The 60,948-nt window shown below is 46.0% G+C and overlaps 2 protein-coding genes and 1 pseudogene across 9 annotated transcripts; all 3 read left to right on the forward strand.

Moving 5' to 3' along the window:
- Positions 1 to 7,742: 7,742 nt before the first annotated feature.
- LOC144738439 (uncharacterized) lies at positions 7,743 to 25,850 on the forward strand (annotated as a pseudogene). Its single transcript, XR_013589265.1, has 3 exons — positions 7,743 to 7,962; positions 12,390 to 13,977; positions 21,853 to 25,850. The product of XR_013589265.1 is annotated as an uncharacterized LOC144738439 (transcript).
- A 185-nt stretch (positions 25,851 to 26,035) lies between these two features.
- Positions 26,036 to 41,633, forward strand: LOC144738434 (uncharacterized). 5 transcript variants are annotated; one of them, XR_013589262.1, is made up of 3 exons: positions 27,358 to 30,987; positions 33,003 to 36,400; positions 40,136 to 41,633. XR_013589262.1 is itself a non-coding variant. In XM_078621478.1 (3 exons), exons 2-3 carry the CDS (start codon positions 30,914 to 30,916, stop codon positions 33,919 to 33,921), a joined length of 993 nt encoding a protein of 330 aa, XP_078477604.1. In that variant the 5' UTR covers positions 27,358 to 27,918; positions 30,863 to 30,913; the 3' UTR covers positions 33,922 to 41,633. The 5 variants fall into 5 exon arrangements, 4 of the variants coding, with proteins under 4 accessions (XP_078477605.1, XP_078477604.1, XP_078477601.1 ...); XM_078621478.1 differs by having other exon boundaries at positions 27,358 to 27,918; positions 30,863 to 30,987; positions 33,003 to 41,633; XM_078621479.1 differs by having other exon boundaries at positions 26,036 to 27,918; positions 33,003 to 41,633.
- A 2,006-nt stretch (positions 41,634 to 43,639) lies between these two features.
- On the forward strand, positions 43,640 to 59,575 carry LOC144738430 (uncharacterized). 3 transcript variants are annotated; one of them, XM_078621467.1, is made up of 3 exons: positions 43,640 to 43,951; positions 45,638 to 45,762; positions 48,487 to 59,575. In XM_078621467.1, exon 3 carries the CDS (start codon positions 48,497 to 48,499, stop codon positions 50,324 to 50,326), a length of 1,830 nt encoding a protein of 609 aa, XP_078477593.1. In that variant the 5' UTR covers positions 43,640 to 43,951; positions 45,638 to 45,762; positions 48,487 to 48,496; the 3' UTR covers positions 50,327 to 59,575. The 3 variants fall into 3 exon arrangements, with proteins under 3 accessions (XP_078477593.1, XP_078477595.1, XP_078477594.1); XM_078621469.1 differs by lacking the exon at positions 43,640 to 43,951 and adding an exon at positions 43,966 to 44,067; XM_078621468.1 differs by lacking the exon at positions 43,640 to 43,951 and having other exon boundaries at positions 45,285 to 45,762.
- The last annotated feature ends 1,373 nt before the right edge of the window (positions 59,576 to 60,948 follow it).

Genomic DNA, 60,948 nt, shown 5'->3' on the forward strand with positions numbered 1-60,948 from the left:
AGCGGTGAGGGTGAGTGGTTGTTGTGAGGGTGAGTGGTGAGTGGTGAGAGTGAGTGGTGAGGGTGAGTTGTGAGGGTGAATGGTGATTGTTGAGGGTGTGATTGGTGAGGATGATTGGTGAGTAGTGAGGGTGAGTGGTGACGGTGAGTGGTGAGGGTGAGTGTTGAGGGTGAGTGGTGAGTGGTGAGGGTGAGTGGCGGTTATGAGTGGTGATTAGTGAGGGGTGAGTGGTGAGGGTGAGCGTGAGTGGTGAGGGTGAGCAGTGCGGGTGAGTGGTGAGGGTGAGTGGTGATTGTTGAGGGTGTGATTGGTGAGGATGAGTGGTGAGTGGTCAGGGTGAGTGGTGAGGGTGAGTGGTGAGGGTGAGTGTTGAGGGTGAGTGGTGAGTAGTGAGGGTGAGTGGTGAGCGTGACTGGTGAGTGGTGAGGGAGAGTGGTGAGGGAGAGTGGTGAGGGTGAATGGTGAGGGTGAGTGGTGAGGGTTAGTGGTGAGGGTGAGTGGCGGTTGTGAGTGCTGATTAGTGAGGGGTGAGTGGTGAGGATGATCGTGAGTGGTGAGGGTGAGTGGTGAGGGTGAGCGGTGAGGGTGAGCAGTGAGGGTGAGTGGTGATTGGTGAGGATGTGATTGGTGAGGATGAGTAGTGAGTGGTCAGGGTGAGCGGTGAGGGTGAGTGTTGAGGGTGAGTGGTGAGCGGTGAGGGTGAGTGTTGAGGGTGAGTGGTGAGTAATGAGGGTGAGTGGTGAGCGTGACTGGTGAGTGGTGAGGGTGAGTGGTGAGGGTGAGTGGTGATTGGTGAGGGTGAGTGGTGAGGGTGAGTGGGGAGGGTGAATGGTGAGGGTGAGTGGTGAGGGTGAATGGTGATGGTGAGTGGTGAGGGTGAGTGGTGATTGGTGAGGGTGAGTGGTGAGGGTGAGTGGGGAGGGTGAGTGGCAGTTGTGAGTGGTGATTAGTGAGAGGTGAGTGGTGAGGGTGAGCGTGAGTGGTGAGGGTGAGGTTGAGTGGTGAGCGGTGAGGGTGAGCAGTGAGGGTGAGTGGAGATTGGTGAGGGTGCAATTGGTGAGGATGAGTAGTGAGGGTGAGTGGTTGTTGTGAGGGTGAGTGGTGAGGGTGAGTGATGAGGGTGAGTGGTAAGAGTGAGTGGTGAGGGTGAGTGACGGTTGTGAGAGGTGATTAGTGAGTGGTGAGGGTGAGTGGTGAGGGTTAGTGGTGAGCATGAGTGGTGAGGGTGAGTGTTGAGCGTGAGTGGTGAGGGTGAGTGGTGATTGTTGAGGGTGTGATTGGTGAGGATGAGTGGTGAGTGGTCAGGGTGAGTGGTGAGGGTGAGTGGTGAGGGTGAGTGGTGAGAGGTGAGGGTGAGTGTTGAAGGTGAGTGGTGAGTAGTGAGGGTGAGTGGTGAGCATGACTGGTGAGTGGTGAGGGAGAGTGGTGAGGGAGAGTGGTGAAGGTGAATGGTGAGGGTGAGTGGTGAGTGGTGAGGGTGAGTGGCAATTGGTGAGGGTGAGTGGTGATTGGTGAGGGTGTGATTGGTGAGGATTAGTGGTGAGTGGTGAGGGTGAGTAGTGAGGGTGAGTGCTGAGCGGTGAGGGTGAGTGGTTGTTGTGAGGGTGAGTGGTGAGAGTGAGTGGTGAGGGTGAGTTGTGAGGGTGAGCGTGAGTGGTGAGGTTGAGCAGTGCGGGTGAGTGGTGAGGGTGAGTGGTGATTGTTGAGGGTGTGATTGGTGAGGATGAGTGGTGAGTGGTCAGGGTGAGTGGTGAGGGTGAGTGGTGAGGGTGAGTGTTGAGGGTGAGTGGTGAGTAGTGAGGGTGAGTGGTGAGCGTGACTGGTGAGTGGTGAGGGAGAGTGGTGAGGGAGAGTGGTGAGGGTGAATGGTGAGGGTGAGTGGTGAGTGGTGAGGGTGAGTGGCAAGTGGTGAGGGTGAGTGGTGATTGGTGAGGGTGCGATTGGTGAGGATGAGTAGTGAGGGTGAGTGGTTGTTGTGAGGGTGAGTGGTGAGGGTGAGTGATGAGGGTGAGTGGTAAGAGTGAGTGGTGAGGGTGAGTGACGGTTGTGAGAGGTGAGGGTGAGTGTTGAGGGTGAGTGGTGAGTAGTGAGGGTGAGTGGTGAGCATGACTGGTGAGTGGTGAGGGAGAGTGGTGAGGGAGAGTGGTGAAGGTGAATGGTGAGGGTGAGTGGTGAGTGGTGAGGGTGAGTGGTGATTGGTGAGGGTGTGATTGGTGAGGATTAGTGGTGAGTGGTGAGGGTGAGTAGTGAGGGTGAGTGCTGAGCGGTGAGGGTGAGTGGTTGTTGTGAGGGTGAGTGGTGAGAGTGAGTGGTGAGGGTGAGTTGTGAGGGTGAGTGGTGATTGTTGAGGGTGTGATTGGTGAGGATTAGTGGTGAGTAGTGAGGGTGAGTGGCGGTTATGAGTGGTGATTAGTGAGGGGTGAGTGGTGAGGGTGAGCGTGAGTGGTGAGGGTGAGCAGTGCGGGTGAGTGGTGATTGGTGAGGGTGTGATTGGTGAGGATGAGTGGTCAGGGTGAGTGGTGAGGGTGAGTGGTTGTTGTGAGGGTGAGTGGTGAGGATGAGTGGTGAGGGTGAGTGGCGTTTGTGAGTGGTGATGGGTGAGTGGTGAGCAGTGAGGGGTGAGTGGTGAGTGTGAGTGGTGAGGGTGAGTGGTGAGGGTGAGTGCTGAGTGGTGAGGGTGAGTGGTGAGAGAGTGGTTAGTTTTGAGGGTGAGTGGTGAGGTTGAGTGGTGAGGGTTAGTGGAGAGTGGTGAGTGGTGATTGGTCAGTGGTGATTGGTGAGGATGAATGGTGAGTAGTGAGGGTGAAGTTGAGTGGTGAGGGTGAGTGGTGGTTGTGACGGTGAGTGGTGAGGGTGAGTGGTGAGGGTGAGTGGTGAGGCTGAATGGTGAGGGTGAATGGTGAGAGTGAGTGGTGAGTGGTGAGGGAGAGTGGTGAGTGAGAGTGGTGAGGATTAGTGGTGAGGGTTAGTGGTGAGAGTGAGTGGTGAGGGTGAGTGGTGAGGGTGAGTGGTGAGGGTGAGTGGTGAGGGAGATTGGTGAGGGAGGTTGGTGAGTGGTGAGTTGTGAGGGTGAATGGTGAATAGTGAGTGGGAGTGGTGAGTGGTGAGGATGAGTGGTAAGGGTGAGTTGTGAGTGGTGAATGGCGAGGGTGAATGATGAGTACAGTCAATATGCACTGCTGTTATCATACCAGGTACCACCATCACAATATGTACTCCTCTCATCATAGCAGATACCACCACAGCAGTATGCACTGCTGTAATCATAGCAGGTTCCACCACAATATGCACTGCTGTCATCATAACAGGTACCAACACAGCAGTATGCACTGCTGTAGTGATATCAGGTACGACCTCAGTCGGTATACACTGCTGTAGTGATGGTAGATACTGCTATCGAGTTGGTAGATACCGCTATAGTAAATACTAAAACAGTCAGTATATACCGCTACAGTCAGTCAATACTGCTACAGTCAGTATATACTACTATACAGTCAGTACATACTACTATACAGTCAGTACATACTACCACGGTGAGTAGCTACTAGAGTCAGTAAATACTATTATAGAGTGAGTAGATACTGCTATAGATTTTGTAGTTACTACTATAGTCAGTGGATACAACTATAGAGTCAGCAGATACTATACAGTTAGTCGTTACGAGTATATAGTCGGTAGATACTACTGTACGCCCAGTAAATACTACTATGGTCAGTAGTTATTACAGTCACTAAATACTACTACACAGTCAGTAGCTACTACTGGCTCAGTAGATACAACGGTACAGTCAGTAGATACTACTACAGAGTCAATAGATACCACTTCCTCTGTTGTATGTAAGGTATTGTTAGTATATATACCTACGAGGGGTAAAGATATTTTTTGAGGGGGGGGGGGGGAGACCACAATTTTCGGAAACCTTTTGACATCAACTATTTACCCCACACTTTCTACAACTTTTTGGACTTGTGAAAGCCTCTTATATATTTGTTGGTGGAGAAATGTACAAACAGCCCACCGAGCTTTGACAATACCTTAGTATCTGTGTATATATATGTAAGGTTTTTAAGAAATATATTTTTCACCCGGGCAAAGCCGGGTTCTTCCGCTAGTTATATATAAAAGTCTCCGTGCGCTCGCACTTGCGGGGGATTTGGCTCTCGGACGGTGGGGTTTAAGACCGAAATAATTTGCCAGGCGGCACGCCCTAAGCCCCGTGGTGGGAATAGGCTATTCCGTTCCCCCCCCCCCCCAACACGATGCGTTCAGTTTATACTAGTCCATAGATAATAATATTTTACTGATTACATAGCATTATTCTTGCACGGGCAGCGGCCCAGCCCCTAGCCTGCCAACGTGCCAACTCCGCGCCTCGCCAATGTAGGCCAGGACGGGGGCTACGCATCGCACAAGGCCTCAACACGCCTATGCTAAGTACAAATTTCCTTGCTTCTTACGCTAACCACTCAAGTCCATTGCCTATTATTGTTAAACACATTACTTGACAAACATTACAATAATAATGTTTGTGTGCAGATAAAAACTTAGCTTCATTGTTTGCCATTATGAATCAAATTCACAGATGTTACAATAATTTTGTTTGCGTGAAGATAGCAACTCAAGTTCATTGTTTACCATTATGAAACGAGTTGACATGTTACAATAATTATCTTTGTGTACGCAAAACTCTTTTTGGATTTTGGATTGCTCAATTTCCCCTTTTTTTGCTGCGCTTTTATAACGCTGCCACGGTCTACTGCCAGTTTGTGATTTCTGCTTATTTCTTAAATGCATTTCTATTGTTTCCATCGCTCACGTCACGCTATTTACTCACACGTAGTACTGCGATACTGATAGCTGTGCCATCATTGGGGATTGCTGTGCCCGTCGATGTGTGTGTGTGTGCGTCTATGTGTGTGTCTTTGAGTCATTATGTGTGTGCGTGTAAAGCCATGCGTGTCTTTAACTCCATGTGGGTGTCTTTTTCGAATGGACAACGTCAAAGTGTTTATGTGTGTGTGTTAGTCCATGTGTGTGTGTCAGTCGATCTGTGTGCGTGTACGTCGATGTGTATGTCAGTTCATATGTGTGTGTGTTAGTCCACATGTGTGTGTAAGTCTATACATGTGTGTGTCACTCGATGTGTGTGTGTAAGTCAATGCGTCTGTGTGCGGGTCCATATGTGTGTTAATCCATGTCTGTGTATCTAAAGTAGATATATGTGTGTCTTAGTCCATATGTGTGTGTGTAAGTACATATGTGTGTTTACATCAATGTGTGTTTTAGTCCACGTATTGCTGTGTGCCAGTCGGTGTGTGTGTGTGAGTCGCTGTATGTGTGTACGTCCATATATGTGTGTGCAACTCCATGTGTGTATATCTCAAGTGGATGTCTGTGTGGACAGTCCACATGTGTATGTGTGTGTTTACGGCAATGTGTGTGTCACTCTATGTATGTGTGTGTGTCGCTGTATGTGTGTACGTCGATATGTGTGTGTAACTCAAGTGCATGTCTATGTGTGTGTGAGTCCATATGTGTGTGTGTCTGTAAGTCGATGTGTTTGTGTGTGTCAGTTCATATGTCTGTGTGTATGTGTCTCAGTCCATGTGCGTGTGTGCTAGTCGCTGTGTGTGCATGCCTCCATGTTAGTCAGTGTAACTCCATTTCTTTGCGTCTCTGTACGTCCATGTGTACATCTTAGTCCATGCGTGTGCTTTATTCACCTGCTCAAGGCCTATGATACCATCACGAGGCCTGGCCTCTGGGTTGCTCTTCGTGCTTTCCGAGTCCCGAACCCACTCATCACCATCCTTAAGGACCTTCAACGATGGTGAGCGGCCCCGCGTCTTAACTACGTGGCCGTGAGTCAGAGCCATTCCCTTTACACCTTGGGGTGCAACAGGGATGTCCTCTGGCTCCCACATTGGACCACGTAGTTCGTCGAGCCTTCAATGCCTGTACCGCAAACATTCCCATCTGCTACAGATACAATGGGAGGCTGATCGATGCCCGGGTGCAGGCAAGGGATGGCTCCCTGTTGCTCAACCACGTTATGTATGCCGATGATCTGCTAATGGCTGCTCACTCCGAAGAGGAGTTCGAGGTGCTGCTGCTGAACCTGGAGCTTGCCACCAACAGGTGGGGCCTTACCATCAGCCCCACCAAAACGAAGCACTTTCCTGGGTATTTTGTACCATCGGACACTCCATCCCCACAACTCCCAATTGGTGATGGGGCAGTTGTAGAGACAGTGAAGAGTTTCCCATACCTTGCCAGTCTGCTAATGACCAGCTCTGGTTTAACAGCAGAGGTATCACTCAGAATCAGTCGAGCCGCATTATCTTTTCATCGGTTGTGTAACGCTGTTTGGAAGCTACCTGGTCTATCACTCCGCACGAAGCTTTAGGTCTTCTCGGCCATGGTCATTCCCTCCTTCTCTATGCTTCTGAAACTTGGACCCCCCTAATGGAACATCTTCGCCGGTTAGAAACATTTAGGATGGCCTGCCTACGATGCATCCTGGGTTTAACCAGGCTGCATTGTGTGAGGAGCTCATAAATCCTTGAAAGATGTGGACAAAGTCCCAAGGCTGCGTTGCCTGAGTCATGTAGCCCGCATGCCCAGCCACCGCATGCCTAAACAGCTTTTGTTCGCCGGATCGAAGGGGCTAAACGGCCGTGGCACGGGCTGGAGAAGAGATGGAGTGATGTGGTACAGGAGGACGTGGAGCTGAGTGGACTTGCCGATGACTGGTACTAGCCATGTCAAGATCGGCCTCTGTGGAGGAGGCTCCTGAAGGACGCTACTGGCCAGTTGGAGGCAATCGCCCTCCAACAACAATGGAGGGCGGAGGAGCGACGCTCATAACAACGAGCGGAGCGCCAGGCGGCTAAAGCACAGCAAGTTGCCACAGTAGGAGCCACAGGTGCTGCATCAGCCAGTCGTCTCAGTCAGTCGACTTGTGCCATCTGGGTTTGCCCCGTGACCTCTTGCCAGCGGGCGTTCGACACTTCACGTGGCCTCAAGGTGCACATAGCCTGGCACAAGCGTTGTTGTGACGTCACCGCCACTTAGTGGCGAATGGCAGTTGTTGTTGTTCAGTCTATGTATGTATGTGTGAGTCCATTTGTGCGTGTAACTCTGTGTGTGTATCAATGGATTTGCGTGTGTAACTACATGTGTCTGCCTTTTTCGCCCGGGCAACGCCGGGTACTAACCGCTATCTATATATAAAAGGAAAATTTGTGAATGTGTTGTGTTCAAAATGTTTAGCGTACTTCCCGACAACAAACTTGAAATTTGCCATGTGGGTACTTTGCAAAATGTACACCATGCAAAAAATATAAAAATACACTTTTGTATTTAGGGGGGGGGGGGGAATGACCAAGAAGTGTGTGGCAAGAATCGATATCTGCTGAGCGTTTCTGGTATCGATTAAACGGGAATAGGCCGATTCTAAAGAAATCTACAACCTTCGATTGCTTTGCGCGATCTAAAGAATTGAATCTTGACGCGCGAGCGTAAGTTTATTTTCCACCGCGCGTTGGGTTTTATTTAAATTTTTATTAATGAGATAATCATCTAAAAAAAATTGTTTTCATTTGTATATGTTATGTTTGTAAGTTTTTTGAGAAGTTTTTCAATAAATGTTTCCCCCGGGCAACGCCGGGTGCTTCCCGCTAGTACCTAATAAATTAAACTGAAAATATCAACTGGCGGTTAATTAACATAATTTATTCATAAATACCGTCGCTCGTTCATTGCGACGGCTTCAGCATCCATGCCTCATCTCTGCACATGTGCCCGTCTCATTAACATAAGTTATTCAATTACACCGCCGCTCGTTGGGGGAGTGGATTGTGTTTTGAACCCCGCAAGTGACGTCATGTCACCTCCTGCTGCCGCGTGACGTCACGATATATCCGGAAGCTGCTGCACCGCGCGCGCTCTCACAGATCCGAGGTGAGAAGTTAACATCGTGGTGGTTGTTGTTGTCGTGGTGGTGGTTGTTGTTGTTTACCCAGGTAGAGCCTCTCTCCGTCTTTCTCTCGTAGGGATATCAATTGAGTAGCAGCGAGTATGGAATCGATGTCCAGGTTGGAACATTACAACGCGGGGCCTGGCCACGCGGGGCCTTGCCTCTTGCCCTCGCCTGATTGCATTTGCTTTTATTCTCTGCTTAAGTTTAATTCGTCTTCATCTGGCTCACTACTTCATGGGACCTCCTTTGCCAGTAGCAACATATAAGAAGAGGTTTTTCCCCTTTTCTGGCAACAAAATAGGTGTTAAGATATTATTGGTTCTTTCGGTAAAGTCACGGAGAAGGAAAATAATAAAGTAATACGTGTTGCAGTCGAAATGTGATCATTTTTTCATTTTATTTTCTTCTACGTGACTTTAGGTGTGAAAAACAGCAAGAAATGTATTGAAAATTTTGGAAAATTGTCTTGCTGTGTTTTTCACACCTGACTATGATTGCTCGTGTTGCAGTCAAAACGTGAGAATTTTTTTTCTTTTTTTTCTTTTATTGTTTTTCTTCTACGTGTCTTTAGGTATGAAAAACAGCAAGAAAATGTAGGAATTTTTTTTCAAATTTTCTTGCTGTGTTTTTCACACCCTGATGATTGCTCGTGTTGCAGTCGAAACGTGAATTTTTTTTTGATTAGAACTTCCTTTGCCAGTAGCAAAATATGATAATTGGGTTTTTACTCTTTTATCTGGCAACACAACTGACACCTTTTTTTCAAGGAGTCATGTTTGCATTGACCACAATACCTGCGGTCAGAATGCAAACAAAAAACATAACTCTGATAATGTATGCACTGTCCTTGAAATTGATTTGGGCCACACCCGAGACAGCTTTTCTTAGAGCCTAGTCTCACATGGTGTTGGACCAGATGACGCCAAAAGGTGTACAACTCAAAGACAAGCAGCATCAGAGTAGTTGAGCTCGGGGTAAGCATTTACACCATTGGAACCTCCTTTGCCAGTAGCAAAATATGATAATAGTTTTTTTTACCCATTTATCTGGCAACAAAACGGATACCTGAGACCATCCTTCTCCCTGCCATACTGGAATCGCACCCGCTCCTCACCCTTCATCCTGCGGATGTTTGACGCACAGCATTGCACCCCTTAGCCATCACGCGGCCACGAGGTGCTTGTTGGTGAACACAACCCCTGGGCCTGGCTCTAGGGGTGATATCAATATAGAATATATGTAAGGATGCCCCCCAATAGACTCTCCCTGGAACTCTACCAGACACGTCCCACTGGTAGTAGGTTTTTACCCTTTTAAACTGGTACAAAACTGACACCTTTACCAGTTTAAAAGGGATAAAACCTACTACAATATTTTTCCACTGGTAAAAGAGATATCATAGTGTATACGTCCCACTGGGCCCAGGACACGCTGGCGGGACTATGTCACTCGGCTGGCCTGGGAATGCTTGGGAATTCCCCAGGAGGAGCTATAGTCTGTCGCCAGGGAAAGGGAGGCCTGGACTGCCCTCAGCATGCTGCCACCGCGACCCTCACGAGGACAAGCATTTTAGAAACTAACGAATAAAGCTGTGATTCTTCTTGGCCACGGATATTACTCTGTGGTTTCAGAATATGAACTGATTTAAATTACCATCTCTGCTGGCTTATACAATGAAGGCTGGCCTGCCTATGATTCATCCTCGATGCAACCAGACTATATTGTCTTAGAAGCTTACAGACCCTTAAGATATCAATATAGAATCTAATCTAGAGTCTTTTTGGCAGGTGATCGGACCTGCCAATGACTGGTGCCGGCAGTGTCAAGATTGGCCTCTGTGGAGGAGGTCCGTGAGGTATGCTGCAGGGCAGTTAATAGATATTTTCTCTGCAACAACGATGAGGTCGGAAGAGCGACGCTCACATGAATAGGTGGAACGCTGGGTTCCTAAAACCCTGCAAAACAGTGGGGAGCACAACTGGTTCATCTGTCAGTCATCCCTTGACACCTGGATCATTCCCATTACCTGCTGACAAGGAATCCACACTTACATGTCCTTAAATTGCACCTATCATGGCATTAGCACTGGGATAAGGTTACTTGCAATTCATCATGAATGGTGGATGTTTGTTTATATATGTTAATGATGCATGTGGAATGTATGTGTATTTAAGAGTTTATTCATAATCAACGTTTTTGGGTTTAGATCGCATTATTTATAAATGTGTCGTATCCCTCCACCACCTGACATGGCCAATCAGTAAAAAAGTGTCACGTTGACAAAAGACAAATAGTTCACTGCTTTAGCCCACCGGTGTGTTGAAGCGTGAAACCACAACATTTACAATTTGAGTACGACGTTTCGCTGGTAATTGCATCCAGCATCATCGGGCAATTCGCCAGAATGGTGAAGCTCTGCTCGTCTCCCGTTCTTATATAGAGCAGCAGTAGGGTGACGTCATCATTAACTCATCAGGTGCAACGATTTGGGGGGGGGGGGGGAGTTATTGTAATTATATACTAGATTAGTAATCAGGCAGTTACGATGCGTGTTGTAGATTAGTAATCAGTTGGAATGTGTTTTATTGTGATTATGCTACGTTAGTAATCAGTTAGTGTTTGTTTCCCCTATAAGGAATTGTAATGTATCTTATTTAATAATACGCTTCCAGGCCGCACTAAGCCTGTAGCTGTCTGAGCGATTAAATGTATTTCTGTTCCTCTCAATTTCAATGGATTCTCTAATTAGTCTTTGCCAGTAGTAACTAGTTTTACACAACACTTCAACGTTGTCAAAATCAATTGAGTGTCTCTGTTGGCAAGCATGTTCTGCCACTGCCGACAGTTGTGTTTGCGATAGTTTCATATTTCTCTGGTGTTCTTTTAGTCTTACACTAATGTTATGCCCTGTCTGTCCAATATAGCACCTGCCACATAAACAATTAATCCGAAATACACTTTCTGTTGATAATTTAGGTAATTCGTCTTTAGTGCAAGTTACTAGTTGTTGAATGTTGTGTACTGTACCAAATCTTACTGTAATGTTTTGCTTTTGCAGAACACGGGCTAATTTGTCAGTTACTCCTGAGATAAACAAACACTAACTGATTACTAACGTATCATAATCACAATAAAACACATTCCAACTGATTACTAATCTACAACTCGCATGTAACAACTGCCTGATTACTAATCTAGTATATAATTACAATAACCCCCCCTCAAATCGTTGCACCTGATGAGTTAATACGTAAATGATGACGTCACCCTGCTGCTGCTCTATATAAGAACGGGAGACAGAGCAGAGCCTCACCATTCTGGCGAATTGCCCGATGATGCTGGATGCAATTACCAGCGAAACGTCGTATTAAAATTGTAAATGTTGTGGTTTCACGCTTCAACACACCGGTGGGCTAAAGCAGTGAACTATTTGTCTTTTGTCAACGTGACACTTTTTTACTGATTGGCCGTGTCGGGTGGTGGTGGGTTACGACACATTTATAAATAACGCGATCTAAACCCAAAAACGTTGATTATGAATAATATTGGTCGCGAAAGCCTACGTGTTAAACTTAAGAGTTTATCTTTGTGCGGAGCCGTGGTGCAGTTATTTCACTGCATTATGAACTCAACAATTAGTTTGATTATCACCGACAGCAAACATGATTGATAAGTGAAAGCTCAACTGCTTGTGGGCCTCTGCTATGTTGATTGACCTTAAATTAATTACATGGTGAAGGTAGGAAGCGTCAATACTGAGCAGATGAAGGCGGCCAGGCATGGTTCTGGACACACCACCACTTTTTACCATGCCAGTGTGTGACAGTGTTAAGTTTGTATTTGCAGTAAATTATATTAACTATTGAACATGGAGGTCAAATCAAAACAATCGTTTATTTTAGTTCCCCTCTGGAATTTTTTGGAAAATGGAAACAGGAAATTAACAGCACATATGCTGCTGAAGTTAGATCTCTTCATCCAAGCATTCAAGCAAATCTGAGCCTGACTTCACACCTCTAAAGTTGCGATTGAACATTTATTGATGCATTTCTGCATAATACAAATAGTATTATTCCCAACAGCCTTTGCTATGTTAGCTGAAATTTGCTTTTATAAATACTACTTTTGCAGCCAGAATGCCGAAATTGTGTGCTTAGTGTTTTGCGTTAACATTTATTTTGAACATACTCGGGCGTACAGGTATATTTATAACCTTTTGCCCTCTCATTGTGTGTCTTAACAGCCCGTGTGATGAATTGGGGATAATCTTGATTAAATTAATAAATATAGACGTGTAAGTCATGTATGACTATATATATTCATTCCTCTGTGCCTCGATACTGATGAAGATGGTGTGGACATTTTTTTCTGTCTGCAGCTGATGCTTCTTCTGATGCTTCCTCTGCAGAATTGGTCTGATGGAGCAAAGGCACTCAGCGCGGCCCGGTAGACAAAGACAACAATGGGACCAGTATGCAAACAGCATGGATGGTACTGGAAATTTTACACAGGACCAGAGATCTCCAACGGGAGAGAAACCCTTCAAGTGCACTGTGTGTGGGAAGGCATTTTCAGATTCCTTTGATCTTAAAAAACACCAGAGAACACACACAGGAGAGAAACCCTTCAAGTGCACTGTGTGTGAGAAGGCATTTGCATGGTCATCATGTTTACAGATCCACCAGAGAACACACACAGGAGAGAAACCCTGTAAGTGCACTGTGTGTGGGAAGGCATTTTCAAATTCATCTTATCTTAAAATACACCAGAGAACACACACAGGAGATAAAGCCTTCAAGTGCAGTGTGTGTGAGATGGCATTTTCACGGTCATCTAATCTTAAAATCCACCAGCGAATACACACAGGAGATAAACCCTTCAAGTGCAGTGTGTGTGAGATGGCATTTTCACGGTCATCTAATCTAAAAATCCACCAGAGAACGCACACAGGAGAGAACCCCTTCAAGTGCAGTGTGTGTGAGATGGCATTTTCACATTCATCAAATCTTAAAAAGCACCAGAGAACGCACACAGGAGAGAAACCCTTCAAGTGCACTATGTGCTTGAAGGCGTTCAACACAGCTTCATAGACACCAGAGAACGCACACAGGAAATAAACCCTTTAAGTGCAGTGTGTGTGGGAAGGCATTTTCAAGTTTGTCTTATCTTAACATACACCAGAGAAGACACACAGGAGATAAACCCTTCAAGTGCAGTGTGTGTGAGATGGCATTTTCACAGTCATATAATCTTAAAATCCACCAGAGAACACACACAGGAGAGAAACCCTTAAGGTGTACTGTGTGTGGGAAGGCATTTTCAAGTTCATTTTATCTTAAAATACACCAGAGAACACACACACAAGAGAAAGCCTTCAGGTGTAGTGTCTGTGGAAAGGCATTTTCAGATTAATCTGCTCTTAAAAAACACCAGAGAACACACACAGGAGAGAAAACCTTCAAGTGCACTGTGTGTGAGATGGCATTTTTACAGTCATCTAGTCTTAAAATCCACCAGAGAATACACACAGGAGATAAACCTTTCAAGTGCACTGTGTGTGACATGGCATTTTCACAGTCATCCAATCTTAAAACACACCAGAGCACACACACAGGAGAGAAACCCTGTAAGTGCAGTGTGTGTGGGAAGGCATTTTCAAGTTTTTATTATCTTAAAATACACCAGAGAATGCACGAAGGAGAGAATCCTTTCAAGTGCAGTGTGTGTGAGATGGCATTTTCACAGTCATCAAATCTTAAAAAGCACCAGAGAATGCACACAGGAGAGAAACCCTTTAAGTGCAGTGTGTGTGGGAAGGCATTTTCAAGTTCATATTATCTTAAAATACACCAGAGAACACACACAGGAGAGAAAGCGTTCAAGTGCACTGTGTGTGGGAAGGCATTTTCAAGTTCACATTATCTTAAAATACACCAGAGAACACACACAGAAGAGAAACCCTTCAAGTGCACTCTGTGCAGGAAGGCGTTTGAACAGTCACCACAGCTTCATAGACACCAGAGAACACACAGGCATCAGAAGACCCCCAAGGAGTGTAGTCTGAAATCGACTTGTGAAAGTCAAAGTGCTGCAATGAACCCATCCCTCCTGAAAAAAGAACCAGAAGTAAATTCCAGCTTGGACACTATGAAATGTATCAAGGTGAAATTTGAAGAGGCGACAGTGACCAGCGAAGAAGTGACAGTGAAGAGCGAAGAAGTGAAGGTAAAATGTGAAGATGAACATTCAACTCCAAAACCGGACCTTCACATCAATGGTGGCAACGTGAAGCAGGAGGAGAATTCTGATTGTGATGCAGAGCGAGGCAACTCCCAGCAGTTTGTGGAAGTGGAGGTGTGGGTGGACTTCTTAGACAATACAAAGTCAAATGGAGAACCTGTAGATGTGTAAGCTTGAGACAATGAAGCTCCAATAGATTCACATTTGTCACAGGCCTTCAATGAAAAGAACGTGAAGTTGAACACTCCATTCCTAGGTTCAACCTGCAGAGTAAGAGCGGTCAGTATTTGCGGACCTGTGGGTTGGGTAGATCTCTAACTAGGAGCGAGAGCCAATAAGCTCCCAAGCATTCACTATGTTATAATGATATTAACATTTATATGGTGCTTGGTTAATCGCCTCAGCAACTCGGAATTTTGTATCATCTCATCACAAACACTCAAAGAGCATGCCTTTTGGCATCCTCTGGATTAACACCGTTTGATACTAGGCTCTAAAGAAAGCTGTCTCTGGTGCGGACCAATCAGTTTCAAAGACAATGCATATGTTGTGTCCTATGACTAACCACACGGTGATCCGAGGGGAGAGAATTCACATAAAGACAGAGACACGACCCATACATCGAGACTACTGCAAGTTACAGAAGACTACAAGCGACAGAGAGTACTGCGACAGGTAAACTCCAGGGCATGGCCTCGTGATCAACAATGGGTGTTGTGTCTCGCAGAGTAGAGGGGCGAATTGATGCTCGGTGCTGAGTTCGGCATGGACTGACAGTATCACTGAAAGTTTTATTCTACATTTATCCTAATGTTTTGAGTCGCTTGCAAAGTCAAGGATTGCGATAAGTTGTATTGTACTAAGCTTTCACAGTTGTTCAAGAGGTGTGCGAATACAATTTACAAGTTTTGAGTGTGAGTTCCAGCTCCCACGAGCAGCTGCGATCGGCAGGCTCCGGGGAACCTGCCCCCGTGACTGGCACATCGTCAACGAGCTGCACCAGCAGAAGCCACGAGTCTACGAAATCAACGCAAAGAGTTGACTTACTGCACGCAGCAAGCTCTGGGGTGGGACTCTGCAATCAACCAAGGATGAAGAGGCTTGCCGAGTAGCAATGGGTCACTGAGTACGAGCTCGGCGCTGACAGAAGAAGTATCGCTCAAAGTTATTTTACACTGAGTGCCAGCTCCCACGAGCAGCTGCAGCCCGAGAGATAGAGTGACGACCAAAGACGAGCAATCAACCGGGAGAAAGGGTGGAAGCCCAAGCATCGACCAAGACAGCATCACAGAGAACCAGCTGCACGCGCAACCAGGCATCGCCAGAGAGCACGGAGCCGGAGAGAGAGCGCAGCAGCGCCACCTTCAAAGACAAGCGTCGTGCCGACTCAGCTCATCCAGCAGGGGAAAGAGCCTGACCAGCCGCCCGTGAGGAAGAGGAGAGCGCCGTGGGTTCGACCCACACACACCGACCAGCACCAGCTGTGAACCAAGACAAGAGTGAGGAACGGCGACCAGCAGACGAGCTGCGGGCGCTATCTGACGACGGAATCATTGCGCACCGCCGACGGCGAGCGTCGTGCAGACTCTTCATCCAGCAGTGGGCAGCAGCTCCAGCTGCCGCCGAGCGAGAGAGAGCGAGGAAGCTGTGTGTATGACCCTCCCCCACACTCACATACTCGCCACGTATCACCCAGCGTCTGCTTGACGCAAAGAATTGATCAAGGAGACAAAACCACCAAACACACACATACCGCACATACCGGGACTAATGATAAGAAGAAGAATGATAAGAGTGCGTCAACTATTAGCTGATAATGAAGAACATTGCTGCCCATTGAGTCACATGGATACGGTCGTTGAGAAGTATTTTAGTCGTTCTTTTTGTTAATTTTAACTGTACCGATGAATTCATTGACGAAACTTAACGTTTAGAAACCTACGTTACGAATCCACACACTCACAGGGAGACTTGTGTTGGAATCTTTATTTTGATCACAGAATCTTGCTCGCGAATTTATTGAAGCCTTAGCCAATTGATAAGCATTTGCTGAAGCAGGCACACTGCCGCACACCATTATTCCAAGACATTTAGTTAATTGCATAATCTACCAATGAATTCATTGAGGTCTACTTTTGCAATCGGGACATGTTTCTTTATTGCCGTTCGTATGAATATCGTCACATTTATTTTTAAGGACTTTTAAAATCCTTTATATTAAGTTCGCTTGCTTGCTTAGGACCGTGCAAATCTTTCGGCCGTTTTTTAACCCACTTCCCGTGATCCAATCGAGCTGACATTTTCCACACATACTCGTCGTGCGTGACAATTAATGTTCGTGAAAATGTTTTTCTTAAATTTTACACTTTTTAGGACAAAAATATATTTATTTACCTATTGTTTAATGCTGCCAGACAATCATCTGACCCATAGGTGGCAGACATCTCAAGCCATAGGACGAGAGGACTCTAGCCGCCCCAATGCCACGCATATGAAGGATTTATAGTGAAAAACTTTGTTTTACGGGTTAATTTTTTCCTATGCTCGCGTTACTCTGAGGAATTAACCGATTACTCTGTTACCCAGTTTAACAACGTAAGAATTGAGGGTTAAATGTACGGATCAATGAGGAGTACATCTCCAAGAGTACTGTGTTGACAATTCCAAGCATAAGAGTTCGCATATTAGAGTGTTATGTTTTTGTTCATAAATTAAAGTTACACAGAAGTTTTTGAGTGGTTCCTTCCGAAGTTCATGCATAATGATCCTAATTATGGGAACTGTATCCTTCGGCGAGATCTTAATTATGAGATCTGATAGTACACTAAAACATAATCCGTAAAAGTTAAAGCGTGAATCTTTGTATCATCACGATAAGTAAGAAGACAATTTTTTCACGGACCAGCGGGGGGGGTGGGGGGTGGTTTCATGATTCAAGCGCATTGTATTTATTGTGCACTTTATTTATATTATTATTACATTGTAATATTAAATAATTATACAACTCACCATAATGCAGAATCAGTGGGAGCCCTGAGCTGCTTTCCTGTAACTAGATGGTCCCATCTGGGGGTGATGGGAGACGGTGACACCCGAAGTGTGTTGCCTATGTCCAGTCTACTCCATAATCTCGTTTAGGTTGCTGTCACTGCAGAAAACCCTGCTTCACAAAGATAGGACGTTGGAAAATGGAAGCAGGCTTTTCAGTGCTTTTGTGGCAATCTCAGGATATTCCGCCTTGACTTTAATCCAGAACGTATCGAGATTTGAAGTTGTCTCAAACATACTTTTAAGGCCACCTTCATTTGCCATCTCAAGCAGTTGATCCTCTTCTAGCACAGACAAAGTCGATTCACCTGGCTTATTCACAAATGGGTCGCGGGTCCATTCCTTCCCAGTTCGGGGGTCTTTTGTGGTTGGGAAGTAATGCTCAAACTCTTTTAAAAGCTGAGATAGGTTTTAATGCACCAGCTGGGAGAAAGGCCCTGGCTCAGTCTCTTTCAAAATCTCTGCTAGTGTTTGAAACATGTCAAAAGTTCCAATGTTCACTCGTCGCCCCCATAATTCCTGTGTGGCTTTGAATGCAGCCACTTTATCTGCCGAATTGAACAGAGTTGTCGATCTCCCCTAAAATGACACATTGAGTACGTTGAGCAGGCTGAATGTCACACAAGTGAGCAAGTTTTGCGACCCATTCTGTGTCACTGAAATGTGCTGCCAGTGGTGACTGTTTTTCTAAAAGACATCTCGAGTGGCTCTCGCAACTCAAAAACTCTGGCCAGTGATCTACCTTCAGAAAGCCATCTCACTTCTGTGTTTTAGAGATGATGTGTGGTGAGCGTGCTGCGCTCCGAACCCGGCGACCCGAGTTTGATTCCCGCTCACGGCCACAACGATTATTTTTTACTGGTCCTGGGCTTCCCCTAGGTCGACTCAGCCTCAAACGAGTAACTGATGTGGTGTGTGAACATCGCCACTGGGGAGACAAAGGCGGCCGGGCGTGGTGAATCCAAGTCCCGGGCGAAGCCGGGTAGTCAAGCTAGTCTTCTATATATAAAAGGAAAATTTGTGAATGTGTTGTCTGTTCAAAATGTTTAGCGTACTTCCCGACATGCAACAAACTTGAAATTTTCCATGTGGTACTTTGCAAAATGTACACCATGCAAAAATTATAAAAAAATAAACATTTGTATTTTGGGGGGGGGGGGGGGGGAATGACCATGAAGTGTGTGGCGAGAATCGATATCTGCTGAGCGTTTGTGGTATCGATCAAACGGAATAAGCCGATTCTAAATACATTTACAACCTTCGATTCCTTTGCGCTATCTAAAGAATCAAATCTTGACGGGCGAGCCGCAAGTTTATTTTCCACCGCACGTTGGGTTTTATTTAAATTCATAAAAAAATTATAAAAATTCGTATTCATTTTATGAATAAGATGAAAATCAATTTTCTTTTTCATTTGTATATGTTATGTTTTTAAGTTTTTTGAGAAGTTTTTCAATAAATGTTTCCCTCGGGCAACGCCGGGTGCTTCCCGATAGTACCTAATAAACGAAACTGAAACTATCAACTGGCGGTTAATTAACATAATTTATTCATAAATATCGCTATTTCATTGCGACAAGTTCAACATCCACGCCTCATCACTACACATGAGACCGTCTCATTAACATAATTTATTCATTTACAGAGGCCGCTCGTTGGGGGAGGGGATTGTGTTCAAGCCCGCCAGTGACGTCATGTCACCGCTTGTTGCCGCGTGACGTCACTTTATCGCGGGAAGCTGCTGCACCGCGCGCGCTCTCACAGATCCGAGGTGAGAAGTTAACATCGTGGTTGTTGTTGTCGTGGTGGTTGTTGTTGTTTACCCAGGTAGAGCCTCTCTCCGTCTCTCTCGTCGGGATATCAATTGAGTAGCAGCGAGTATGGAATCGATGTCCAGGTTGGAACATTACAACGCGGGGCCTAGCCACGCGGGGCCTTGCCTCCTGCCCTCGCCTGATTGCATTTGCTTTAATCCTCTGCTTAAGTTTAATCTTCATCTGGCTCACTACTTCATGGGACCTCCTTTGCCAGTAGCAAAATATAAGAAGAGGTTTTTCCCCTTTTCTGGCAACTGAAACAGGTGTTCAGATATTAGTGGTTCTTTCGGTAAAGTCACGTAGAAGGGAAATAATAAAGTAAAACAATTTCTTGCTGTGGATTTCACACCTGACGATGATTGCTCGTGTTGCAGTCGAAACGTGAGAATTTTTATATTTTCATTTTATTGTTTTTCTTCTACACGACTTTAGGTGTGAAAAACAGCAAGAAATTTTAGGAAAATTTTCTTGCCGTGTTTTTCACACCTGACGATGATTGCTCGTGTAGCAGTCGAAACGTCGTGATAATTTTTTTTATTTCATTTTTTCTTCTCCGTGGCTAGGTGTGAAAAACAGCAAGAATGTTTTGGATTTTTTTGGAAAATGTTCTTGCTGTGTTAATTCACACCTGATTGCTCGTGTTGCAGTCGAAACGTCGTGAGAATTTTGTAGTTTTTTATTGTTTTTCTTCTACATGACTTTAGGTGTGAAAAACAGCAAGAAATTTTTGGAAAATTCTTGAAAATGTTCTTGTTGTTTGTCACACCTGATTGCCTGCCTCTAGCGGTGATATCAATATAGAATATATGTAAGGATGCCCCCCAATAGACTTCCCCTGGATCTCTACGAGACACGTCCCACTGGGTCGAAGACCCCAGGGCTGGCCCAGGACACGCTGGCGGGACTATGTCGCTCGGCTGGCCTGGGAATGCCTGGGAATTCCCCAGGATGAGCTAGAGTCTGTCGCCAGGGAAAAGGAGGCCTGGACTGCCCTTCTCAGCATGCTGCCACCGCGACCCTCACCAGGACAAGCATTTTAGAAACTAACGAATAAAGCTGTGATTCTTCTTGGCCACATATTACTATGTGGATTCAGAATATTAACTTATTTAAATTACCATCTCTGCTGGCTTATACCATGAAGGCTGTCCTGCCTATGATTCATCCTCTATCCAACCAGACTTATTTTGTATTAGAAGCTTACAGATCCTGAAGATGTCAATATAGAATATAATCTTGAGTCTCTTTCGCAGGCGAGGCTGCATTTGTTTGGTCATGAATCCCCCATTCCCAGACACTGCATGCTCAAGCATCTTTTGTTTGTCCAGATATTAGGGGCTGAACAGGCATGGCATTGGCCAGAGGAGAGATTGGAGGATGTAGAGGTGATCGGACCTGCCAATGACTGGTGCCGGCAGTGTCAAGATTGGCCTCTGTGAAGGAGGTCCGTGAGGTATGCTGCAGGGCAGTTAATAGATATTTTCTCTGCAACAACGATGAGGTCGGAAGAGCGACGCCATCATGAATACGTGGTACGCTGGGTTCCTAAAACCCAGCAAGACAGTGGGGAGCACAGCTGGTTCATCTGCCAGTCATCCCTTGACACCTGGATCATTCCCATTACCTGCTGACAAGGAATCCACACTTACATGGCCTTAAATTGCACCTATCATGGCATTACCACTGGGATAAGGTGACTTGCAATTCGTCATGAATGGTGGATTTTGTTTATATATGTTAATGATGCATGTGGAATGTATGTGTATTTAAGAGTTTATCTTTCTGGGGAGCTGTGGTGCAGTTATTTCACTGCATTATGAACTCAACATTAGTTTGATTATCACCGACATCAAACATGATTGATAAGTGAAAGCTCAACTGCTTGTGGGCCTCTGCTATGTTGATTGATCTTAAATTAATTAGATGATGAAGGGAGGAAGCGTCAATACTGAGCAGATGAAGGCGGCCAGGCATGGTTCTGGACACACCACCACTTTTTACCATGCCAGTGTGTGACTGTGTCAAGTTTGTATTTGCAGTAAATTATATTAACTATTCAACATGGAGGTTAAATCAAAGTAATCGTTTATTTTAGTTTCCCTCTGGAATTTTTTGGAAGAATGGAAACAGGGAATTAACAGCACATGCGGCTGAAGTTAGATCTGTTCATCCAAGCATTCAAGCAAATCTGAGCCTGGCTTCACACCTCTAAAGTTGCGATTGAACATTTATTTTTGCATTTCTGCATAATACAAATAGCATTATTCCCAAAAGCCTTTACTATATGAGCAGCATTTTGCTTTTATAAATACTACTTTTGCAGCCAGGCAGCCGAAATTGTGTGCTTGGTGTTTTGGGTTTAACATTTATTTTGAAGATACTAGGGCTTCCAGGCATATTTATAACCTTTTGCCCTCTGTTTGTGTGCCTTAACAGCCCGTGTGATGAATTGGGGATAATCTTGAATATATGGATATGGATAGATATCATGTGTGACTGTGTATATATTCATTCCTCTTTGCCTCGATACTCATGAAGATGGTGTGGACATTTTTTTTCTGTCTGCAGCTGATGCTTCTTCTGATGCTTCCTCTGCAGAATTGGTCTGATGGAGCAAAGGCACTCAGCGCGGCTCGGTAGAAAAAGACAACAATGGGACCAGTATGCAAACAGCATGGATTGTACTGGAAATTTTACACAGGACCAGAGATCTCCAACGGGAGAGAAACCCTTCAAGTGCACTGTGTGTGGGAAGGCATTTTCAAGTCCATCTCATCTTAAAATACACCAGAGAACACACACAGGAGAGAGACCCTTCAAGTGCACTGTGTGTGGGAAGGCATTTTCAAGTCCATTTTATCTTAAAAAACACCAGAGAACTCACACAGGTGAGAAACCCTTCAAGTGCACTGTGTGTGGGAAGGCATTTTCAAGTTCATCTGATCTTAAAATACACCAGAGAACACACACAGGAGATAAACCCTTCAAGTGCAGTGTGTGTGAGATGGCATTTGCACAGTCATCAAATCTTAAAAAGCACCAGAGAACACACACAGGAGATAAACCCTTCAAGTGCAGTGTGTGTGAGATGGCATTTTCACAGTCATCATATCTTAAAAAGCACCAGAGAACTCACACAGGTGAGAAACCCTTCAAGTGCACTGTGTGTGGCAAGGCATTTTCAAGTTCATCTTATCTTAAAACGCACCAGAGAACACACACAGGAGAGAACCCCTTCATGTGCAGTGTGTGTGGGAAGGCATTGTCAAGTTCATTTTATCTTAAAATACACCAGAGAACTCACACAGGTGAGAAACCCTTCAAGTGCAGTTTGTGTGAGATGGCATTTTTAAGTTCGTCTTATCTTAAAATACACCAAAGAACACACACAGGAGAGAAACCCTTCAGGTGCAGTGTGTGTGGGAAGGCCTTTTCAGATTCATCTGCTTTTCAAAAACACCAGAGCACACACACAGGAGAGAAACCCTTCAGGTGTAGTGTGTGTGGGAAGGCATTTTCAGATTCATTTAATCTTAAAAAACACCAGAGAACACACACAGGAGAGAAACCATTCAGGTGTAGTGTGTGTGGGAAGGAATTTTCATTTTCATCTGGTCTTAAAAAACACGGGAGAACACACACAGGAGAGAAAACCTTCAAGTGCACTGTGTGTGGGAAGGCATTTTCAAGTTCATTTAATCTTAAGATACACCAGAGAACACACACAGGAGATAAACCCTTCAAGTGCAGTGTGTGTGAGATGGCATTTTCACAGTCATCAAATCTTAATACACACCAGAGAACACACAGGCATCAGAAGACCCCCAAGGAGTGTAGTTTGAAATCGACTTGTGAAAGTCAAAGTGCTGCAATGAGCCCATCCCTCCTGAAAAAAGAACCAGAAGTAAATTCCAGCTTGGACACTATGAAATGTATCAAGGTGAAATTTGCAGAGGCGAAGGTGAAATGTGAAGAGGTGATAGTGAAGAGCGAAGAAGTGAAGGTAAAATGTGAAGATGAACATTCAACTCCAAAATCGGACCTTCACATCAATGGATGCAACGTGAAGCAGGAGGAGAATTCTGACTGTGAGGCAGAGCGAGGCAACTCCTAGCAGTTTGTGGAAGTGGAGGTGTGGGTGGACTTCTTAGACAATACAAAGTCAAATGTAGAACCTGTAGATGTGTAAGCTTGAGACAATGAAGCTGCAATAGATTCACATTTGTCACAGGCCTTTAATGAAAAGAACGTGAAGTTGAACACTCCATTCCTAGGTTCAACCTGCAGAGTAAGAGCGGTCAGTATTTGCGGACCTGTGGGTTGGGTAGATCTCTAACTAGGAGCGAGAGCCAATGAGCGCCCAAGCATTCACTATGTTATAATAATATTAGCATTTATATGGGGCTCAGGCGGTTAATCGCCTCAGCAACTCGGAGTTTTGTATCATATCTCATCACAAACACTCGAAGAGCACACCTTTTGGCGTCCTCTGGATTAACACCGTTTGATACTAGGCTCGAAAGAAAGCTGTCTGGTGTGGACCAATCAGTTTCAAAGATAATGCATATGTTGTGTCCTATGACTAACCACACGGCGATCCGAGGGGAGAGACTACTGCGAGTTACAGAACACTACAAGCGACAGAGAGTACTGCGACGGGCAGACTCCGGGGCATGGCCTCGAGATCAACAATGGGTGTTGTGTCTCACAGAGAAGAGGGGCGAGGTGATGCTCGGTGCTGAGTTCGGCATGGACCGACAGAGTATCGCTGAGAGTTTTATTCTACATTTATCCTGATATTTTCAGTTGCTTGCAAAGTCAAGGATTGCGATAAGTTGTATTGTACTAAGCTTTCACAGTTGTTCAAGAGGTGTGCGAATACAATTTACAAGTTTTGAGAGTAAGTTCCAGCTCCCACGAGCAGCTGCGATCGGCAGGCTCCGAGGAACCTGCCCCCGTGACTGGCACATCGTCAACGAGCTGCACCGGCAAAAGCCACGAGTCTACGAAATCAACGCAAAGAGTTGACTTACTGCAAGCAGCAAGCTCTGGGGTGGGACTCTGCAATCAACCAAGGATGAAGAGGCTTGCCGAGTAGCAATTGGTCACCGAGTACGAGCTCGGCGCTGACGGAAGAAGTTTCGCTCAAAGTTATTCTACACTGAGTGCCAGCTCCCACGAGCAGCTGCAGCCCGAGAGATAGTGACGAGCAACGACGAGCAATCAACTGGGAGAAAGGGTGGAAGCCCAAGCATCGACCAAGCCAGCATCGCAGAGAACCAGCTGCACGCGCAACCAGGCATCGCCAGAGAGCACGGAGCCGGAGAGAGAGCGCAGCAGCGCCACCGAGCACGGGTGTCAGCTGCCAGCGGACGAGCGGCGAGCGCTGTCGAGCACCTTTAAAGACGAGCATCGTGCCGACTCAGCTCATTCAGCAGGGGAAAGAGCCTGACCAGCCGCCCGTGAGGAAGAGGAGAGCGCCAGCGAGAGCGCTGTGGGTTCGACCCACACACCGACCAGCACCAGCTGTGAATCAAGACACGAGTGAGGAACGGCGACCAGCAGACGAGCTGCGGGCGCTATCTGACGACGGAATCATCGCGCACCGCCGACGGCGAGCATCGTGCCGACTCTTCATCCAGCAGTGGGCAGCAGCTCCAGCTGCCGCCGAGAGAGAGCGAGGAAGCTGTGTGTATGACCCTCCCCCACACTCACATACTCACCACGTATCACCCAGCGTCTGCTTGACGCAAAGAATTGATCAAGGAGACAAAACCACCAAACACACACATCCCGGGACTAATAATAAGAATAATGATAAGAGTGCGTCAACTATTAGCTGATAATGAAGAACATTGCTGCCCATTGAGTCACGTGGATACGGTCATTCAGAAGTATTTTAGTCGTTCTTTTTGTTAATTTTAACTGTACCGATGAATTCATTGACGAAACTAAACGTTTAGAAGCCTACGTTACGAATCCACACACTCACAGGGAGACTTGTGTTGGAATCTTTCTTTTGATCACATAATCTTGCGCGCGAATTTATTGAAGCCTTAGCCAATTGATAAGCATTTGCTGAAGCAGGCACACTGCTGCACACCATTGTTCCAAGACATTTAGTCAATTGCATAATCTACCAATGAATTCATTGAGGTCTACTTTTGCAATCGGGACATGTTTCTTTATTGCCGTTCGTATGAATATCGTCACATTTATTTTTAAGGACTTTTTAAATCCTTTATATTAAGTTCGCTTGCTTGCTTAGGACCGTGCAAATCTTTCGGTCGTTTTTTAACCCACTTCCCGTGATCCAATCGAGTTGACATTTTCCACACAGACTCGTCGTGCGTGACAATTAATGTTCGTGAAAAATGTTTTCTTACATTTTACATTTTTTAGGACAAAAATATTATATTTAATTACCAATTGTTTAATGCTGCCAGACAATCATCTGACCCATAGGTGGCAGCCATCTCAAGCCAGAGGACGAGAGGACTCTAGCCGCCCCGATGCCACGCATATAAAGGATTTATAGTGAAAAACTTTGTTTTACGGGTTAATTTTTTCCTATGCTCGCGTTACTCTGAGGAATTAACCGATTACTCTGTTACCCAGTTTAACAACGTAAGAATTGAGGGTGAAATGTACGGATCAATGAGGAGCACATCTCCAAGAGTACTGTGTTGACAATTCCAAGCATAAGAGTTCGCATATTAGAGTGTTATGTTTTTGTTCATAAATTAAAGTTGCTTAACACAGAAGTTTCTGAGTGGTTCCTTCCGAAGTTCATGCATAATGATCCTAATTATAAGAACTGTATCCTTCGGCGAGATCTGAAATATGAGATCTGATAGTACACTAAAACATAATCAGTAAAAGTTAAAGCGAGAATCTTTGTATTATCACGATTAGTAAGAAAACAATTTTTTCACGGACCAGCGGGGGGGGGGGGAGGGGGGGGGTGGTTTCATGATTCAAGCGCATTGTATTTATTGTGCACTTTATTTATATTCTTATTATTACATTGTAATATTAAATACTTATACAACTCACCATAATGCAGAATCAGTGGGAGCCCTGAGCTGTTTTCCTGTAACTAGATGGTCCCATCTGGGGGTGATGGGAGACGGTGACACCCGAAGTGTGTTGCCTATGTCCAGTCTACTCCATAATCTCGTTTTGGTTGCTGTCACTGCAGAAAACCCTGCTTCACAAAGATAGGACGTTGGAAAATGGAAGCAGGCTTTTCAGTGCTTTTGTGGCAATCTCAGGATATTCCGCCTTGACCTTTAATCCAGAACGTATCGAGATTTGAAGTTGTCTCAAACATACTTTTAAGGCCACCTTCATTTGCCATCTCAAGCAGTTGATCCTCTTCTAGCACAGACAAAGTCGATTCACCTGGCTTATTCACAAATGGGTCGCGGGTCCATTCCTTCCAAGTTCGGGGGTCTTTTGTGGTTGGGAAGTAATGCTCAAACTCTTTTAAAAGCTGAGATAGGTTTTAATGCACCAGCTGGGAGAAAGGCCCTGGCTCAGTCTCTTTCAAAATCTCTGCTAGTGTTTGAAACATGTCAAAAGTTCCAATGTTCACTCGTCGCCCCCATAATTCCTGTGTGGCTTTGAATGCAGCCACTTTATCTGCCGAATTGAACAGAGTTGTCGATCTCCCCTAAAATGACACATTGAGTACGTTGAGCAGGCTTAATATGTCACACAAGTGAGCAAGTTTTTCGACCCATTCTGTGTCACTGAAATGTGCTGCCAGTGGTGACTGTTTTTCTAAAAGATGTCTCTGGAGTGGCTCTCGCAACTCAAAAACTCTGGCCAGTGATCTACCTTTAGAAAGCCATCTCACTTCTGTGTTTTAGAGATGATGTGTGGTGAGCACGCTGCGCTACGAACCCGGCGACCCGAGTTCGATTCCCGCTCACGGCCACCACGATTATTTTTACTGGTCCTGGGCTTCCCCAAGGTGGACTCAGCCTCAAACGAGTAACTGATGTGGTGTGTGAACATCGCCACTGGGGAGACAAAGGCGGCCGGGCGTGGTGAATCCGAGTCCCGGGCGAAGCCGGGGAAGTCAAGCTAGTCTTCTATATATAAAAGGAAAATTTGTGAATGTGTTGTCTGTTCAAAATGTTTAGCTGTACTTCCCGACATGCAACAAACTTGAAATTTGCCATGTGGGTACTTTGCAAAATGTACACCATGAAAAAATTATAAAAAATAAACTTTTGTATTTTGGGGGGGGGGGGGGGGGGGATGACCATGAAGTGTGTGGCGAGATTCGATATCTGCTGAGCGTTTGTGGTATCGATTAAAAGGGAATAGGCCGATTGTAAATAAATCTACAACCTTCGATTCCTTTGCGCGATCTAAAGAATCGAATTTTGACGCGCGAGCGTAAGTTTATTTTCCTCCGCGCGTTAGGATTTATTTAAATTTATTAACATTTTATAAAAAAAATTATTAATAAGATAAAAATAAAAATACATTTCATTTGTATATGTTATGTTTTTAATTTTCTTGAGAAGTTTTTTAATAAATGTTTCCGCCAGGCAGTACCTAATAAATGAAACAAACTATCAACTGGCGGTTCATTAACATAATATATTCATAAATGCTATCGCTAGTTCATTGTGACTGGTTCAGCATCCACGCCTCATCACTGGACATGAGCCCGTCTCATTAACATAATTTATTCAGTTACACTGCCGCTCGTTGGGGGAGGGGATGGTGTTGAACACCGCAAGTGACGTCAAGTCGCTTCCTGCTGCCGCGTGACGTCACGAGCTGCTACACCGGGCTCGCTCTCACAGATCCGAGGTGAGAAGTTAACATCGTGGGTGTTGTCGTGGTGGTTGTTGTTGTTTACCCAGGTAGAGCCTCTCTCCGTCTCTCTCTCGTAGGGATATCAATTGAGTAGCTGCGAGTATGGAATCGATGTCCAGGTTGGAACATTACAACGCGGGGCCTGGCCACGCGGGGCCTTGCCGCCTGCCCTCGCCTGATTGCATTTGCTTTAATTCTCTGCTTAAGTTTAATTCGTCTTCATCTGGCTCACTACTTCATGGGACCTCCTTTGCCAGTAGCAACATATAAGAAGAGGTTTTTCCCCTTTTCTGGCAACTGAAACAGGTGTTAAGATATTATTGGTTCTTTCGGTAAAGTCACATAGAAGGGACATAATAAAGTAATACAATTTCTTTCCGTGTTTTTCACACCCGATGATGATTGCTCGTGTTGCAGTCAAAACGTGATAATTTTTTCTTCTGTTTTTCTTCTACGTGACGGTGTGAAAAACAGCAAGATTTTTTTTTTAAATTGTATAAAATTTTCTTGCTGTGTTTTTCACACCTGATTGCTTGTGTTGCAGTCGAAACGTCGTGAGAATTTTTATTTATTTCATTTTTCTTTTACGTGACTAGGTGTGAAAAACAGCAAGAACATTTTTCTACATTTTGGAAAATTGTCTTGCTGTGTTTTTCACACCTGACGATGATTGCTCGTATTGCAGTCGAAACGTGAACATTTTTATGTTATTTTTTATTTTATTGTTTTTCTTCTACGTAACTTTAGGTGTGAAAAACAGCAAGAATTTTTTGGAAAATTTTATTGCCGTGTTTTTCACACCCGACGATGATTGCTCGTGTTGCAGTGGAAACGTCGTGAGAAATGTTTTTATTTTATTGTTTTTCTTCTACGTGACTTTAGGTGTGAAAAACCGCAAGAAATTGTTGCGGTGTTTTTCACACCCGACGCTGATTGCTCGTGTTGCAGTTGAAAAGTCGTGGGAAATGTTTTTAATTTATTGTTTTTCTTCAACGTGACTTTCGGTGTGAAAAACAGCCAGAAAATGTATGAAAATTTAGGAAAAAAATCTTGCTTTGTTTTTCACATTTGACGATGATTGCTCGTGTTGCAATCGAAACGTGAGAAATTTTAATCGTTTCATATTTTATTATTTCCCTTCTACTTGATGACTTTACCGAAAGAATCAAGAATATGAATCCCTGCAGTCACGAAAGCTTGAAATAAAAATTTAGGTGTTAAGATATTTAAACGCCGACCTGAAACCTTTTGCAAGCAATCGCGTCTGCATTAACCACAATATACTCGCGATCAATATGCAAACAAAACACATGCTGTGATAATCTGTGCATTGTCTGTGAAACTGATTGGTCCACACCAGAGACGGCTTTCTTTCGAGCCTAGTCTCAAACGGTGTTAGACCAGAGGACAGCGCCAAAAGGCGTACACAGCACAAAGACAACGCCACCATCAGAACAATGACGGCTCAGGGTGAGCAGCTACATCATGGGACCTCTCCTTTCCCAGTAGCAAAATATAAGAAGAGGCTTTTCCCCTTGTATCATTTACAGATTTGTACAATTCTTTTTGTCTTGGGATATTTTTTGTATACGGTTTCTCCGTGTTTATTTCAATTGGTTGGACCATCTCTAGCTCCACCCACCTACCTTGATGCACCCATCTCAGGCCTATATAAGACCTTGTCTCAGCAGCTTTTTCTCTCACCTGAAGACGATTGCTTGTGTTGCAATCGAAACGTCGTGATCTATTTTCTATGTACGCGATTTGACCGAAAGACCCAAAGAGTATAATTCCTGCAGTCACGAAAGCTTTAAATCAATAAATAACTACGTAGTTTGAGAAGCTCCCAATGCACCATTGGAACCTCCTTTGCCAGTAGCAAAATATGATAATTGTTTTTTTACCCTTTTATCTGGCAACAAAACTGACACCTTTTTTTACGAGGAGTCATGTTTGCATTGACCACAATACCTGCGGTCAGAATGCAAACAAAAACACAACTCTGATAATGTATGCACTGTCCTTGAAATTGATTGGGCCACACCCGAGACAGCTTTTCTTAGAGCCTAGTCTCACATGGTGTTGGACCAGATGACGCCAAAAGGCGTACAACTCAAAGACAATGTACCATCAGAGTATGAGAGCTCGTGGTACGCATTTACACCATTGGAACCTCCTTTGTCAGTAGCAAAATATCATAATTGTTTTTTTTACCCTTTTATCTGGAAACAAAATTGACACCTGAGACCATCCTTCTCCCTGCTATGCTGGAATCGCACCCACCTCTCACCCTTCATCCTGCAGATGTTTGATGCACAGGATTGCACCACTTGGCCATCACGTGGCCACCAGGCGCTTGTTGGTGAACACAACCCCTGGGCCTGGCTCAAGGGGTGATATGAATATAGAATGTATGTAAGGATGCCCCCCAATAGACTCCCCCTGGAACTCTACCAGACACGTCCCACTGGGTTGAAGACCCCAGGGCTGGCCCAGGACATGCTGGCGGGACTACGTCACTCGGCTGGCCTGGGAAGGCTTGGGAATTCCCCAGGATGAGCTAGAGTCTGTCGCCAGGGAAAGGGAGGCCTGGACTGCCCTTCTCAGCATGTTGCCACTGCGACCCTCACCAGGACAAGCATTTTTAGAAACTAACGAATAAAGCTGTGATTCTTCTTGGCCACAGATATTACTCTGGGAATTCAGAATATGAACTGATTTAAATTACCATCTCTGCTGGCTTATACAATGAAGGCTGTCCTGCCTATGATTCATCCTCTATCCAACCAGACTTATTTTGTATTAGAAGCTTACAGATCCTGAAGATGTCAATATAGAATATAATCTTGAGTCTCTTTGGCAGGCGAGGCTGCATTGGTTCGGTCATGAATCCCGCATTCCCAGACACTGCATGCTCAAGCATATTTTGTTTGTCCAGATATTAGGGGCTGAACAGACATGGCATTGGCTAGAGAAGAGATTGGAGGATATGAAGGTGATCGGACCTGCCGATGACTGGTGCCGGCAGTGTCAAGATTGGCGTCTGTGGAGGAGGTCCGTGAGGTATGCTGCAGGGCAGTTAATAGATATTTTCTCTGCAACAACGATGAGGTCGGAAGAGCAACGCCCACATGAATAGGTGGAACGCTGGGTTCCTAAAACCCAGCAAGACAGTGGGGAGCACATCTGGTTCATCTGTCAGTCATCCCTTGACACCTGGATCATTCCCATTACCTGCTGACAAGGAATCCGCACTTACATGGCCTTAAATTGCACCTATCATGGCATTAGCACTGGGATAAGGTTACTTGCAATTCGTCATGAATGGTGGATTTTTGTTTATATATGTTAATGATGCATGTGAAATGTACGTGTATTTAGGAGTTTATCTTTGTGGGGAGCTGTGGTGCATTTATTTCACTGCATTATGAACTCAACAATTAGTTTGATTATCACCGACAGCAAACATGATTGAACAGGACCCTGCGGGGTGGGCTGGTAGGAACGAATAACCAAAGAATATAAACAATGTATAATTACACTTGTTTAGCCAGGAAAGCCCCACTGAGTCTAAAGGTTTTTGTACGGTGCTGCCAAGTGTTTGCAGTAGGGGGTGATGTTGCTACACCGAATCGGACGATACGAAGGGAGAGTGTGAGGCCTTGTTCTAGGCTTGAGGCCTAGCTGTAGGCGTTAGGCTGCTGTAAGTTAATTTTTTATTTAAATGTTTTTATTATGTAAAAGCATCAGGGAATGTAACATTGTTAAACATTAACTCTCTTTCACACACGCGGGGGTACGATACGAAGGGAGAGTTTGAGGCCTACTTCTAGGCTTTAGGCCTAGCTTTAGGCTGCCGTGAGTTAATTTTAAATTTAAATGTTTTTATTATTTATGTAAAAGCTTTACATTTAAATGTTTCTATTTAAAAGCATCAGGGAATGTAACATTGTTAAACATTAACTCCCTTGCACACACGCGGGTGTACGATACGAAGGGAGAGTTTGAGGTGTAGTTCGAGGCTTTAGGCCTAGCTCTAGGCTTTAGGGTGCAGTGAGTTCAATTTTAATTTAAAAGTTTTAATTAAAAGCTATCTCAGGGAATTATAAGGGAATGTTACACTTGTTTAGCCAGGAAAGCCTCATTAATTTAAATGTTTTAATTAAAAGCTATCTGAGGGAATTATAAGGGAATGTTACACTTGTTTAGCCAGGAAAGCGTCACTGAGTCTAAAGGTTTTTGTAGGGTCATGCCAAGTGTTTGCAGTAGGGGGCGATGTTGCTACATGGACGGACGGACGGATGATATAATCTGTTGTAGGCTGGTCCACTTCGTTTCTACCAGTATAAGTAAAAGCTGAACTGATTGTGGGCCTCTGCTATGTTGATTGATCTTAAATTAATTACATGGTGAAGTGAGGAAGCGTCAATACTGAGTAGATGAAGGCGGCCAGGCATGGTTCTGGACACACCACCACTTTTTACCATGCCAGTGTGTGACAGTGTCAAGTTTGTATTTGCAGTAAATTATATCAACTATTGAACATGGAGGTTAAATCAAAACAATCGTTTATTTTAGTTTCCCTCTGGAACTTTTTGGAAGAATGGAAACAGGAAATTAACTGCACATATGCTGCTGAAGTTAGATATGTTCATTCAAGCAAATCTGAGCCTGGCTTCACACCTCTAAAGTTGCGATTAAACATTTATTTATGCATTTCTGCATAATACAAATAGCATTATTCCCAACAGCCCTTGCTATGTTAGCTGACATTTGCTTTTATAAATACTACTTTTGCGGCCAGGCTGCCGAAATTGTGTGCTTGGTGTTTTGGGCTAACATGTATTTTGAAGATACTAGGGCTTCCAGGCATATTTATAACCATTTGCCCTCTTATTGTGTGCCCTAACAGCCCGTGTGATGAATTAGGTATAATCTTGAATATATGGATAAATATAGATGCGTAAGTCATGTGTGACTATGTATATATTCATTCCTCTGTGCCTCGATACTGATGAAGATGGTGTGGACATTTTTTCTGTCTGCAGCTGATGCTTCTTCTGATGCTTCCTCTGCAGAATTGGTCTGATGGAGCAAAGGCACTCAGCGCAGCTCAGTAGACAAAGACAACAATGGGACCAGTATGCAAACAGCATGGATTGTACTGGAAATTTTACACAAGACCAGAGATCTCCAACGGGAGAGAAACCCTTCAACTGCACTGTGTGTGGGAAGGCATTTTTAGATTCATTTAATCTTAAAAAACACCAGAGAACACACACAGGAGAGAAACCCTTCAGGTGTAGTGTGTGTGGGAAGGAATTTTTATTTTCATCTGGTCTTAAAAAACACGAGAGAACACACACAGGAGAGAAACCCTTCAAGTGCACTGTGTGTGGGAAGGCATTTTCAAGTTCATATTATCTTAAGATACACCAGAGAACACACACAGGAGATAAACCCTTCAAGTGCAGTGTGTGTGAGATGGCATTTTCTCATTCATCTAATCTTAAAATCCACCAGAGAATACACACAGGAGAGAAACCCTTCAAGTGCACTGTGTGCGGGAAGGCATTTGCACAGACAACACAGCTTAATACACACCAGATAACACACTGGCATCAGAAGACCCCCAAGGAGTGTAGTCTGAAATCGACTTGTGAAAGTCAAAGTGCTGCAATGAGCCCATCCCTCCTGAAAAAAGAACCAGAAGTAAATTCCAGCTTGGACACTATGAAATGTATCAAGGTGAAATTTGAAGAGGCGACGGTGAAGAGCGAAGAAGTGACAGTAAAGAGCGAAGAAGTGAAGGTCAAATGTGAAGATGAACATTCAACTCCAAAATCGGACCTTCACATCAATGGAGGCAACGTGAAGCAGGAGGAGAATTCTGACTGTGAGGCAGAGCGAGGCAACTCCCAGCAGTTTGTGGAAGTGGAGGTGTGGGTAGACTTCTTAGACAATACAAAGTCAAATGGAGAACCTGTAGATGTGTAAGCTTGAGACAATGAAGCTACAATAGTTTCACATTTGTCAGGCATTTAATGAAAAAAACGTGAAGTTGAACACTCCATTCCTAGGTTCAACCTGCAGAGTAAGAACAGTCAGTAGTTGTGGCCCCGTGGGTTGGGTAGATCTCTCACTAGGATCGAGAGCCAATAAGCTCCCAAGCATTCACTCTGTTATAATAATATTAGCATTTATATGATGCTTGCTTAATCGCCTCAACAACTCGGAGTTTTGTATCATACCTCATCACAAACACTCAAAGAGCACGCCTATTGGCGTCCTCTGGATTAACACCATTTGATACTAGGCTTGAAAGAAAGCTGTCTCTGGTGTGGTTCAATCAGTTTCAAAGACAATGCATATGTTGTGTCCTATGACTAACCACACGGTGATCCGAGGGGAGAGAAATTCACGTAAAAACAGAGGCACGACCCATACATTGAGACTACTGCAAGTTACAGAAGACTACAAGCGACAGAGAGTACTGCGACGGGCAGACTCCGGGGCATGGCCTCAAGATCAACAATGGGTGTTGTGTCTCGCAGAGAAGAGGGGCGAGGTGATGCTCGGTGCTGAGTTCGGCATGGACTGACAGAGTATCGCTGAGAGTTTTATTCTACATTTATCCTGATGTTTGAGTTGCTTGCAAAGACAAGGATTGCGATAAGTTGTATTGTACTAAGCTTTCGCAGTTGTTCAAGAGGTGTGCGAATACAATTTACAAGTTTTGAGAGTGAGTTCCAGCTCCCACGAACAGCTGCGATCGGCAGGCTCCGGGGAACCTGCCCCCGTGACTGGCACATCGTCAACGAGCTGCACCAGCAGAAGCCACGAGTCTACGAAATCAACGCAGAGTTGACTTACTGCAAGCAGCAAGCTCTGGGGTGGGACTCTGCAATCAACCAAGAATGAAGAGGCTTGCCGAATAGTAATGGGTCACCCGAGTACGAGCTCGACGCTGACAGAAGAAGTATCGCTCAAAGTTATTCTACACTGAGTGCCAGCTCCCACGAGCAGCTGCAGCCCGAGAGATAGAGTGACGAGCAACGACGAGCAATCAACCGGGAGAAAGGGTGGAAGCCCAAGCATCGACCAAGCCAGCATCGCAGAGAACCAGCTGCACGCGCAACCAGGCATCGCCAGAGAGCACGGAGCCGGAGAAAGAGCGCAGCAGCGCCACCGAGCAAGGGTGTCAGCTGCCAGCGGACGAGCGGCGAGCGCTGTCGAGCACCTTCAAAGACAAGCATCGTGCCGACTCAGCTCATTTAGCAGGGGAAAGAGCCTGACCAGCCTCCCGTGAGGAAGAGGAGAGCGCCAGCGAGAGCGCCGTGGGTTCGACCCACACACACCGACCAGCACCAGCTGTGAACCAAGACAAGAGTGAGGTACGGCGACCAGCAGACGAGCTGCGGGCGCTATTTGACGACGGAATCATCTCGCGCCGCCGACGGCGAGCGTCGTGCCGACTCTTTATCCAGCAGTGGGCAGCAGCTCCAGCTGCCGCCGAGCGAGAGAGAGCGAGGAAGCTGTGTGTATGACCCTCCCCCACACTCACATACTCACCACGTATCACCCAGCGTCTGCTTGACGCAAATAATTGATCAAGGAGACAAAACCACCAAACACACACATACCGCACATACCGGGACTAATAATAATGTAATGCGGGTGTAAACGGCCTCGCGGATATGACGTAATGGGCGGAGGGGTTAGGTCACGTGGGGGAGAAGGGAAAGCTCTTAAGGCCCTGGAAGTTCTGCCAACTCTTCTCGACGACGAGTCGGTGCGATTCTTCCGTTCTATGAAGGCCGAGAAAAAGAAGACATTGAGAGGAGTTTTCGACGAGATGGCGGATGCGTACGAGCCTTCCGGATGATGCTCACCGCCAGTTCGTTCAACGCCAGCGGGCACCCGAAGAATCGCCGGTGGCATACAGGGGTGCTGTCTTGGAGTTAGCCATGGCCGCATACCCGGAGACGGAGCCTGACCTACTCGAACCCCTCATTTTGGGCAAGATGCTCGAGCTGTCCAGGGATTTGGGGATCCCTATGCCGGTGTGTGGCCATGAAAAGCTGACATCCCGGGCGGCCGCAAAGTGTCTTGATGCCCAATTTAATCTACGCCGCTGGAAGCAAGTCACGGCGTGGACGGGGGGGCCCATCGTCGAGGGAGGTGCCGTGGGGTGGGATCCCAAGAAGGCGGTGTACGTTCCTGACGGGGGGTGGGCCTGCAGGAGCTGACAGCCGCCTCTGCGCAGTGGTCGGCCCGCAGTGGACTGGGGCCGCGATCTGTACCGCCGACGCGGGAGCGTCGGGATGGGGGGCCTGCGGTGCGGCGCAACGACATCGAGTGTTTCCGCTGCGGTCGTAAGGGCCATTACGCCAGGGACTGCTGGGCCCGTATCCCAGGACCGCCCCAGCAGGAGGCCTCGACAGCTGACGTGCCGCGGAAGGACCCTCCTGGGAAGGCAAGTCGGTGCGCACCAGACACCCGGCAAGGCTTGACACCTCATTCATCATCATTGCCGCGCGATCCGGGTGTTGTTAATAACGGGAGGCCATTGACTGGGCCATGTCGCTCAGTAACGCAGTGGCGTAAATTGACGCGGCGGGTTGTCGCGGCCGCTACTGGTTCGTCCACTGTACCGGGTTCTATACAGGGGGTTGACGTGCGCATTTTAGTGGACTCCGGTGCGTCCGCGACCATTATATCGGATGTCATTTTTCATCTGTTGGGCATCCCACCAGAGGCCGTGCGTCCGGTTTACGATTCCTACGTTGCGGCGAACGGCGGGTGCATGGGCATTGTGGGCCAGGTGGACGCCAATATATCTATCGGGGGAGTGTCGGCCTCGGGAATTGTGTTGATCTCGAGGTCCCTTGCGGTTCAATGTTTGTTGGGAACTGATTTTCTGGCCAAAATGCCCATTCTAATTAGAGTTAATCAAAACTATCGAATTACCGGGGGGTCGAAAAATTACATTTCTGCCGTCGCCCTGGGGGCGACCTGCCCCGGTCTGCCAGGTGCAGGCGTTGTCCGAGGTATCTGTTGACATTCCACCTGGCTCGCAGATGCTTCTTGCGATATCGGAAACCTGTACCTGGTTGGGAGGGGGCAACTGGGGTTTTGTTATCTCCGTCCGCTATCATAACGGGCGGATCGGCGCTCGTCGGGGCGCAGACTATTATCCGGCCGGACCAGCAGCCATTTTTGCAGGTGCTTAATGGGAGTACGGAAAATGTGTGTGTGCTGGCTGGAACGGTTGTGGCACATGCCACTACGGCGTTTACGGCCCAGGATTATCTGGGCCGCCGGGAGATGGTTGCCGGTGTTTCGGGCCCTGCGGCCCCAGATAATCGCTGGATCGCCGAATTGTGCGGGGAAAATTCTTCCCTTTCCGGGGAACAGCGTTCCGCGCTTCGCGCGCTATTGTTGAGTTATTCCGATGTGTTTAGCTCCGACGATCTGGACTTGGGACGCACCTCCCTGCTTTCCCATCATATTGACACAGGGGACACTGCTCCTATTCGGTTGAACTCGCATCGGATGAGTCCGGCGGAACGAGATCATGTTTGAGGGGCAGTGGATGACATGTTGGCTACGGACATAATATCTCCATCTAACAGCCCATGGGGCGCGCCTGTTGTCTTGGTTAAAAAGAAAGACGGGAAATTCCGATTTTGCGTGGATTTTCGGAAATTAAATAAAGTGTCCGTGGCAGATGCGTACCCCCTGCCGCGTATGGACGATTTCCTAGATGCCTTGTCGGGGGCCAAGTTCTTTTCGACGCTGGATCTCTCTTCGGGATTCTGGCAGCTTCCCCTCGATGAGTCCTCGCGGGAAAAGACTGCTTTTCGTACGCCGCAGGGGTTATTTCAATTTAATTGTCTTTCGATGGGGTTAAATGCTGCCCCCACCACATTTCAGAGGTTGATGGAACTGGTATTAACGGGGTTGTAGTGGGAGACATGTCTGATATATTTAGACGATATTATCGTCTTCAGCCGCACATTTGACGAACATTTACTGAGGTTGGAGGCGGTGGTCGCCAGGATGCGCTCCGCCAATCTGAAATTTAAACCTAAGAAATGTCACCTACTGCAACGGTCCGTGCGCTATTTGGGACATATAGTTAGTGCGGACGGGGTTGCCACGGATCCGGACAAGACGGCGTGCGTCCGTGACTGGCCAACCCGGCCACGGTGGGGGATGTGCGTTGTTTTTTGGGGTTTGCCTCATATTATCGTAGGTTTGTTCCCAACTTTGCAACGATCGCGAGGCCTCTGCACCTCCTTACGGGTAAAGGACGGAAATTTGATTGGGGACCACCGGAGGAGGCGGCGTTTAAATGCCTGCGCGATCGGTTGGCTACGGCGCCGACGTTGGACTATCCAGATTTTGATCACCCCTTCATTCTGGATACGGATGCGAGTGACACGGGCATTGGGGCCGTGTTGTCACAGTCCAAAGGCGGTGTGGAGCGCGTGGTGGCGTACGGTAGCCGGGTTTTGTCCCCCGCCGAAACCCGCTACTGCGTCACTCGCCGGGAACTTTTGGCTATTGTCTATTTTCTCTGCCAATTTCGACCGTATCTCTACGGCCGTTAATTTATTGTGCGCACGGATCATGCGGCTTTGCAGTATGCCCTGAAGGTGGACCAACCATCCGCCCAGTTGGCGCGATGGTTGGACACGCTGCAGGAGTTTTCCTTCCAAATTCAACATCGGAAGGGGGTGCGTCACGCGAATGCGGACGCGCTCTCTAGGTTGCTGCAGTGATCCCCTTCCGCGTTCGCGTCGGGGACGCATAGGTGTACGCCGATCCAACAGCCCCCTCGGCCTGTTGCGTTGCCGGTCGAGGTGCCTGAGGCTCTAGAGTGGCCGGGACCAGCCGATGGGATTTTGAACCTTCCAAGGGCTGTATGGATTCGTGAACAAATGCTGGACGACTCATTGGGGACCCTGCGGAGTCGGGCTGCGAAGGAGAGTGGGGGACCGGGTTCCGGGGGAACGCCGGGAACTGCTCTGCGCGACGGACTGCTGATGTGGAGGGTAGGGTTACAGGAACGCTGGCATCTTGTTGTACCGGCATCCTTGCGGTACGAATTGATTAGGACTCTGCATTGCGACACGCTATTACATCTGGGGGTGCAGAAGACCCTATTGACGTTGCAGCGAGATTACTTTTGGCACGGCATGACGACGGATGTCGTCGGTCACGTTCGCGCGTGTCCTGAATGTGCCCGGCGGAAGCCGCCTAAACACCCATATGTACCGCCAATACAGTCTATTCAAGTGTCTCGAGTTAATGAGCTGGTGGCGTTAGATATTTTGGGACCCTTCCCGCCATCCGCTAAGGGGAATAAATACTTGCTAGTTGGGGTGGAGTACCTCTCCCGCTGGCCGATGGTCGGGCAAGGGCCAGGCCAGTCGGCGGCGTCTATTACGGACGCCTTTCTATTCGGGTACGTTATGGACAAGGGGGCGCCGGAGAGGCTCCTCACGGATCAGGGCTGACATTTTTATTCAAAGTTGTTGGGGGAGGTGTGCGCGGCTCTGGGAACTAAAAAGATCCGGACATATCCCTACCACCCGCAGACGGATAGCATGGTTGAACGGCTGAATCGGACTCTGTCCGCCATGCTGTGTCACACGGTGAATGAAAAACAAGCGGATTGGGATTTGCATATCCCTGGGGTACTCTCGGCATACCGGATTACGCCGCATGCGTCTACGGGATGTGCAGTTGGGGACAGGAGTGAGGGGACCTACTAAACCTCTTCCTGATTACATTCAGGACACCGTTCGCCGCGTCACTGAGGCGCGGGAAGGGGCCCGCATGGCAACGGCCAAAGCCCAGGCCCGGAACGAACGGTGCGCTCGACGCTCAAAAGGGAAGTGCCCCTGGAACGTGGGTGATATGGCCTGGCTGCATTGCCCGCAGGTGCGGCCAGGGACCTCCCCTAAATTACATAAATCATGGCAGGGGCCTGTTCGGCTTATCGAGGTTCCCAACCCGCAGTCTGCACGCGTTCGGTTCGGATCTCGGCGCTGGTACGTCCATACGTCTCGCTTGAAACCATACGTGGCCCCTCGAACGGATGCGTCATTTCATGATGTTGTCTTGCCGGTGTCTGTTGCTGCCGACGCACCCTTACCGGTGCCTGTTGACCCTGCAAGAGCGCCTGTCGTGCCTTTTACAGACAAACCGGCCGTGACACCGCAGGAGACAGGGGACTCTGCTCGGGGTGGGCCTATCACGGCTGCGGGGACACCGAGCCCCGCCGCCCTTCCGACCCCGCCACAGACACGATTGCGGGACACCCTGGACTCTGGTCCTTCGAGGAAACGGAACCGTGGTGTTGGCGGGCCTCCAATAGCGACAGGCAGTTTTGAACCTGTCGCTCCTAAAACCCCGTCGCGTTCTCGGTCTGCAGGGGGGCCGCCGCCCGTCCGGGACGGGCCGGCGACCCGCACGGGGTCGAAGTCCCTTACTTTTCATTGATTAATGCTGTTCTTGTTGTTCTTGTTATATTTATTGTATGCTTCGTTGTCCTTGCATGTTTGATGGTTGGTGGTCGCCCGCAATACTTGTGGTTGTTTAGCCGAGGACGGCTGAAATTTTCTCCACGGGGGAGGGTGGTGTAATGCGGGCATAAACGGCCTCGCGGATATGACGTAACGGGGGGAGGGGTTAGGTCACGTGGGGGAGAAGGGAAAGCTCTTCAGGGCGGGAACCGGAAGAGATGGGGGGAGAGTGTAAGAATAAAGACGGGAGGAGGCTACGCAGGGCAGAGGGTGGAGAGTGGCGCGATCGGCACAGGACGGGACTCGGCACCGTTGGCCAGCAGTGTCCGGGCACGGGGGAACCAGAGAGCAGCGGTGGAGCTGCAGAGAGAGCAGCTGAGAGACTGCATAAAGGCGGAGAGGCTGAGAGGAGAGCCAGCAGCGGAGCTGCATCGGGAGCGAGGAGAAAAGGCTACGTGAGCGACGGCAGCTGCCAAGCGGGAGACGGAGAAGGCTCTGAGCGAGGGCCGTGTGGGGCAAAGTTGTAAGAACCCAAATAAAGGACAACGGAGACAGACACAGTGAAAGTCCTTTATTACAATAAGAAGAATGATGAGAGTGGGTCAACTATTAGCTGATAATGAAGAACATTGCTGCCCATTGAGTCACATGAATACGGTCGTTGAGAGGTATTTTAGTCGTTCTTTTTGTCAATTTTAACTGTACCGATGAATTCATTGACGAAACTTAACGTTTAGAAACCTATGTTACGAATCCACACACTCACAGGGAGACTATTGTGTTGAAATCTTTCTTTTCATCACAGAATCTTGCCCGCGAATTTATTTACGCCTTAGCCAATTGATAAGCATTTGCTGAAGCAGGCACACTGCCGCACACCATTGTTCCGAGACATTTAGTTAATTACATAATCTACCAATGAATTCATTGAGGTCTACTTTTGCCTTCGGTACATGTTTCTTTATTGCCGTTCGTATGAATATCGTCACATTTATTTTAAGGACTTTTTCCTATCGCCGTATATGCTCGCGTTACTCTGAGAAATGAACCGATTCCTCTGTTAACCAGTTTAACAACATAATCATTGAGGGTTAAATGTACGGATCAATGAGGAGCACATCTCCAGGAGTACTGTGTTGACAATTCCAAGTGTAATAAAGGACTCTTTCTCAATGTCGATCTCCGTTGTCCTTTTTTTGGGTTCGTAGAATCTCGTTCACACGGCGTCCTCGCTCAGGCCCGCGTCTCTCCCGACGATCACTCCACAGCCACTCTGCTGCTCGTTCTGCAGCCTCACTGCTGCTCCGCCCTGCAGCCACACCGCTGCTCCGTCTGCAGCTTCACTGCTGCTCCGCTCTGCAGCTAGCCTTCCACCGCTCGCTAGCCCTCTGCGTCCTGACACCGATGGCTGACGGTGCCGACGTCTCCCACCGCGTGGCGACCGCGCCACTCTCCCCGTACTGCCCAGCGTGGCCTCCTCCCGTTTCACTCCGTCTCAACTCCCCGTTCCCCTTTCAGTTCTCTCCTTAAATTCTCTCCCCCACGTGACCCTAACTCCTCCCTCTCCTCACGTGACCCAGACTCCGCCCCCCCCTCAATCCTTGCTCGCATTACACAAGCATAAGAGTTCGCATATTAGAGTGTTATGTTTTTGTTTATGAATTAAAGTTGCTGAACAAAGAAGGGTCTGAGTGGTTCCTTCCTAAGTTAATGCATAATGATCTTAATTATAAGAACTGTTCCCTTCGCGAGATCTGAATTCTGAGACCTGATAGAATTACGCTAAAACATAATCAGCGAGAATCTTTGTTTTATCACGATTAGTAATTTTTTCACGGGGGGGGGGGGGGGGGATGATTTCATGATGATTCAAACGCAATATATTTATTGTGCACTTTATTTATATTTTTATTACATTGTAATATGAAATAATTATACAACTCACCATAATGCAGAATCAGTGGGAGCCCTGAGCTTGTTTTCCCGTAACTAGATGGTCCCATCTGGGGGTGATGGGAGACGGTGACACCTGATACGTGTTGCCTATGTCCAGTCTTCTCCATAATCTCGTTTTGATTGCTGTCACTGCAGAAAACCCTGCTTCACAAAGATAGGATGTTGGAAATGGAAGCAGGCTTTTCAGTGCTTTTGTGACTATCAGGATATCCCGCCTTGACTTCAATCCAGAATGTATCGAGATTTGAAGTTGTCTCAAATATACTTTTAAGGCCACCTTCATTTGCGATCTCAAGCAGTTGATCCTCTTCTAGCACAGACAAAGTCGATTCACCTGGCTTATTCACAAATGGGTCGCGGGTCTATTCCCAGTTCGGGGGTATTTTGTGGTTGGGAAGTAACGCTCAAACTTTTTTAAAAGCTGAGATAGGTTTTAATGCACCAGCTGGGAGAAAGGCCCGGCTCAGTCTCTTTAAAAATCTCTGCTAGTGTTTGAAACATGTCAAAAGTTCCAATGTTCACTCGTCGCCCCCATAATTCCAGTTTGGCTTTGAATACAGCCACTTTATCTGCCGAATTGAACAGAGTTGTCGATCTCCCCTGAAATTACAGATTGAGTACGTTGAGCAGGCTGAATATGTCACACAAGCGAGCAAGTTTTGCTGCCAGTGGTGACTGTTTTTCTAAAAGATATCTCTGGAGTGGCTCTCGCAACTCAAAAACTCTGGCCAGTGATCTACCTTTAGAAAGCCATCTCACTTCTGTGTTTTAGAGATGATGTGTGGTGAGCGCGCTGCGCTACGAACCCGGCGAAAATTCGTGAATGTGTTGTCTGTTCAAAATGTTTAGCGTACTTCCCGACATGCAACAAACTTGAAATTTTCCATGTAGTACTTTGCAAAATGTACACCATGCAAAAATTATTAAAAAATAAACATTTGTATTTTGGGGGGGGGGGATGACCATGAAGTCTGTGGCGAGTATCGATATCTGCTGAGCGTTTGTGGTATCGATTAAACGGGAATTGGCCGATTCTAAATAAATCTACAACCTTCGATTCCTTTGCGCTATCTAAAGAATCAAATCTTGACGGGCGAGCCGCAAGTTTATTTTCCACCACGCATTGGGTTTTATTTAAATTTATTACAATTTTATTAAAATTTGTATGAATTTTATGAATAAGATAAAAATCACATTTTTTTTTTTTCATTTGTATATGTTATGTTTTTAAGTTTTTTGAGAAGTTTTTCAATAAATGTTTCCCCCGGGCAACGCCGGATGCTTCCCGCTAGTACCTAATAAATGAAACTGAAACTATCAACTGGCGGTTAATTAACATAATTTATTCATAAATATCGCTATTTCATTGCGACAAGTTCAACATCCACGCCTCATCACTGCACATGAGACCGTCTCATTAACATAATTTATTCAGTTACACCGCCGCTCGTTAGGGGAGGGGATTGTGTTCAAGCCCGCCAGTGACGTCATGTCACCGCAAGCTGCTGCACCGCGCGCGCTCTTACAGATCCGAGGTGAGAAGTTAACATCGTGGTTGTTGTCGTGGTGGTTGTTGTTTACCCAGGTAGAGCCTCTCCGTCTCTCGTCGGGATATCAATTAAGTCGCAGCGAGTATGGGATCGATCTCCAGGTTGGAACATTACAACGCGGGGTCTGGCCACGCGGGGCCTTGCCTCCTGCTCTCGCCTGATTGCATTTGCTTTAATCCTCTGCTTAAGTTTAATTCGTCTTCATCTGGCTCACTACTTCATGCGACCTCCTTTGCCAGTAGCAACATATAAGAAGAGGTTTTTCCCCTTTTCTGGCAACTGAAACAGGTGTTAAGATATTAGTGGTTCTTTCGGTAAAGTCACGTAGAAGGGAAATAATAAAGTAATACAATTTCTTGCTGTGGATTTCACACCTGACGATGATTGCTCCTGTTGCAGTCGAAACGTGAGAATTTTTATTTTATTTTTTATTTTATTGTTTTTCTTCTCCTGTGTTAATTCACACCTGATTGCTCGTGTTGCAGTCGAAACGTCGTGAGAATTTTTGTAGTTTTTTTTATTGTTTTTCTTCTACATGACTTTAGGTGTGAAAAACAGCAATAAATTTTTGGAAAATTCTTGAAAATGTTCTTGCTGTTTTTCACACCTGATTGCCTGCCTCTAGCGGTGATATCAATATAGAATATATGTAAGGATGCCCCCCAATAGACTTCCCCTGGATCTCTACCAGACACGTCCCACTGGGTCTGGCCCAGGACACGCTGGCGGGACTATGTCGCTCGGCTGGCCTGGGAATGCCTGGGAATTCCCCAGGATGAGCTAGAGTCTGTCGCCAGGGAAAAGGAGGCCTGGACTGCCCTTCTCAGCATGCTGCCACCGCGACCCTCACCAGGACAAGCATTTTAGAAACTAACGAATAAAGCTGTGATTCTTCTTGGCCACAGATATTACTATGTGGATTCAGAATATTAACTTATTTAAATTACCATCTCTGCTGGCTTATACCATGAAGGCTGTCCTGCCAATGATTCATCCTCTATCCAACCAGACTTATTTTTTTTTTACTTTACCGAGTGTTAACATCCCCAGTTATTTTTAACAGTACTCTCTTCATTGTTCAGCCCATGTTTATTGGTATAAACATGGGCATTTTCGTTCCTTTGTTCTATCATGTGTATCAGACCTCCCCTCCCCCCCTCTGTCCATTGTGTTGGCGTGTGCAGCAACCGCGTCCAAGCCGTCGCCAACTTTTTGTTGGCTCCCTCCCCCTCCCGCCCCCCTCCCTCCCGATACGTTCCATTCATTGGCTACCACATTCTGATGAACTCCCCCCCCCTCTCCTCCCCCCTTCAACTTGCTTATAAGGGATTACATCTTGAATCATTGCCTCACTTGATGCAGCTAATCTGGCTGTGACGGTCCCACCTGATGACAGAGACTTGTGTTGCCTCCGAAACGTCGTGATTTTTGTTTTATTTTATTTTAATTAATTTTGATGTTTTACCTACGTGACTTTACCGGAAAAAACCTAAAAATATTAAAAAATATAAAATAAAATACAGACTTATTTTGTATTAGAAGCTTACAGATCCTGAAGATGTCCATATAGAATATAATCTTGAGTCTCTTTCGCAGGCGAGGCTGCATTTGTTTGGTCATGAATCCCGCATTCCCAGACACTGCATGCTCAAGCATTTTTTGTTTGTCCAGATATTAGGGGCTGAACAGGCATGGCATTGGCCAGAGAAGAGATTGGAGGATGTAGAGGTGATCGGACCTGCCAATGACTGGTGCCGGCAGTGTCAAGATTGGCCTCTGTGAAGGAGGTCCGTGAGGTATGCTGCAGGGCAGTTAATAGATATTTTCTCTGCAACAACGATGAGGTCGGAAGAGCGACGCCATCATGAATACGTGGTACGCTGGGTTCCTAAAACCCAGCAAGACAGTGGGGAGCACAGCTGGTTCATCTGCCAGTCATCCCTTGACACCTGGATCATTCCCATTACCTGCTGACAAGGAATCCACACTTACATGTCCTTAAATTGCACCTATCATGGCATTAGCACTGGGATAAGGTTACTTGCAATTCATCATGAATGGTGGATTTTTGTTTATATATGTTAATGATGCATGTGGAATGTATGTGTATTTAAGAGTTTATTCATAATCAACGTTTTTGGGTTTAGATCGCATTATTTATAAATGTGTCGTAACCCTCCACCACCCGACACGGCCAATCAGTAAAAAGTGTCACGTTGACAAAAGACAAATAGTTCACTGCTTTAGCCCACCGGTGTGTTGAAGCGTGAAACCACAACATTTACAATTTGAATACGACGTTTCGCTGGTAATTGCATCCAGCATCATCGGGCAATTCGCCAGAATGGTGAAGCTCTGCTCGTCTCCCGTTATTATATAGAGCAGCAGCAGGGTGACGTCATCATTAACTCATCAGGTGCAACGATTTGGGGGGGGGGAAGTTATTGTAATTATATACTAGATTAGTAATCAGGCAGTTACGATGCGAGTTGTAGATTAGTAATCAGTTGGAATGTGTTTTATTGTGATTATGCTACGTTAGTAATCAGTTAGTGTTTGTTTCCCCTAAAAGGAATTGTAATGTATCTTATTTAATAATATGCTTCCAGGCCGCACTAAGCCTGTAGCTGTCTGAGCGATTACATTTATTTCTGTTCCTCTCAATTTCAATGGATTCTCTAATTAGTCTTTGCCAGTAGTAACTAGTTTTACACAACACTTCAACGTTGTCAAAATCAATTGAGTGTCTCTGTTGGCAAGCATGTTCTGCCACTGCCGACAGTTGTGTTTGCGATAGTTTAATATTTATCTGGTGTTCTTTTAGTCTTACACTAATGTTATGCCCTGGCTGTCCAATATAGCACCTGCCACATAAACAATTAATCCGATATACACTTTCTGTTGATAATTTAGGTAATTCGTCTTTAGTGCAAGTTACTATCTTCTTGGTTCTTTCGGTAAAGTCACGTAGAAGGGAAGTAATAAAATAATAAAAATAAAACATAATAATATTTTTATTATTTTATTACTTCCCTTCTACGTGACTTTACCGAAAGAACCAAGAAGATGAATCCCTGCAGTCACGAAAGCTTTAAATCGAAATGCAAGTTACTAGTTGTTGAATGTTGTGTACTGTACAAAATCTTACTGTAATGTTTTGCTTTTGCAAAACACGGGCTAATTTGTCAGTTACTCCTGAGATAAACAAACACTAACTGATTACTAACGTATCATAATCACAATAAAACACATTCCAACTGATTACTAATCTACAACTCGCATGTAACAACTGCCTGATTACTAATCTAGTATATAATTACAATAACCCCCCCCCTCAAATCGTTGCACCTGATGAGTTAATACGTTAATGATGACGTCACCCTGCTGCTGCTCTATATAAGAACGGGAGACAGAGCAGAGCCTCACCATTCTGGCGAATTGCCCGATGATGCTGGATGCAATTACCAGCGAAACGCCGTTCTAAAATTGTAAATGTTGTGGTTTCACGCTTCAACACACCGGTGGGCTAAAGCAGTGAACTATTTGTCTTTTGTCAACGTGACACTTTTTTACTGATTGGCCGTGTCGGGTGGTGGTGGGTTATGACACATTTATAAATAACGCGATCTAAACCCAAAAACGTTGATTATGAATAATATTGGTCGCGACAGCCTACGTGTTAAACTTAAGAGTTTATCTTTGTGCGGAGCTGTGGTGCAGTTATTTCACTGCATTATGAACTCAACAATTAGTTTGATTATCACCGACAGCAAACATGATTGATAAGTGAAAGCTCAACTGCTTGTGGGCCTCTGCTATGTTGATTGACCTTAAATTAATTACATGGTGAAGGTAGGAAGCGTCAATACTGAGCAGATAAAGGCGGCCAGGCATGGTTCTGGACACACCACCACTTCTTACCATGCCAGTGTGTGACAGTGTCAAGTTTGCATTTGCAGTAAATTATATTAACTATTGAACATGGAGGTTAAATCAAAACAATCGTTTATTTTAGTTTCCCCTTGGAACTTTTTGGAAGAATGGAAACAGGAAATTAACAGCACATATGCTGCTGAAGTTAGATCTGTTCATCCAAGCATTCAAGCAAATCTGAGCCTGACTTCACACCTCTAAAGTTGCGATTGAACATTTATTTATGCATTTCCGCATAATACAAATAGTATTATTCCCAACAGCCTTTGCTATGTTAGCTGAAATTTGCTTTGATTAATAATACTTTTGCAGCCAGGCTGCCGAAATTGTGTGCTTGGTGTTTTGGGTTAACATTTATTTTGAAGATACTCGGGCTTCCAGGCATATTTATAACCTTTTGGCCTCTCATTGTGTGTCTTAGCCCGTGTGATGAATTGGGGATAATCTTGAATATATTAATAAATATAGACGTGTAAGTCATGTGTGACTGTGTATATATTCATTCCTCTGTGCCTCGATACTGATGAAGATGGTGTGGACATTTTTTCTGTCTGCAGCTGATGCTTCTTCTGATGCTTCCTCTGCAGAATTGGTGTGATGGAGCAAAGGCACTCAGCGCGGCTCGGTAGACAAAGACAACAATGGGACCAGTATGCAAACAGCATGGAATGTACTGGAAATTTTACACAGGACCAGAGATCTCCAACGGGAGAGAAACCCTTCAAGTGCACTGTGTGTGGGAAGGCATTTTCAGATTCATCTGATCTTAAAATACACCAGAGAACACACACAGGAGATAAAGCCTTCAAGTGCAGTGTGTGTGAGATGGCATTTTCACAGTCATCTAATCTTAAAATCCACCAGCGAATACACACAGGAGATAAACCCTTCAAGTGCAGTGTGTGTGAGATGGCATTTTCACATTCATCAAATCTTAAAAAGCACCAGAGAACGCACACAGGAGAGAAACCCTTCAAGTGCACTATGTGCTTGAAGGCGTTTGCACATTCAACACAGCTTCATAGACACCAGAGAACGCACACAAGAAAGAAACCCTTTAAGTGCAGTGTATGTGGGAAGGCATTTTCAAGTTCGTCTTATCTTAAAATACACCAGAGAACGCACAAAGGAGAGAACCTCTTCAAGTGCAGTGTGTGTGAGATGGCATTTTCACAGTCATCTAATCTTAAAATCCACCATAGAACGCACAAAGGAGAGAACCCCTTGAAGTGCAGTGTGTGTGAGATGGCATTTTCACATTCATCAAATCTTAAAATCCACCAGAGAACGCACAAAGATAAATCCTTTAAGTGCACTCTGTGCGGGAAGGTGTTTGCACAGTCACCACAGCTTCATAGCCACCAGAGAACACACACAGGAGAGAAACCCTTCAAGTGCAGTGTGTGTGGGAAGGCATTTTCAAGTTCATTTTATCTTAAAATCCACCAGAGATCACACACAGGAGAGACACCCTTCAAGTGCAGTGTGTGTGAGATGGCATTTTTACAGTCATCTAGTCTTAAAATCCACCAGAGAATACACACAGGAGATAAACCCTTCAAGTGCACTGTGTGTGAGATGGCATTTTCACAGTCATACAATCTTAAAACGCACCAAAGAACGCACACAGGAGAGAAAGCCTTTAAGTGCAGTGTGTGTGGGAAGGCATTTTCAAGTTTATATTATCTTAAAATACACCAGAGAATGCACACAGGAGAGAAACCCTTCAAGTGCAGTGTGTGTGAGAAGGCATTTTCAAGTTCGTCTTATCTTAAAATCCACCAGAGATCACACACAGGAGAGAAACCCTTCAAGTGCAGTGTGTGTGAGATGGCATTTTCACGGTCATCACGTCTTAAAAGGCACCAGAGAACGCACACAGGAGAGAAACCCTTTAAGTGCAGTGTGTGTGGGAAGGCATTTTCAAGTTCATATTATCTTAAAATACACCAGAGAACACACACAGAAGAGAAACCCTTCAAGTGCACTCTGTGCGGGAAGGCGTTTGAACAGTCACCACAGCTTCATAGACACCAGAGAACACACAGGCATCAGAAGACCCCCAAGGAGTGTATTCTGAAATCGACTTGTGAAAGTCAAAGTGCTGCAATGAACCCATCCCTCCTGAAAAAAGAACCAGAAGTAAATTCCAGCTTGGACACTATGAAATGTATCAAGGTGAAATTTGAAGAGGCGACAGTGACCAGCGAAGAAGTGACAGTGAAGAGCGAAGAAGTGAAGGTAAAATGTGAAGATGAACATTCAACTCCAAAACCGGACCTTCACATCAATGTAGGCAACGTGAAGCAGGAGGAGAATTCTGATTGTGAGGCAGAGCGAGGCAACTCCCAGCAGTTTGTGGAAGTGGAGGTGTGGGTGGACTTCTTAGACAATACAAAGTCAAATGGAGAACCTGTAGATGTGTAAGCTTGAGACAATGAAACTCCAATAGATTCACATTTGTCACAGGCCTTTAATGAAAAGAACGTGAAGTTGAACACTCCATTCCTAGGTTCAACCTGCAGAGTAAGAGCGGTCAGTATTTGCGGACCTGTGGGTTGGGTAGATCTCTAACTAGGAGCGAGAGCCAATAAGCTCCCAAGCATTCACTATGTTATAATATTATCATTTATATGGTGCTTGCTTAATTGCCTCAGCAACTCGGAGTTTGTTATCATCTCATCACAAACACTCTAAGAGCACGCCTATTGGCGTCCTCTGGATTAACACCGTTTGATACTAGGCTCGAAAGAAAGCTGTCTGGTGTGGACCAATCAGTTTCTAAGACAATGCATATGTTGTGTCCTATGACTAACCACACGGCGATCCGAGGGGAGAGAATTTCACGTAAAAACAGAGGCACGACCCATACATCGAGACTACTATGAGTTACAGAAGACTACAAGCGACAGAGAGTACTGCGACGGGCAGACTCCGGGGCATGGCCTCGAGATCAACAATGGGTGTTGTGTCTCGCAGAGAAGAGAGGAGAAGTGATGCTCGGTGCTGAGTTCGACATGGACCGACAGAGTATCGCTGAGAGTTTTATTCTACATTCATCCTGATGTTTTGAGTCGCTTGCAAAGTCAAGGATTGCGATAAGTTGTATTGTATTAAGCTTTCACAGTTGTTCAAGAGGTGTTGTTGTGTCTATACCCTTTTTTTTAATTAAGAACAATTCAAAAAAATATATATAATAATTTTTTTTAATCTATATATATACCTTTTTTTAATTAATTAATGAAAACAACTCACTTCTCCTCACAAGAACACCAGGAATCCATGAAACATGGAGGGCGGTTAAAATGTTGAGAGTTCGGTCACAAAGAGGTCATGGACATCCAGATGGGCAAAAGATGTATGGACTAGCCTCCCAAGACATCTGGAGATATACAGATAAGTGCAGAGCAAACAACGGTTGAAACTCGCGTTTTCTTAACGTTTTCCTTACCGAAAAGTAGAAACTTAACATAGATAATTAACCAACAAACAATAATTTTATTATTAGTAATTCCCTTATATTCACCGCATACATATTATTTAGAAGTATATGTTTCCTATCTACATGACCTTCCGAAAAACTAAAGAGTACGAATTCCAGAAAGCTTAAGTGCATAGTACACTTAACCTCAGGACATAAAAAAATATAACTCAGAATAAACACCAATCTCTGGAGAACTAAACTTGGCGAAGACCAAAATAATAATGTGACGAAAATCATTACGAATATTCATTAAACATAGACGAATGATTACCACGATACTAAGACCGAAGGAACTCATAAAATATAATTAAAGAATAAATGTAACACACAGGACCACATAAATGTATTACAAACATCTCCTCAGCCACCTTTGTCTTCCAGCGGGGTCTGACGGGCAAGGAGGGAGCAAAAGGTCACAAGGGGGGGGGGTGTCTGCTTCTTCTCACTCTGTCTTGTTTGTTTTCTCTCGCAAGAGACGCGGAGAGAGGGGAGTCACGTTTTGAGTTAGGCACGGGCGCACACCGCGAAAGGACAGTCTGGGTTGAGTCAGTCCGAGTCGCGCTCAGCGGTGCGACGGGGCACGCAAGGGAGCTGTGGCAGTCGTGCCTCGAGAAGAGATGGGACGACGAGACATCGTTAAAGTGGCAGCCTGAGAGCAGTCTGGGTTGAGTCGTGCTCAGTCTCGCAACTCGGCTTGCAACGCGGTGTTGCGACGGGGCTCGCAAGAGAGCGGAGGCGCGTCGTGCCTCGAGGAGAGATGGAACGACGAGACATCGTTAAAGTGGCAGCCTGAGAGCAGTCTGGGTTGAGTCGTGCTCAGTCTCGCAACTCGGCTTGTGACGCGGTGTTGCGACGGGGGCTCGCAAGAGAGCTGGGGCGGTTGTGCCTCGAGAAGTGATGGAACGAGGAGGAGTCGTTCGAGTCGCAGAAGTCTGAGTTCAACCTGAGTTGGGGCTGGGTTTCAGCCGTGCTCCGGCTGGCGGAGCGTCGTGAGGAAACGAAACACCGATGCCGATAGCAGGTGTCGCTTCTCGCAGAACGAAGTTAAGTGCGAGTGAAGCTGGCAGCTTCACGAACAAGGGAAGCACGGAGCAGAGAGAGTGACGAGTGACGACAAGCAATCAACCTGTAAAAGGGCAGAGATCGCCAAGCGTCGACCAAGCGAGCAAAGCAGAGAGCGCGAAGCAGTGGAGAAAGCCTGGTCAAACGGCTGGGAGGGAGAGGACAGCGCCATCGAATGCGCCGTGCGCCTGAGGGCACACCGACCAACGACCAGTGCGAACACACCAGACGCCCAGAGCGACGGCGAGCATCGTGCCGACTCAACAATCAATCGAGCAGTGGAGAAGCCGGGGGCTGCCACCAAGAAAGCGCGAGCGACACCCAGCGCCACCGTGCGCCACCGTGCGCCACTGTGCGCCACCGTGCGCCACTGTGCGCCAACGAGCGACACGAGCGACCGAGCATCTTCAAGGACAGCATCGTGCCAACTCGTCATCGAGCAGTGGAGAGAGAGAGAGAGCGCACAAGCCGAGTGACACGCTGAGCGAGGGAGCAGCAGCGGCCACGCCCAACCCAGAGAACTTCTGGCCGCTGGTTGTATCCTCCTACACCACACAAGCTAACGACACAATTAATATTACGAGGGGACAACGCACACACAGCACGCACACGAATAAGACTTTCAAAAGTTATCTTTGTGTTTCAAAAAGGGTTGCCATTTCGAGGTGGTGCGTTCAATATCAACTGATCGTGCAAAGCAGTGCTGCCGTCGAGTTACATGAATAAGAAATGTTTAGTCATTCATTTTCGTTAACTGCATAATTTCGCCAATGAATAAAAAAAAAATGTTTAGTCATTCATATTAGGTAATTGCATAACCTCGTAATTGCATAAGAATTTTAGTTATTCATATTAATCGAATGCATAGTATCGCAATGCATAAGAGTTGGTTATTCATGAATTATTGACGCATGTTTGACCTGCATGATAGAATGTCACATGCTTGTTAGAATAAAATTGCTTAACACCAACTGTTCGAGTGCTTCTTTCCAAGTCCATGCAAAACTGTCTTATTCATAAGAGCTGTATCCTGATGAGATCTGAACTGGTGACCTTAAATATCATAACACACACTAGGATAATCGGTAAACGTTTAATCATTGATCATCGTGTTATCCTGATTGACAACTCTGGATAAACGAAGCTGAGCCTAATTATCAACTGCACACATTAACATCGTCGCAAGCATCCGCATAAATTACTACGATTATCTGAGCGATTATCATAATTTATGCATACAATTACTCACACCATCATAATTTATGCATATCATTACACGCATCATCATAATTTATGCATATTAATACACACACTATCATAATTAATGCGATTTGCGCAATTTTTCGGAAAATTATTAATTTTTATTATTTTCATCAAAATTTCATAACCCGACACATACAACATAATGGGTGGCGTCGTCCGGGATTTCTCACAGACAGTGTTTTGCATGGATGATGGAATGAACCACTACGTGTTAACCAGAATATCGGGATCAAACATTGCATTGTGATTGTAAACGGGCGAAAAAAAAAAAACGCCCTCTGAGGTTAAAACCCAGAATAGCAGGTTAAAAAAAAAGACAGTGGAATTAAGATAATACCGTATCAAACCGATTGCATCCTGTGATAAATGGTGTTAGAGGTACGCACTCTGAATCGGAAAAGTACAGAATAGCTCGATTCAAACTGACTACCCTCTGTGACTTAATTGTTTTATATGCACTCTAAAAAGGAAATGTCAAAATAACTCTTGCCATACCTAAGATGCTAGGATTAAGAATAATTTTTGAATGGGTTACGGGATACTGCGAGCTCGTATTAAAACGTACCGACCAATCTGTTATAAAGCAGTACAGTCAGAGAGACATATGGGAAGGGAGCTGTATCGATAACACGAACACACCTCGAGGGAAACTAAGTGACTGGATAAAATGTAACAAAGGCGAACACGATGCAAAAACTGCAGAGAAGGCAGGACAGGACTCATGCCTTCTCACACAGGCATACAGACAGGGATTGTGGAATGAGGAAAATTTTGGAAAGGAAACGGGAGAGAAATCGTCTCTAATAAACGAGGAAAAATGTCCTCACACCATCGTAAGGGAGGAGAAATCAGTGCTCGCGACACCAGCGAAACTCACAGACGTTTATCCACAGAATAAATATGAAAGTAACAGTAAATCACACTCTTGGGTACGGAGACAGAGTCAAGGGACTGATCGCAAAAAAATTATGAATATCGAACAAAAAGTCCTTGACAAAGGGAAACCCTCACAATTCGAGAGAAGGGATGGAGAGATACATATGCAAACAAAAACATGTGAGATTGACAACTTCACAGATAGAGGGAAGCAAAATGTTAAAGTAAAGTCGACAGGACGTGCTCCACTAAGGGCAGAGGCAAAAACTGAAGGGAAATGGCAACACGAGCGACACGGCATTGGGCGCGCACACAGAAAATGCACACCGATTAATCACGCCCGACACAGAACAGATAAAAGTGACAGATTGCCTGATGATAACTTGTTTGATGATGACGCTGACGGCGATCAACTTTCGGAATACTTATTCAACAGTAAAACCCTTAAATTGATGGACAAGGCTCTAGTCAGAATTCCCGATTTTGACCCCCACAATAAGTCCATGGATATACATACACATATCGCGACAGTGGAAGAGGAGGCAATGATTAGAGGGCTGATGAGACGGGATGAAAAAGCGAGTTTGTTGAAACGAAGCTTACACAAAGATTCTATCCCATGGGTAAAGTCACTACCACACAAGGTTAGAAATGATTTTAAACAACTGAGCCTGGCAGTGATTCGGAAGTTTGGAGAATATTCGACACTCACTGAGGGGTTTTATGCTGTAAAATCGATGACCCAGGGCATGGACCAAGATCCACGTGACTACCTCGTACAATTTAAAAGAGCGTATTACGCAGGCGATGTGAATCAATACCACGAAGGAGATAAAATGTTCAAAATTATGTTTTTTGAATCCTTGAGCCCAGAGATCACAGAAAGGGTGAGAATGGTTTTGAATCCAGAAACCGCATCCTTACGCCGCATAGAGAGCAAGGCGTACATGGCATGGTTATACAGAGCTAAGAATCATAATTCGGATCCAGAACACAGGGAGAGGGATAAAGAACCCAGCCTCTCAGAGAGGAATCTCAATCACCGAGTAGTCCCACAATGCAGGACGGAGCAAAAACGCACGCACACATGGCAAAATAACCCAGAGAGAGGTTGGCACGAGAATGAGAGCGGCACAAAGCCGAACATTCAGAGGAATCGCAGGAGGGGGAGGTTCAGAACAGAACCATATCAACACCCCATGCCACGACACACGCAAGGTCAAAATTACCCACAAAAATGGCAAGGTAACAATCCAGGAAAAATTTGGCACCCAAATGGGAGAAACACGGGGCCAAAAATGTACGAGAATCGCAGAATGTGGAGGCTAAGGGCAGAACCATACCAACACCCCATGCCCCGACACACGAGGCCAAAGTTGCACACTAAGATGGTGAGATAACCATCCAGCGGGAAGGTACACAGACTGCGGAGGTATGGATGCGAACATTCAGGAGAATCATAGGAGGGAGAGGTTCAGAACAGAACCATATCAACACCCCATGCCACGACACACGCAAGGTCAAAATTACGCACGAAGATGGCAGAGTAACAATCCAGGAAAAATTTGGCACCCAAATGGGAAATACAAGCAGGCTGCAAGTGACAGGGCGGGCAGATACCGCCACGACCGGGAAATATCAAATACATACGATGCGGTAAGAAACGCGGACAGTGCTCCCGTAAATGACGCACAAATCGAATGCAAGGACAGGGCTGAATTGAAGTGTGATCGGACAGTCGATAACAGACAGCAGAGACAAAGAGAGAACACAGAGACACGCCCTGAGGAGCACAGGCGTGAGCCTTTGAATGGAAAATATCCAAATGAAACAAAAATTAATGTGGATCGGAGTGCTAAAATGGAGACGAATGTTCATGACATATCGGGAATGGTGTTGGAATCTAACACACTCATAAAAACAAAGAGGGCAACATTACGAGACACAGAATTAAATCGACACACTGACTCGGCAAATGTGCATGTAATCGCAGAGAGAGCGAATGCCATTGATGACGGAGTACAGAAGTTGGTTGTGTGCGCGAATTCTGATTATGTGCAGCACAATTTTACACCACACACTCCCACGACGCGAGAGAGTGAGAGGGGAAATTACAAAAACGAACCGGAAAACCGTGATCGAATGATCAAAGTGATAAGTGGTAAACCAGACACTCGGAACTTGGTAAAAAGATTGCAAGGATGTAACAGGAGGAAAATAACGCAAAAATGCGTTTGAAACCGCTACCTAGCGTTTCCCAGGATTTAACAAAAACAAAAAAATTAATATCCGTCGGAGTTATGATGTATGAGAACCATGTAACTGGTGATATCGATGTTAAAGTTTTGTTGTATTTTCCTTGCTTATTTCAAATGTAACCTTGTTAAGATTGTGATACATATGCGCGCGCTTTGGAAGGAATGCGTCATGGATTAGTACCGATGTTTAATGTTGTGTTTTATTTCTTTTGCTTATTTCAAATGTAACCATGTTACGATTGTGATACATATGCGCGCGTCGTAAGAAATAACCGCCGAGAGTGAGGGCGGCTTATAGATTCATAACACAAAAAAAGGGCATTTACTTGGTTTGAAAATTCGCCAGTGGCCAAATCGACCCCTGATAATTTTCAAACGGGCGGATTGTTGTGTCTATACCCTTTTTTTAATTAAGAACAATTCAAAAAAATATATAATAATTTTTTTTAATCTATATATATATATATTTTTTTTTAATTAATTAATGAAAACAACTCACTTCTCCTCACAAGAACACCAGGAATCCATGAAACATGGAGGGCGGTTAAAATGTTGAGAGTTCGGTCACAAAGAGGTCATGGACATCCAGATGGACAAAAGATGTATGGACTAGCCTCCCAAGACATCTGGAGATATACAGATAAGTGCAGAGCAAACAACGGTTGAAACTCGCGTTTTCTTAACGTTTTCCTTACCGAAAAGTAGAAACTTAACATAGATAATTAACCAACAAACAATAATTTTATTATTAGTAATTCCCTTATATTCACCGCATACATATTATTTAGAAGTATATGTTTCCTATCTACACGACCTTCCGAAAAACTAAAGAGTACGAATTCCAGAAAGCTTAAGTGCATAGTACACTTAACCTCAGGACATAAAAAAATATAACTCAGAATAAACACCAATCTCTGGAGAACTAAACTTGGCGAAGACCAAAATAATAATGTGACGAAAATCATTACGAATATTCATTAAACATAGACGAATGATTACCACGATACTAAGACCGAAGGAACTCATAAAATATAATTAAAGAATAAATGTAACACACAAGACCACATAAATGTATTACAAACATCTCCTCAGCCACCTTTGTCTTCCAGCGGGGTCTGACGGGCAAGGAGGGAGCAAAAGGTCACAAGGGGGGGGGTGTCTGCTTCTTCTCACTCTGTCTTGTTTTCTCTTGCAAGAGACGCGGAGAGAGGGGAGTCACGTTTTGAGTTAGGCACGGGCGCACACCGCGAACGGACAGTCTGGGTTGAGTCGGTCCGAGTCGCGCTCAGCGGTGCGACGGGGCACGCAAGGGAGCTGTGGCAGTCGTGCCTCGAGAAGAGATGGGACGACGAGACATCGTTAAAGTGGCAGCCTGAGAGCAGTCTGGGTTGAGTCGTGCTCAGTCTCGCAACTCGGCTTGCGACGCGGTGTTGCGACGGGGCTCGCAAGAGAGCGGAGGCGCGTCGTGCCTCGAGGAGAGATGGAACGACGAGACATCGTTAAAGTGACAGTCTGAGAGCAGTCTGTCCGAGTCGCGCTCAGTCTCGCAACTCGGCTTGTGACGCGGTGTTGCGACGGGGGCTCGCAAGAGAGCTGGGGCGGTTGTGCCTCGAGAAGTGATGGAACGAGGAGGAGTCGTTCGAGTCGCAGAAGTCTGAGTTCAACCTGAGTTGGGGCTGGGTTTCAGCCGTGCTCCGGCTGGCGGAGCGTCGTGAGGAAACGAAACACCGATGCCGATAGCAGGTGTCGCTTCTCGCAGAACGAAGTTAAGTGCGAGTGAAGCTGGCAGCTTCACGAACAAGGGAAGCACGGAGCAGAGAGAGTGACGAGTGACGACAAGCAATCAACCTGTAAAAGGGCGGAGATCGCCAAGCGTCGACCAAGCGAGCAAAGCAGAGAGCGCGAAGCAGTGGAGAAAGCCTGGTCAAACGGCTGGGAGGGAGAGGACAGCGCCATCGAATGCGCCGTGCGCCTGAGGGCACACCGACCAACGACCAGTGCGAACACACCAGACGTCCAGAGCGACGGCGAGCATCGTGCCGACTCAACAATCAATCGAGCAGTGGAGAAGCCGGGGGCTGCCACCAAGAAAGCGCGAGCGACACCCAGCGCCACCGTGCGCCACCGTGCGCCACTGTGCGCCACCGTGCGCCACTGTGCGCCAACGAGCGACACGAGCGACCGAGCATCTTCAAGGACAGCATCGTGCCAACTCGTCATCGAACAGTGGAGAGAGAGAGAGAGAGCGCACAAGCCGAGCGACACGCTGAGCGAGGGAGCAGCAGGCGCTCGCTGCGGCCACGCCCAAGCCATAGAGAACCTCTCTGGCCGCTGTTTGTATAATCCCTCCCCCACCCCACAAGCTAACGACACAACTCCCGGCTCTAAAAAAAAATTTTAAAATTAATTTTACAAGGGGACAACGCACACACAACACGCACACGAATAAGACTTTCAAAAGTTATCTTTGTGTTTCAAAAAGGGTTGCCATTTCGAGGTGGTGTGTTCAATATCAACTGCTCGTGCAAAGCAGTGCTGCCGTCGAGTTACATGAATAAGAAATGTTTTAGTCATTCATTGTCGTTAACTGCATAATTTCGCCAATGAAGAAGTATTTTTAGTCATTCATTTTCGTTAATTGCATAATCTTGCCCATGAATTTATTGACGTATACCTGCTTTCGCATAAGAGAGTGTCATGTGCTTGTTTAGAATTAAAATTGCTTAACACCAACTGTTCGAGTGCTTCTTTCCAAGTCCATGCAAAACTGTCTTATTCATAAGAGCTGTATCCTGATGAGATCTGAACTGGTGACCTTAAATATCATAACACACACTAGGATAATCGGTAAACGTTTAATCGATGATAATCGTGTTATCCTGATTGACAACTCTGGATAAACGAAGCTGAGCCTAATTATCACAACTGCACACATTAACATCGTCGCAAGCATCCGCATAAATTACTACGATTATCTCAGCGATTATCATAATTTATGCATATAATTACACGCATCATCATAATTTATGCATATTAATACACACATTAACATAATCAATGCGATTTGCGCATTTTTCGGAAAATTATTATTTTTTATTATTTTCATCAAAATTTCATAACCCGACACATACAACAGTGTGCAAATACAATTTACAAGTTTTGAGCGTGAGTTCCAGCTCCCACGAGCAGCTGCGATCGGCAGGCTCCGGGGAACCTGCCCCCGTGACTGGCACATCGTCAACGAGCTGCACCAGCAGAAGCCACGAGTCTACGAAATCAACGCAGAGTTGACTTACTGCAAGCAGCAAGCTCTGGGGTGGGACTCTGCAATCAACCAAGAATGAAGAGGCTTGCCGAATAGTAATGGGTCACCTGAGTACGTGCTCGACGCTGACAGAAGAAGTATCGCTCAAAGTTATTCTACACTGAGTGCCAGCTCCCACGAGCAGCTGCAGCCCGAGAGATAGAGTAACGAGCAACGACGAGCAATCAACCGGGAGAAAGGGTGGAAGCCCAAGCATCGACCAAGCCAGCATCGCAGAGAACCCGCTGCACGCGCAACCAGGCATCGCCAGAGAGCACGGAGCCGGAGAAAGAGCGCAGCAGCGCCACCGAGCAAGGGTGTCAGCTGCCAGCGGACGAGCGGCGAGCGCTGTCGAGCACCTTCAAAGACAAGCATCGTGCCGACTCGGCTCATCCAGCAGGGGAAAAAACCATGACTAGCCGCCTGTGAGAAAGAGGAGAGCGCCGTGGGTTCGACCCACACACACCGACCAGCACCAGCTGTGAACCAAGACAAGAGTGAGGAACGGCGACCAGCAGACGAGCTGCGGGCGCTATTTGACGACGGAATCATCTCGCGCCGCCGATGGCGAGCGTCTTGCCGACTCTTTATCCAGCAGTGGGCAACAGCTCCAGCTGCCGCCGAGCGAGAGAGAGCGAGGAAGCTGTGTGTATGACCCTCCCCCACACTCACATACTCACCACGTATCACCCAGCGTCTGCTTGACGCAAAGAATTGAGCAAGGAGACAAAACCACCAAACACACACCGCACATACCGGGACTAATAATAATGTAATGCGGGCGTAAACGGCCTCGCGGATA

This window comes from Lampetra planeri, chromosome 82, assembly GCF_965212315.1.
Source record: "Lampetra planeri chromosome 82, kcLamPlan1.2.h2, whole genome shotgun sequence".
Taxonomy (NCBI): domain Eukaryota; kingdom Metazoa; phylum Chordata; class Hyperoartia; order Petromyzontiformes; family Petromyzontidae; genus Lampetra; species Lampetra planeri.

Bases quoted from the DNA above. Each gene is read 5' to 3' on its own strand.
- LOC144738434 (XM_078621475.1), top strand. From the start codon at position 30,836: ATGCTCAAGCATATTTTGTTTGTCCAGATATTAGGGGCTGAACAGACA. The intron at 30,988-33,002 runs GTATGCTGCAGG...CTTCCTCTGCAG, and splicing joins CTGTGGAGGAGGTCCGTGAG to AATTGGTCTGATGGAGCAAA.
- LOC144738430 (XM_078621467.1), top strand. From the start codon at position 48,497: ATGGAGCAAAGGCACTCAGCGCGGCTCGGTAGACAAAGACAACAATGG.